Below are 72,089 nucleotides of genomic sequence, written 5' to 3'. Positions count from 1 at the left end.
AAATCTTCAGGGGGGCAACTAGATGGTACAGTGGGCTAGAGTACTGACTCTGGAATCAAGAGGACCTGAGTTCAAATCCAATGTCAGATAGCACTTCCTGTCTGTGTGACATAGGTTATTCACTTAACCCCAATTGCCTCAGCAAAAAATAAATAAATGGAGAGATAGATAAATAAGTAAATTTATTAATTAATTCCATTGCTTGTTATATTTTAAAAAAAGAAAAGAAATCTTCAGGGCCATGACAATAATTAAAAATTAAAGGAAGTTGTCAGATTTGGGGGTGGGAGAGAGAGAGACTGGGTGGTGCAGCAGATAGAGTACCAGACCAGAAGTCAGGATGACCTAGCTTCTAACACTTACTAGCTATGTAATCTTGGCAAGTCACTTCACCAACTCTGTTTCCCTCAGTTTTCTCATGTGTAAAATAAGCTGGAGAATGAAATGGCAAGCCACTCTAGTAATTTTGCCAAGAAAATCCCAAATAGTGACACTAAGAGTCAGACATCACTGGAACAACCAGCAACAGTGGAAAAGAGGTCATGGATTCATATTTTGAGGAGAAAGAAAAGTTTTTACCCCTTTCTTTCCAAAGAAAATTCTAGAGATGGTGAGATTGAAGGAAAAGGTTGCACTCAACAGGATAGCTTACAAGCTAATTCAATTTCCCTTTCTTATTTCTGATAAAGGATTAAAAAGTTTGTTATAAAAGGAAGACATTTCATTTACACACATTTGACATTGAGACTTTTGGATACTTTTATTCTCTCCAAACACACACACACACACACACACACACACACACACACACACACACACTATGTCTCTGACAAGGTCTAGGTGATATATACTTGTGGGGAAAAGTGTTGGGCAATTTGAATAGTTCTTTGCAATTAAAAGAGCTAAGACATCAAGCAACTGTTGTTTCCTCCATACCAGTGATAAAGTCAAGATAGCATTTTCTTATTGCCTGGGAACAATGTTTTAAAGTAGTTTATGTTTCCATTTTAACTCCATCACTCAAATTCAGGAATTTGACTCTTCTGGGATCTACTGCTCTGGAACATGGACAGACTTCAAAAGATAGTGAAGGACAGAAGAGTCTGATGCACTCTCTTCCATCGGCATTACAAAGAGCTGGACATGACTGAACATGCAACAAAATAAAAGCTCTTTTTGACTGAATCTATAATATTAACAACCCAAGAAAGGACAGTTCTGAGCAGAACCTCAAAATTTCATTTATAAAGAGACTTGATCCTAAATAGTAATTTCCTAAATAAAGAAACTTCATGGACCAGAGAAGAAAGTACCTTAAAATAAGAAAAAAGAAGAGAGCAAGTAAAGAGTGATAGAACAAAATCAATCTATTTGATTATTCACTAGTCATTTATCTTATGAGGCCCAGTTTCTTCATCTGTAAAATTAGAATAATACAAAATAAAAAGACTTTGCAGGTTGACAATAAAGATCAAAAGGATCATGTAAATTAGATTGTTTCAACCAAAGTGAAGTGATACAGTACAAAAGAACTCTGGATTTGGAGGCAAGACAGCTGAGTTTGAATTCTATCTCCATCAGTTACTTGTGGGACCTGGAACAAACAATTTAATTTCTCTATCGGTGCCATAAAAAGAAAATGATGAATTCATTAAAGGAACTCTAGGGTCATTTCCAATTCTCAATGACCCTATAATCAAAAAAAAAAACATTATTACTTTTATGGTTGTCATTGTTATTCAAATGCAATCCCTTTAACGATAAAAATATTTCTGTTCTGTTTCCTCTGCACCTAGCACAATGACTGACACATGGTAGACATTTAATAATACTATAACGTTTTAAGATTTGCAAAGCACTGTTAAAATCTTATTTCATTTTATCCTCACAATAACTCTGGGAAGTAGATGCTATAATTATTCCCATTTTACAGTTGAGGAAACTAAACTATATAGAGATTAAGTGACCTGCCTGGGTTCCATAGTAAATAAAGTCTGAGATAACATTTGAACTCAGGACTTTCACATTCTAGATCCAAAACTTTATCCATCGAACTGCCTTGCTGAATTGCATTAAATATTATCTTAGTACCCCTGCTAAAAGTCACCCTTTGTCACTTTCCTAGTTTCTTTTCTCAGGATATCTTAAAACATCTTAAAGGTGGTAGATAGAGAAGAAGGTAGGGATATATCATTGACCAGATCACACAGGATAAACTTAGAAAGGGACCAACACTATTTGCTAAGTTCAAACCACTCCAAAACAAACTTTTAGATATTTCATTTCAAGAACATCTATCTAGATCCCAGCTCATCAGAGAAATAGCATATTGACAGAGATTCTGTCTCAAAGGTCTTCATTAGGCATTTGGAACAAGAAATATTGATGTAAAAAACATGTACTAAAATGATACTGAATGCCAGAAAAAAAAGAGAAACATTTCTATCATGATGGGGGGAGGGGAAGGGAAAGGGGGAAAACCTAAACAAGCAAATTGTCATTATCTTCAGTTACCTTCCCAACTGTGTGCTAAACCCTTATACTTCTTTTTTTTTATGTTGTTATTTATGCATTTTAAATTTGGAGCCTTTGCGAGGCTATCATATTGAAACAAAAAGTAATATTTGAGAAAATGAGCATTTCACTAAAAATAGCTAAATGATGGAAAGTTGATCTCATCCCTAAATTCATGCTTATCTGTTTACACATGGCCTCAGCACAGTACTACCATAAGATACACCAATACAGGAAAGGATTTATCCTTAAATAACTACCCTCTGATAAGAATCTAAACTCAGAGATCTCTGCAGCTAAGGAGAATTAAATGAAATGATGATCAGCAAGCAGAAATATCTTTAAAAGTGAGAAATTAGGTAAACCCATTTAACAGCTATAGAAGAAAAGGCTCTGATGATTACAGGATGATACACAAAAAAAGATTCAGAATAGAAGCAGACTTCTTCTTTGTGAAAAAAAATAAATAAATAAACATGCTCTCCACGTCAAAAAAAAAAAACATAAGCTCAAACACAAGAACAAGAGAAAAGGAGCAATAAGCCAAAAATGAGACTTTTTCCATAATTGAATCTCCAGTTGAAAGCCCAATATAACAATATTTTGATTGCCCAACGTGTACAAATATGCTTTTAGCCCATTTCTACTGGAGATAAGTATATGACTGACTAAATGAACAGAGACTATAACTCTGGAGTCCAAAGTAAATTACTTTATCACCATATCTGTTTCTCAAGATGCATTTTCCCCTACAGAAATAAAAGGTTAAAAACATTTTCATTACAGATAAGAAGCACATCTTAACTAAAGCACTGAAAAAATTTCCAACACACTGACATTTTTATATTTATAGATCATGACAAAAGTCTCACCTGCTTTAACTATAATGTCATTCAATAAGCTTAAACATCTTGAATGTATCTTTAATGTGCCATTTTCTCTACAAAATCCCACTACATAAACGCATACAGCCTTTCAGACAGAAGATAAGTACATAATAAATCAGCCTAGAATCATTTTTTTCCCCAGCTCTTACCCACAGTGGCATCCTAAAAATTCATTTTACTTTATCTTTTCCAATTCCATGGTTTTTTTTCCTTCCTCCTCATGTTTCCTTCCTCCTCTTCAGTCAACCCTTTTGCATGGTTTTATTTTCCATATGTCACTCCTTCAATCTAGGCCCTGCTGTCAGAGAGGAGATGGCATGCAGTGTCAGGGGGAACATCCATCGCCTGCCTTCAGGAGGAACACTCAAGCTCTCCAGCAACGTCTATGATTAGAAAGGAAGAGACTAAAAACCCCATTTGCATATGCTTTTATTCCCTTTCCACACTCTGCACGCTAATGTTCTCTGGAAAGTCCCTTCTCAATTCCCTACTCAGGTCAGAGCTGGGGAAGAGGTTGAACCCGAATAAGAGATTATGTTTCAATGTGAACCCTTTCATGTGAGACCAAATTTAGTCACTTGAGTTTCACAAAGGAAATGGGGGTCCAAACTGGCCCTCTTCTTGCCAACTACAAGAGATATGACATTCTTTGGGCCTATGTACTCCAAAGACTTTTTATGGTCTTTTTCTAGAGTTTTGTTTTGTTTTTTTTTCCACACAGGAGGAAGCTTTGGTCAGGCGCTCGATACTCTGGCTTCCTGTCTGTACTCTCCGTGGTCTAATCTGGGGAAATCCTGAGAGCACTATCATCTGCCCGATAAGCCTCTTAGCTTTTCAAGTATACCCAGTTTAGTTTCGGTCAAAACCTCAATTTAACGTTACACAAAAAGTACGTGTGTAGGCACATTTTTTTTAAATTAGACTTTTTGATGGGGGAGAAGGAAGGAAAGGAATCATATAAGAAGCCCTTGTCTATTACTAATAGCATGTAAAATTTGAACCTGCTTGAATGAAACAATATTCTAAAATAAAGGATTATGGATCTAAAAAGTGACCTTAGAGATCATTTAGTCTAACATCCATTCATTATATGATGAGGAAACCAAGGCCCAGAGAAATTAAATGACTTGCAAGGTCATACAGACAGCAAATGACAAAGTCTAAATTTTAACTCAAGACTTTAAATGACTTCAAATGTACTGCTCTTTTTAGTGTACCATGGTTAGCCTCTATGAAATCAATACTAGTGATGCAGCAATAGAAATACAGAAAAGGAAAAAAGTTTAAAAGATTATCAATAAACCATTTTAAAATATATAAATGAAAACAAAAAAGCTTAGAAACACCCTTAACAATTTGTTATAATCTTGCAAAATTGTATGTGTACTTTTAAATATACATAATTCACAATTTTATTTATGATCTCTTTTTTGTTGTTCTTTGTATGTTGAAACATTTGTGTTTGTTGATGATTGTTAAATTCATAATCTTTTTTTTAAGGTAAAAAAAGTCCTTTAGAGGCAAAAAAGCTAGATTCTGCTACTTACTACTTTTGTAACCCTGGGGCAAATCACAAAAACTCTTTGGCCCTCAAATCTTTTAATTCTAAAATGAGGTTAGACCAGAATATTCTCTAAGATCCCTTCCAAGCCTAAATTCTGTGATCCCATGATCTAGTCAAAACAATGAATATCATTTCATTGAATCTGATCTAAAGAAAATAAAGAAATCCCTGCCTTAAGCAAAATTAGTTCCAATCATCTTCTGCCTTTCAAAGACTTCAAAGCAAAGTTCTCAAAGTTTTAGGTCTGATAAGCCCTTTCAAACATACTTGATTTTTCCCCTGCTCTGGTTGGTTCTAGTGGTAGTAGAAAGTATGTGTAGGGAGGGTAGAGCCAAAATGGTGGAGTAAAGGCAGGAATTTGCCCAACCTCTCCCCCAAATGGCTCCAAATTTCTTTAAGTGGTGACTCTAAATAAATTTTAGAGCATCAGAATACCCCAAAAAGACATAACAGAACATTTTCTAGCCCAAGCAACTTAGAGGGTCAGGTCTATGGAACTAGGGTGGGAGTCCAGTATGCAGTCCCATGCAGCAAGCATCAATGCAGCCCTAGCCCCAGCAGTAAAGGAGGAACCGGTCAAGGAACCTCTGAATCAATGTCAGTACTACCAGTTTCTAGACCTCTTAGCCCAAAGACATCAAAGAGGACTTGGAAAGTCAGCAGAAAAGATCTATGGAATCAGGGTAGAAGCCCAGCACAGCCCAAACCCAGCACCAGCTAAGCTGGACTCTGTTGCTCTTGCATAGATACAGTGGGAGAGGGACACTCCTAACAATTCCAGGGCAAGCTTGTGGTCAGGTCCTAGAAGAAGCTTTGAAAAAACCTGGGACAATGCACCTTCCATCCTGGAAACAGAGCCCTACTTTAACAAAGAGTTAAAAGCTGAGTAATAGAGTAGGAAAATGAGCAGAAAACAAAAGGTTTCTGACCACAGAAAGTTACTATGGTAACAAGAAAACACACATTCAAAAGATGATAACAAAGTCAAATCTCCTAGATCCAAAGCTTCCAAGAAAAATAAGAATTGATCTCAGGCTATGGAAGAGCTCAAAATGGATTGTGAAAATCAAGTAAGATAGATAGAGGAAAAATTGGGGAAAGAATTGAGAGAGGTGCAAAAGGAAATACAAAAAGCTAAGGAGGAGAAGAATTCCTTAAAAAGCAAAATTGACCAAATGGGAAAGGAGGTATAAAAGCTCATTGAGGAAAATAATTCCTTAAAAATTAGAATTGAGCAAATGGAGCTAATGATCTTATGAGAAATCAAAATACAATAAAGCAAAACCAAAAAAAAAAAAAGTGAAATATTTCATTGGGGGAAAAAAAAAATTGACCTAGAAAATAGATCCAGGACAGATAATTTAAATATTATTGGTCCACCAGCAAGTCACAATCAAAATAAAGAGCTTGGACATCATCTTACAAGAAATTATCAAAGAAACTGTCTTGATATTTTAGAAGTAGAGGATGAAATAGAAATTGAAAGAAATCACCAATCACCTTCTGAAAGAGATCCCAAAATGAAAACTTCCAGGAATATTATAGCCAAATTCCATAACTTCCAAATCAAGGAGAAAATAATGCCAGCATCCAGAAAGAAACAATTCAAGTATAGTAAAGCTGCAGTCAGGATAACACAAGATTTAGCAGCTTCTATATTAAAGGACTGGAGGGCTTAGAATATGATATTCTGGAAAGCAGTGAAGCTAAGATTACAACCAAGAATCACCTACCCTGCAAAATTTAATATAATTCTTCAGAGGAAAAGGTGGTAGTTTATTGAAAGATGATTTTTAAGCATTCATGAGAAAAGAGATCAGAACTGAATGGAAAATTTGATTTTCAAACATAGGACTCTGTAGAAGCATAAAGAGGTAATCAGGAAAGTGATATAATAAATTTAATGAAGTTTATTAGTTTTTATTCCTACATGGGAGGATAGTACTTGTAATTTATTAGAATTGTCTCATTATTATGGCAGTTAGAAGGAGTATATATAGACAGAGGACACAGGTGTGAGTTGAATATGAAGGGATAATATCTAAAAAATGATGAAATTAGGGGGTGAGAAGGGAATGTACTGAGAGAAAGGGAAAAGGAGAAGTGGAATAGTGTAAATTATTTGCAATAAAAAAAGAGACAAGGAAAAACTTACACTGAAGGGGAAGACAGGGAAGATAGAGGGAGGGAATGAAACTTACTTTCATAAGAACTGGCTCAAAGATGAAATAACATACACACTTATCTTATCCTGCATGGAATCAGGAGGGGAATGGGATACAGTAGCAAAACACTTTTGAGGAAAGTCGAGATTGAGAGAAATACAAATTAATTGTAAAAAGAATTTTGAAGCAAGTTTCTCTAATAAGGTCTCATTTCTCAAACATATAGAGAACTAAGTCAAACTTATTAAAAATATGAGCCATGTCCCAATTGATAAATGATCAAAAAATATGAATTATGCAAAAAAGGCTATAAAATCATGCATACTCTTTGACCTAACAATACCACTGCTGGGCATGAATCCCAAAAGAAATTTAAAAAAAAAAAAAAAAAAAAAAGAAAGGGCCTATGTGTACAAAAATATTTATAGAGCCTTTCTTCTCAGGGCAAAAAAAATTAGGAAGCTGAGGAGATGCCCAACAATTGGGAATGGCTAAATAAATTGTGGTATGTGATTAGGATGGACTATTATTTTTCTGTGTGAAATGATGAGCAGAATGCTCTCAGAAAAACCTGGAATGTTTTCCATGAATTCAAGCAAAGTTAAATTTTCTGTGTACAAAGTAATAGCAATATTCTGGGATGACCAGATATAAATGACTGCTATTCTCAGCAGTCCAATGATCCACGACTGTTCTGAGGAAGTTATGATGAAAAATCCTATCCATACTCAGAGAAGGAACTGATTATGTTTGAATAAAGACTGAAGCATTCTCTCTCTGTCTGTCTATCTGTCTCTCTCTGTCTCTCTCTCTCTCTCTCTCTCTCTCTCTCTCTCTCTTTCTCTCTCTCTCTCACACACACACACACACACAACTTTATTTTTCTTGAAGGGTTTTTTTTTTTTTCCCCATTAAAATGAGAGATCTATGTTTTCTTTCACAACATGACTTTTATGGAAATGTTTTACACAACTTCACATGTGGTTTCTTAATTAGGGTGGGGATAAAGGAGAAAACCTGAAACTCAAAAGTTTTAAAAACAAATGTTAAAAAAAATTATTTTAAATGTAACTGAGGAAAAATATTAAGTGAAATATTTTTTTTAAACTGGAAAAAATTCATTTGGAAAATACATGCCAGAGGGATAACATAACTCTTTATCACTGGAAGTGTTTTTCTACCTTTGTAAAGTACTCAAAAAGTTATTTTTTAACATGCTATTGCTTCTTTGTTGAATTCCTAAAAGGACTATGACATCATAACAGCATATAATTATAAAACTCCAACAGGAACAAAATACTGGAATTATGGATCTAGAATTGGAAAAAATCTCACAGATGATCTATTTTTCTTTTTTTTACATTTTTTTTTTTACAGCTGTCAAAAATGAGGCCCAAAAATGTTTAAGCAACTTGGTTAAAGTCACACAAGTGGTAAGAAACAGAGATGGTATTTTAAGCCAAGTCCTCTGACTCCAGGGCCAGGATTTGTTCCCCAGCACTATCATATGGCTTGCTACTAATAGGAATTCAAATAAAACCTGAAACTAACATTGTACTACAATGGCTTAGATCAATGATAAACTTTCCCTCAAATATCCTTCATACTGTACCAAACCTTTTCCTCACTAAGTAACTCAAGGATCACCTCTCTATAATGAAGCAGGTTGTGGTCCCTTTAAGAAACTAGTCCTTTCAGATTGATTTATTCTTTTCTAACTCCCAGCCCCTTCTGGCTGATGCATTATCAATTCAAGAAGCTAGGACCTTTGATTCACAAACCTGGTCAAAAGCACTTCTTTGAATTCCAATAGGACATCCGGGCTTCTCCCAGCCCCCACCAGATCTGAGCCAACTTGGGACTCCACCCACGGGCCCCTTTAGCTAAATTTCTCATTATAAAACGAGCCAAACTAAAATCCTCTCTTTGCAGAGCTTCCAAACGAGCTAGCACTATGCTTGGCACCCCAAGGACCCTCTGCCCACTGGAATACTGTTTCCAGTGCCATATTCTCTTTACCTATTTCCTTAATCAGACTTTAACCTTACTTCCAATCCCCATAATAAATCTCTTTTATCAATCTGGGTTTTTGGGTCTGTAAATTCCTTTATAGGGGACTCTTGTGCCACCAGAAAGGAGTTCCCCAAAACTCCCTATCCTTGCACCAAATTCTGAGGGGCTGCAGGGGAGCTCCATTTGACTCCCTGAACCCCAAACCTGCCACTAGACCTCATTTAACTCCCTGACCACCAGAAACCCTAATTTCATTTGGGTACCCCAAATCTAAACCTCATCATTTAATAATTCCCAAATCTACATCCCTTGATCATTGAGCTTCAGTCCTGTATTTCTAGCTGCCTTCTGGGTGGATATTCCATCTGGATATCCCATCTCAAAGTCAATATCTTAATCAATAAACATTTATTAAATCCCTACTATTTGTCAGGCACTGGGCTACGAATTGTGCAAAATAAATTCATTATCTCTTCCCATAAACCCACCCTTCCATATAAGTAAACTGTTTCTGTCAGAATATCATAATTCTTCCATTCTCTCAACTTCCACATCTATCAATTATCCTCTGCTCTTCATTCTCACAACTTATACAATCAGTTGCCACCACCGTCAATTTTGCCTCAATATCTCTTGCATTTATCCCATCCTTTCCACTCACACAGCCACCACCCTGATTAAGGCCTTTCAGAACCTAGACTATTGCAATTACCTTTTAAATCACTCCTCCTAAATCTAGTCTCTACCTTCTCTAATCCATCCCACCACCTAGCTGCCAAATTCTAAAACATAAATTTAACCATGTCTCTCGTCTGCTCAGGAAGCTGTAGGGGCCTCATCTTTCTCTGAGAGAAAATAGAAATTCCTTTCTTTGGTACTAAAAGCATTTCACAATCAAGATCCAGTGTATCTCTCCAAGCTGATTACACATCACACCTCCCTCCAGTTCTCTAGACTGCTGCCCACTGGCTACTGTTTCCCTTACACAATGCCAACTCCTACCTCTTTGTCTTTTCATAGAATAACCCATTTCCTCTGCCTCTGGCTCTGGAGTGAGGAAGAGCTGAGTTGAAATCTGGTGTCCAACAAAATACCTGTGTGATCCTGAACAAGCCACTGACCTCTATCTGCCTCAGTTTCTTCAAGTGTAAAATACAGATAATCATCGCAGCTATCTCCCATTTGCAAAATGCTTAACACAGTGTTTAAGACTCAATACATTCTCCAGCTTTCCTTTTTACTCCCATTATGCTATATTCACTTAACAGAGGTTGCCTAAATGGAAATGCAGCAAAGAAAAGAAAACAGAATTTTCTGGTGAGTGAAAGCTGAGCCAAAAGTTTAATTAGATAAATCCATGCAAACTACAGCCATAAATTAACAAGATGAGCACTATCACCCTGAAGAGGGGCAAAGCTTGGGAACAGACATTGCCAATTCTCTAGGAATGATAGAGGTTGGAATTTTTCCCAAGTGCCTTCTGGTTTTGTGGCAGAGAACATTATGGCCTGGGCAATCCCCATGTTCAGTTTTCATTATTGAGCTAATCAAGCTAGTGGCCAGCAATACAAAATGGCAAGTTAAATTACTAACACTTTTTCAAATATTTGGACCACATTAAAAAAAATTTAAACTTCTAAAACAATACAACACACAAACTCTCATTAGGAGTTTGTAGTCTGTTTATGCATATGTAATTTGTATATACCTACCATACTTTATTTCTCTTATTTTGTATTCCTCAATAAATCTCTACTAAAAAAGTAAAAGGTCTAATACATACATGGAATTGATGAAGTGGGGGGGAAATTCCATGAAGACAAAACAATTTGGATATCCCAAGTTTTTTTATAAAGGGCTTTCATTCATATTCATCACACATTATACTGGCTACTACCCACAAAAAGTTATACCATTATAAGAGGGCACCTCATTTAGACTTTAATAAGGTGGAACTGGCAAAAGGGGCAGAGATGTAGAAATTTAAAGGAAAAGGTCTTTCAGATGCAAAGGAACTATTCTACATTTAGAAAGGTTTTGAAATTTGAATAGCTCAGTTGCATATAAAGAGCCCATTAGACAATGAACTTGCCTCCAAACAGATTCAATACTTTTGTTTCCGATTACTCATCTGCATAAGACTTGAAAAGGGTTTGGAAAGTATACATTGGGTGATAATTATAAGTAAAGTTAGGATCCAAAGCTGAGGGAAGCTGCTTCTGAGACAAGGCTAGAACCAGTCCATAACTCAATATGCTTTTGGGGTCATATCCAATATTCTATCATTTGGTGCCTTGCCCCATAATTTTGGTGGTTTGTTACAGAGAGAGTCTGGCTATACCTTATAACCCCATCAGTCCCATGGGAATCCATCCTGCCTGTTTTAGTTGAAATTAGGTGAATGAGTCCAAAAGGGGCATTGTGCTCTCCTCTGGAAATGCACAAAGACAGACAACTATGATATAAACAAATGTAATGAATATACCCAGGCATGAGAAGCTAGGTAAGCCATTTCTCCCCCTTCTGTTTCCTTCACAAAGGGTAAACTTGCCTGATCTTGGCTCCCTGCTGTGCTCTTAACTTTTCCTTTGTTTGGCATTGACTCAAGTTCCCTGCTTCTTTGCAGCAGCAAACAAACTTCAATGAGTTGATAGTTCACTGAAGATGAAGTTTACACCTGATCTGCTTGACCTTTGAAAAAGAAGTTCTCTAGAGGGAAATCAGACAGAGGGGGAAAGCAGCTACATATAGACTCAGTTCATCTCCCAGAAAAAAAAATTACACTGTCTTCCAAAGAAATATGTACATTAAGAACCAGTGCCAGATGGAAATGCAGATCAGCAAGGTTTGGAGCCAGGCATATTCAGAAGAGGGAGGCCAACACGACCAGAGAACCATTCTCCTGCCAGGAATGTCATCACTATCATGAGACAGAAATACAGACAGCAGAGAAGAGAAATAAATTCATTTTCAGACTTTTTTAATGTGTCAATTAGTTGTGCTGGTTTTCTTTTCTTTGGTTTTTTTTCTGCTTTTATTTGTCTTTAAAAATATTATTTGTTTATATGAAATGATTTTCTGGGAAGAGGAAGAAAAAGAATACTGGGGGAAAACATGATGATGTTTAAAAAATAAAAATTATCAATAAAAATTTTTAAAAAGAAAAATAAGGAAACTCTCAAAGAAAACAAAGATGGAGTGATCCCTAAAATAAAATAGTCAATTCTCTCAAGAAATTTACATTCTATTTTTTTCTCCATAATATTTTATGTTTTCAATTGATTGGGGGGGGATGGGGGAAAGCCCTAAAACTCTCTCTAAAAGTCCTTGAAGGAGAGATTCTCTTTGAATCCTGTCCTCTGTAAAAGACCCCACCTGAGGGAAACAGGACAAACAGCTTCATTTTGTTATCTAGGTGGGGCTAATTGAGTCCTGAACTGGAGAATTCCAACCCTATTGAATTAAAAGATTAACCCAGAGACTCATTCAATTCTATTCTAATTCCAGCTCAAACTGACCAAACCCCATCAAGAACAAACCCCAGCTTGTAGCCATAAAATGAGCCAACTTGGAGTTCAGTCCTTGCAGAGGATCTAACATACCATGCTATGCCATGCTATGCCATGCCATATCATGCTATGTCAAGGAACCCTCTGCCCGCTGAAATGATATTCTCTTTCAGCATTGTCCTCTCTTTATCTTTCTTACCTATTTCCCTAACAATTTATACCTCTGTCAGGATTTCTCTACTAGAAACTTTACTTCTCTGTCAGGACCTTGCCACTAAGGAATTCAGTATTTCTACTCATGCATAGCAAAGGCTGACTTCCCAATGCCAATAATAAACTTCCTTTTACCAGTCTAGTTTTTCAGATTCATAAATTCCTTTACGAAGGACCTCTGCACCACCAGAAAGGGGTTCCCACAGCTTCCTGCCATGCGCCAAATCCTAAGGGGATTTAGGGGAGCCAAACCTCTTAACTTGATTCCCTGAACTCTGAACCTGCCACTAACTTCATCATTTAACTCTCTGAACACTAGGAACTCTAAACTCATTATTTGGTTCCCTAACTGGGAACCCCAAAATCTAGACCTCATCACAATTATATGTAAAGATAAAGATAGTTTTCAACATTCATTTTGGTAAGATTTTGAGTTCCAAATGTGTAGGACAAGGACTACCAGCTCAAATAAATCAAATAAATTAAGTTTTCTCAAGGTAAAAGCAGAAAGGAATTTTATTATGATCTCTCTAGAAATGGTGTTTCTTTCCACAAGCAGTCAGACAAGAAGAAGGTCGGCCCAGTTAATAGGACAAGAATTATATAGGGGCCTGGGCTAAAACTCTTGTAGGCTGGACCTTTGCCCTGATTAGCCAGGACCAATGACCTCACATTGTAAGTCATAAATGAGGAAAAACTTTCCACCCAACCACATCTTTAGGATTACTAAATGACCTTCTATGGGAGTTTCAATGCCAGGATGGCCCCAATTTATTCTCACAAAGAAAAGGTCCCACTCCTTCTAAATCACGGGATCTCTGGAGAAAGAAACTTGACCCTGGGACACAGCTGACCTTCACTCAATTTTACAACACTGTCTTCACCTTGTGAAACAGCTTTCACAGATCACTTCCTTCAATTCCCTCTTTCTTTCATCAACTGAAAGCTTCTCACACCAAAGTTTATACATTTCTTCAACTGATTGACTTCATTTTCAGGGTTTGACCTATCCTCCCAGGCTCCAATTCCCACTCTTGTCTCTTGAGCACCATCAATCATGTTATCTCATGACTGTACCTTCTATCTTAATGATTTTGCACAGAATTTTCTGAACCACATTGGTAATAAGTTACATCATACAGGGGAGACTTACTCCATTGAGGGCTATCAGGAGAAACCATAGAGCCTATCTCCAACAGGCTCAGATGAATTTAGCTCTCAAGAATCACACATCCTAAATAGGAATTGATTATGATCTTACATTGTTGACAGTAAGAGATTCATCCTAGAAGGTTCACAGCTTATCTTTCATATCTAAGTAGATGATTTTAAGTTCAACATTACACAAATCATTTTGCTTTTAAAATGCCCAATACATAGAAAAATTCTAAATTATATATTGTCTATAACAGAAACATGTTCAAAGGGACAAAGGCAAAAACTATTATTCTCAGGATCCCTTTAAATAATGTATATAACATTTAAGATGACTCAATACAATCAATTAAAACTCATACAGAATATAGAATATCCTGATTTCACATAAAAGAACCTTATTAGAATTATCATTAATGATTTCTTTATTCTAAAAAAAAGTTAATTCAACTTCCTCCAACTGAGGAGTCCCTTTAAACTTTTTTTTTGAAATATAAATAACAGGTACAATATGACTATTATCAAAATTTCTCTAAGCACAAACATTCCCATCTTCCACCAAAACATTCCTAATTGCAAAGTCAATTTTAAAGATTATAAATTATCCTTAATAGACCATTCTTTTTTTTTTTTTTAATAACTTTTTATTGACAGAACCCATGCCAGGGTAATTTTTTACAACATTATCCCTTGCACTCACTTCTGTTCTGATTTTTCCCCTCCCTCCCTCCACCCCCTCCCCCAGATGGCAAGTAGTCCTTTACATGTTAAATAGGTTACAGTATATCCTGGATACAATGTATGTGTGTCGAACCAAACAGTTCTCTTGTTGCACAGGGAGAATTGGATTCAGAAGGTAAAAATAACCCAGGAGGAAAAACATAAATGCAAGCAGTTTATATTCATTTCCCAGTGTTCTTTCTTTGGGTGTAGCTGCTTCTGTCCATCCTTGATCAACTAAAACTGAATTAGCTCTCTTTATCGAAGAGATCCACTTCCATCAGAATACATTCTCAAACAATATCGTTGTTGGGGTATATAATAATCTCTTGGTTCTGCTCATTTCACTTAGCATCAGTTCATGTAATAGACCATTCATTCTTGAAGTTCCTCTACAGGTCCTGTAAGCCAAGTGTTCTTCAGCTTTCAGACTACAGTCTCAATCATCTGTCAGGTCTGGTAAGGTCCTTCCCACTCTGCTTCTCCCAGGATTTAGTAAGTACCCACTCTCCTGCAAACTGCAAACTGCAAAGATATTGTCTGGGTCAGCAATTCTTGTTTCCTAAAGGCTAAAAAGGGATGAGGACACTGCCATTATACAATTCCTTAAAAACTTATCCTTTATTTCAAAAGAGGGTCTTTCTTCTCCCAAATAAAATAAACCAATGTCATACAAGCAAAGTCCCAGGTCACTTCTGGGGACAGTTCTAATTCTTTAACAAAGCAATAAGCAAACATTAGGTCCAAGGCAATTTAGCCTCTAATATCAATTTAGTAATCAGTTTCTTAAGAACCTAATTTATTCTTTCCACTTTCCCAGATGAAGGCAGATGCCCAGGTGTATGGAATTGCCACTCAATTTGCAGTCCTTCCCCATTCTTTCTTATAAAACCTTAAAAGTAAAATGTTCCTTTATCAGAATCAGTTATCTCTATCAATCCATACTTAGATACAATTTGTTCCAGTGCTATTCCACTAATCCCTCTTAGCAGCAGAGTTCAGGGGAAAGCTTCCACCCATCCCCCAATATCTCAGTTTCCCCATTGGTGTCATTTCATTAAAAATCTAACCTAAATTTTCTGGAACCCGGCTCTCTCTCTCTCGGGGGACACCTCCTCAATACTTCTTATTTATTTTTAGACATGTTACACACTTTTCAGATATGATTTGTTCTGCAATTACACACATCTCAATATGCCAATTTTTTTATTAACAAAATTTATTTAATTACAATTTTTTATTTACAAAACTTATGCATGGGTAATTTTTCAGCATTGATCCTTGCAAAGCCTTCTGTTCCAAATTATCCCCTCTTCCTCCGCACCCTCTCCCCAAGATAGCAGGTAGTCTAATACATGTTAAATATGTTAAAATATATGTTAAATCCAATATATGTGTACATATTTATGCATTTATCTTGCTTCACACACACAAAAAAAAAATCAGATCAAGAAGGGAAAAAAAACTGGGAAAGAAAACAAAATGCAAGCAAATATCGATAGAAAGAGTGAAAATGCTAAGTTGTAGTCCATACTCAACTCCCACAGTCCTCTCTCTGGGTGTAGTTGGCTCTCTTCATCACTGAACAATTGGAATTGGTTTGAATCATCTCATTGTTGAAGAAGGCCACATCCATCAGAATTGATCATCGTATAGACTTGTTGTTGCCATGTATAATGATCTCCTGGTTCTGCTCATTTCATTTAGCATCAGTTCATGTAAGTCTCTCCAGGCCTCTCTGAAATCATCCTGTTGGTCATTTCTTACAGAACAATAATATTCCATCACATTCATGTACCATAACTTATTCAGCCATTCTCCAATTGATGAGCATCTACTCAGTTTCCAGTTTCTTGCCACTACAAAAAGAGCTGCCACAGACATTTTTGCACATATGGGTTCCTTTCCCTCCTTTAAGATCTCTTTGGGATGTAACTCCAGCAGTAGCACTACTGGGTCAAAAGATATTCACAGTTTGATAACTTTTTGAACATAGTTCCAAATTCTCTCCAGAATGGTTGGATCTGTTCACAGTTCCACCAACAATGTATCAGTGTCCCAGTTCTCCCACATCTCCTTCAACATTCATCATTATCTTTTCCTATCATCTTAGCCAATCTGACAGGTGTGTAGTGGGATCTCAGAGTTGTCTTAATTTGCAATTCTCTGATCAACAGTGATTTGGAGCACCTTTTTATGTGTAGTAGGATCTCAGAGTTGTCTTAATTTGCATTTCTCTGATCAACAGTGATTTGGAGCACCTTTTTATATGACTACAAATAGTTTCAATTTCTTCATCTGAAAATTGTCTGTTCATTTCCTTTGACCATTTATCAACTGGAGAATGGCTTGAATTCTTATAAAATTGAGTCAATTCTGGATATATTTTAGAAATAAGGCCTTTATCAGAACCTTCGAATGTAAAAATGTTTTCCCAGTTTATTGCTTCCCTTCTAATCTTGTCTGCATTAGTTTCATTTGTACAAAACTTTTAAACTTAATAATCTGTTAAATTTTCTTATTTTTACTTCTTTATTAAAAGGAGAAAGCAAGACAAACCTTAAAATTAATATTCTAAATAACCTTGGATCAAATTTCACAAAATTTATGCCACATATCCAGCTGGGCTGACAAAATGTTAAAGCACAACACATAGAATTTTTACAAATTACTTAATATACAATTTAGCAAGCCACATAGTACCTTAAATAGATTTCATCTAATTAGGAGATACAAACATATGATCTCTTTAAGTAAGTTCCCAGAGAACCAAAATTTTTAACTTAAGATCAAACCAAATACAGATATAAATTTCTAGTAACAACACTTCAATATCAATGCACATACTTGTAAATTCTTATAATAGAATAAACAAGTTCAAAATTTTAGCATGCACAAGTTAATAGTAATTATCCCCTACAATTCTAGAATCAGAATTCCAGTGTAAATACACAATCCCAAAACTTAAGATATCAGAAAACTGCCTTTTCAAATCCAACCACAGGTCTTTAAGAAACTGACAGACTCTAAGACCCTGGGGGAAGAGAGTTGGAGAAATTGGGACCCAGATGTCCAGCTATAGGTCTATGGGGCCCAGTGGCTATCTCATTCTGTATTCCAGAAATGCTAAGGAGGGAGTCTATGTCAAAGATGTTGGGGCACCAGTGCAAACACCAGAAGAATTCAAGTCAGCCAGGGACATCTCTCTAGCCAAGACAGATTCCACAAACTTGAATAACTTGGGAAAACCCAGAGAGGGACCAGTTTGTAAGGTTTTTTCTCCCTTCAGCAGCTTCCCTCAGAAGGCTTTTAATCATGTAAATTAGGTCTACTTAAAAACACAATAGACCAACTCAAAACCACAGATTCTGCTAAAATGTTTTGGGTTTTTTTTTTTGTTTTGTTTTGTTTTGTTTTTTAACAATTCTATAATTTAACTATTTCTGCAGATTCAAATTGGCCAGTTCTGGGTCCACCGAAATGTCATTTTTCATTTCATTAATTTTTTTAAGTAGTAGCACACTACTTTTCCATTTTCCCAAAAGTTCTCAAACTTTTTTAATCCCTTTCAGTCTATGCTCTATTCATTCATACATACTTAAACTTTCTCACTAACTTCTCCATATACATCAGATAAAGATCTTATCTTTCCAACTCAGCCTGATCTTTTCCAAACCAGCAACAGAGACTCCTTAACTCTCACTCAGTTTTTAACACAGAATATCGAATGCAAAGCAGACATACACACAGAAATAACACAAACACAGAAATTATTTTACATACAGATTTAAATTGGACATACTCAATTAGCCTTGGGAACATCCTCCCCATACAGAGTGATCATTTTCCATAGAGGGAGACTTTTGGCTGAGCCCTCTCACCTTAAATATTTGGAGAGACTTTTCAGAGCATCCCTCCAGAGTCTGTCCACTCAAGGGTCTTCCAAAAGACCTATCCTGTCCAGAGTACCCCTCCAGAGTCTGTAACACCCCTCCAGTGTCTGTCAATTCAAGGATTGACTCAAGGGTCTCACAGATACTTACTCATGCACAAGAGTTGCCTGACTGATTGCCATCCAATTCCTGCCCCTTGGGATTTGCTGAGGAATTTGCTGACTTTTGTTTTGCTTTGAGTCTTTCTCATGAGCCTCTTGACTTTAGAAGCAGGGAAAGGTCCTGGAAGTTTGAAGGCTGCCTAAAGCAAGGCAGGGTGTCATCCTGCTAATGTTCAAGATCCCACCCACTTACCAGGTCACATGATCCCAGATGAGCCCCTATAAACTGTGTGGGACAAGACCACTGGCTCAAATAAATTAAGGAAATTTCTCAAGGTAAAAACAGAAAGGAATTTGATTACGATTTCTCTAGAAAGGGTGTCTCCTTCCCCATCAGCAGTCAGACAATGAGAGGGTCAGTTCAGTTAACAGACAAGAATTCTATAGGGGCTTGGGCTAACACTCCCTATAGACTAGATCTTTGTTTTGGTTAGCCAAGACAAATGATCTCACATTCTAAGTCATAAATAAGGAAAAACCTTCAATTCAACCACATCTTTAAGATTACTAAATCACCTTCCATGGGAGTTTCAAGTTTCCATGCCAAGGTGGTCCCAACTTAGTCTCACAAAGAAAAGGTCCCACTCCTTATAAATCATGTGATCTCTGGAGAAAGAAATTTGGCCCTGAGGCACAGCCAACTTTCACTCAATTTTACAACACTGTCTCCATCTTGTGAACTTTCACAGTTCATTTCATTCATGAATTTTTCCTCCTTCCTTCCCTTCCCTCCCCTTTCCCAAGACAGCAAGCAATCGAATAGATATTTTATATCATTTTAAACATATTTCCTTATTTTTCATGTTGTGAAAGAAAAATCAGAACAAAAGGGGAAAAATCACAAGGAGAAAAAAAAGAAAACCAAAAAAAGAGATGAAAACAATATGCTTCAATCCACATTCAATCCCAAGGAGAATCATGTACACACACACACACACACACACACACACACACACACACACACACACACATATATTTAATGAAGATACAGGGAAACTTTGTGTATAAAGGCCCTAGTCATGGAAGGGATCATAAAAGGTAACAGAAAGCAGCACTTGAGCAGTGTTAAAGGAAGTCAAGGATTCCAAGAGGTAGGGGTAGGGAAGGAGAGCATTCCAGACAATGGGGGACAAAAACCATAGAGATGGGATAGGGAGCTTAATATGGTCATTATCATTTCACATGGATAAGTTTCAACTATTTTGTAAAACAATATCTACTATAGCAATACCAATGGTGGTGGTGGTGTTTGCCTTTCCTTCTTAACCCCAAGGAAGGAAGACCTTGACATACAAGTGAGTTGGAATGAAGTGAGGAAAGGCCGTGCAAGGTCACCAGCCTTACTTTATTCTCCCCCATATGGTCCCATGGCAAGATATAGATCATGACAACTGGAAAAGAACAACAAGGAGTTTATACTCTAATGGGAAAGAAGACATACATATATTTGAACACACAGGAAAAAAAAAAGTTTAGGGAGGAAGGCCATTAGCAACTGGGAAGATTGAGAAAGGTTTGGGGTATAAGGTAACACTAGGCTACGTCTTGAGGAAGTATATTCCAGTTACTGAGGACAGGCAGTGCAAAAGAACAGAAATAAAAAACAGTGGCATGTGTTAGGAATAGCAAGTATGACAACAAAACTAGACAATAGAAATAGTGGAGAGGAGTGATGTGGAAGAAGAAGAGAAAGGTAGGAAGGGACCAAATTATAAAGAACTTTAGGGGCAGGTAGAAGATACAGTGTGGACAGAACACTGGCCCTGGATTCAGGAGGACCTGAATTCAAATCAAGCCTCAGACACTTAACACTTATTAGTTATTGATTCTGGGCAACTCACTTAACCCCAATTGCTTTGCCCATCCTCCCCCCAAAAAAAGAATTTAAATTAAAAACAGAGAAGCAATAGGGAACTACAAAAGTTGATTGAGGAGGTGAGCAGTTCTCGGCTTTAGGAAAATCACCTGGTGGATGTATAGAGAATAAATGAGAGTAGAGAAAGACTTTGTAAAGAACTTTATCTAAATTCTTTCACAACAAAACTGTGAGAAAGCTAGACAGAATATAGCTAACACCAATTTTACTGATAAGGAGATTGAGGATCCAAGGAGTAAAGTAATTTGCTCTTGACTGCATAGCTTGCAAGTTTTAGCAGTAAAAAGTTAGCCCAGTCTTCCTGATTCTCAATCCAGTATTCTGTTATATATCATATAAAAAATATAGCATGTCCTTATTTTTGACAACATGGAAAAAGAAACCGAAGGACTATATAGAACTAGATACCCAGGAATAAAAAATAAAAAAAAGTATCACTCTTAAAATTTTTTATCAACTGGAGTTGTTACAACATGGCCATCTCTTCTGCAAAGTTCTATCTTACAAACTTCTTTCTACAGGAAGTAAGTTTTGTTGGCTAAGATCTTACTTTCATTAGTGACTGGAAGCTCTCAAAGAAATATTACACAGAGCAAGATAATATTACCACCTAGCTTGAAATATGATGTGAAAAGCAGAGCATGATCACTCACTATAAAGAAGTTTCATTTATTGAAAATGAAACCAACAGGCTGCCCCAGCAATGCAAGCAGTGTCAGGATGCTTTTATGTCAGCAAATGCTTTGCAATTAGTGTTGGCTAGCTGCAACGTATACCTAAGCATCATAAGTCATTTTTTTACCTTTCAGATGATAACATCCTACATTTCAATACAATGAACACAATGACATCCAAAGAATAGAGTCAAAGTTCTCAAGGTGACTGGTGAAATTTTGTAAATATGTATACACTTAAAGAGAGGACAACTAGAAAGTACAAAGGATAGAGTGCCAAGCCTAGAGTCAGGAGAATCTGAGTTCAAATCCAGTCTCAGACACTAGCTTTCTGACTCTAGACAAGTTCACTTAATCCTCTTTACTTCCATTTCCCAAAAAGACAAAACAATTCAATATTTTTGCCAAAAAACTTCAAATGAGGTCACAAAGATTCAGACATGACTGATCAATTAAACAATACATTTGAACATATGCATGCATATGAAGAAAAATTTTAAAGCCCCAAAGAATTTAGAACTGAAATTATTCTAGAAGGGCCTTTCAAAAATTATTATACTTATACTATTGTTTTATTACTATATAATATTATTATCAATATTTTTATAATAATTAGGAAAAGTCACTGCATGGGATATCAGAGAGTAAAGATTCTAGATATAGTTTTGTCAATAAGTAGTACCATGACCTTGGGCAAATCAGTAAAGTTTCTCAGTTCTTCCACTTCCCCATTGCTAAAAATAAGGATCATTTGATCCCTTTTGTTTGTCTTATAGGCACCTCTTTTCCCATAAATTAAGAAAAGTATTTAAGTTTTATGTGCTTTACTCTCCACCTTTATAAAATGGGAATAATAATTCTTGCTCTGTGTTCTCAACAAAGATAATAAGAGAAAAGTTATAGAGCTGTTATTCTATCTTCCAATCAAGATCAAGTATAAAAGTAATAGAGATAAAAATTAAATTAAATTTAAAAATATTAGGAATACCCATCAGTTTAGCTAACAAAAGATTTATGGAAAAAAAAAAGGAAAACGACAAATTCTACAAGAAAACTGATACTTTAATGCATTGTTGGTAGAGCTAAGCAATTTGACACTATGCCCAAAAAGCTGTTAACCTGTGACCCAGCAATACTACCACTAGGTTTATACCTCAAAAAGATCAAAGAAAGAAGAAAAAAGATTCATATATACAAAACTATTTATAGAAATTCTGTTTTGGCAAAGAATTGGAAACTAAGGAGATGTCCTTCAATTGGGGACTTGCTGAGCAAGTTTTGGTATATAATGAGATGTCTGCATGACTCAAGTCTCTCCTCATTCTAATACAACCCCCATTCAGCCACAGAAGTGATTTTCCTAAAACTCAAGTCTCATCATGTCATTCCCATACCCAAGACTACAGGGACTTCTTATTGCCCCCAAGAGCAAATACAAAATGTTCTGTTTGGTATTCAAAACCCTTCATAATCTAGTCCCCTCCTATATTTCCAGTTTTACACCTTCTTCCCCCAACAGATTCTCTTTGATTCAGTGACATTGGCCTCCATTAACAAAACATTTCATTTCTCAGTTCTGGGCTGTTTTATGGGATGCCCCCCATGCCTGGAAGGTTCTACCTCCTCTGCCCCAACTGACCTCAATTTCTTTTAAGTCCCAGCTAAAATCCAACCTTCTACAGGAAGCCTTTCCCTATTCTTCTCAATTGCAGTACCTTCTCTTTGTTAATTATCTCCTGTTTATCTTATATATAGTTTGCTTTGCTGTGTATAGATTTGTTTTCATGTTGTCTGCCCCACTATACTATAAGTTCCTTAAGAGCAAGGACTGCCTTTTGCCTTTTGTTTTTTGTTTTTTGTTTGGTAATACCAGTGCTTAGCATAGTACCTGGATCATAGTAAGAGCTTAATAAATGTTGATTGGTTAATGAAATAAAATAGTATTGTGCCATGAGAAATAATGAAGGGTGTGGTTTCAGGAAGACCCAGGAAGATTTATGTGAACAGTTGCAAAGTGAACAGAATCAGGAAAGCATTTTATGCAATAACAGCCATGTTGTAATGATAATCAACTTGGAAAGACTTAGCAACTCTGATAAACACAATGACCAACCACAATTCCAAATGACTCATGCTGAAACATGCCACCAAATCTAGATAAAGAACTGATAGACCCAGAGTACAAATTGAATCTTTCTTTCTTGTTTCTTCCTTTTTTCTTTCTCTCTCTCTTTCTTTTTAGATGTGACATGCAAAAATTTGTTTCAGATGACTTTACATATTTAATGGGTTCTGTGTTTGTTACAATCTCAATATGTGGGCGAGTAGGAAAAGGGAGAGAAAAAAATTTTAAACTAAAAATAAAAGTAAATTTTTAAAAATAAAAAAATTTAATAGACCTTTTTAATGCTACTAGTGTAGTATATATTTCAATGCTTAATGGATTTATGATCTCATTGATATGGATTATCTTTCCTTCAATGCAGATCACAACCCATCCATTCCTTCTCACCCTGTCCAGTTTTCAGTCATATTCTTCCCTAAAGCCTCCACAGATAACTCACCTTAAATACTAGAGATGTTCTTCTAAGACTTTTTGTGCTTCATTTGTACCAAGGGAACAAGCAGAGTCTATCCACCTGTAAATCCCATCTCCTACCACAACAAGCTCATTTCTTTTTCCCAACATATATTTCCCCAAGAATATCCTTTATGTAATTTCTTAAGAGTATGTCATGAAAATAAATAGGCCCACTATGAAGCTCTTGCTTGCTATTGATTATCCTTTGATTCACCCACAATCTTTGTCTTTCAGACTGTAAATCATACAGCATCATTTAGAAAACATTTTAAAAAGTGCTTTAAGTGCTTGTGCTCACTAACAGTACAATGAAAGGTGCCAAAGGCAATCCTACTTACTCTCCTAATCAATTCTGGCATCAACTCATTGTTGATTGGTAGTATATATCCAAATATAGAGTGTTGAAAAATTTTCGTGCAGTCTTAAACTGTTAAAGCCTAAGCTAAAACTTTGGGACATTCTCTACAGGAACAACTGTACTCAATGGAATGGACAATTCAGCTGCATGTATTAAGCCTGGCAATAGTTTTCAAGGTCTCAGTTTTCCTATATAGATTATTAGATCAATTTATTCTGAATTCTGTTATGTTACAGGTTTTGATATAATTAACACAATAAATCTAGACTAGGACCTGTAGAGCCCAGCTTCTTAAATTGTGATTCACAACCCTATATGGCATCTCAAAACTGAATTTGGGAGTCATGAAATTGTGATTTATTATCAGTAAATGTTGGATTTGTATACCTATTTTATATATCCATATACCTGGAATCATTTAAAAATTTCTCAGGAAAAAAGGATCACAAGTAGAAAAAGTTCGAAAAGCCCCATAGAGGCCCTATCTTCCTTCTCTATATACTTTGCAAAAGAAATCCTCTACAATAGTGGCAAACACCTTTGACAAGCATACCTCTCCTTTTGTTGTTCTTTGCTAGAAAATAATCATCTGTCCTTACAAGCAGAGAAAGAATACAGTAAAGATTAACTCTATTTCAGGAAAGGGGAAAAAAAACCTCATTTATAAAATTCTATAGGGAGGCAAATGGAAGAAAAGGAAAAGTATCACCTCGTAAAACAGGGGAAAAGAGAGTATATGAAAACAAGTCTGCAGAAAATTTGGCATAAAACCAAAATAAGCCACATTTCCCCAAGAACATTCAAGGATGAAATTTTCAAGACAAGAAACAGACAAAGAAACAAAGTGGTTAACAATTCTATAATGCTCTTATTTCATCCTCAGTGACAAAGAAAAGTAGAAATAGTACCTAGGAAGACATTGAGAAGACAAACTCAGCAAGCCCAAGAACACAGTGAGAAAATTGTTTACAGAATGTCAAGAAAAGAAAAGAATTTCAAGAAAAAAATTTCCAAACAACAGAAAAAATCCCAGGTAATGTTAATAATCAAAGGAGGCAAAAGAAATTTATTAACTACTGATCTAAGTGCCTACTTTCTCACCTTTAAAAACTATTATGAATGGTGATACATAGATATAAAGGGTATACTTAATGATAATGTGGGAAGGAAACAAAAAAGGCTTCTGAAAAAGATCATCAATGGCAAATTACATGCTCATAGATATTAACTAAAATGAGCAGAAAATATAAGATTCTGCTGGTTACATTGTTTATTGATTACCAAAAAAAAAGGAAAAGAAAATAGAAAAAAAGAAAAAAGGAGGAGGTATTTAATTCATTGAAGTAAAATATCACCTTAAAGGCTACCCTGACTTTGAACAAGGAATATCTCATACCTTAATTCTACTTCTTTATCAACTCTATCTCTTAGAATCTCTAATATCCTTCAAAGTGCAGTTCAAGTATCACCTCTATGAGAGACCCCCTACCCACCCCCCACTCAAAATATCTTGTTTATTTTGCACATATATAATATGTACTTAAATATACATATACATATATGCATACATGTTGTCTATGTAAATGCTAGTTCCTTCTTCCCGATTCAAATTCTCTTTTGTTGATAAACTTTTTTTGTATGTACACGGTGTATGAGTATGTGTATAGAGACATATACGTATATGTGTAGATATGTGTATACATACACACATATTGTCTTTTCTAAAAGAACATAAGTTTCTTTAATACAAAAAAAATTTTTTAATCCCTGGGAGCCTAGCACAGTGCCTGGAACATAGCAATCTCTAAATAAATACTTGTCAATTGATTCAGAGATCTGTGCAACATCATCATTACTTAGCAAAGCAGTTTTTTCTAATGGATAAAGTACCAGTGTCAAAATCAAAAAGATCTACATCCAAGATCTGTCTCTGACATATGTACAAGATACCTGATGAGCATCTCAGTGTCTTAGTCATTTTTCTAAAACCAAGTTGCAGAAAAGGTACTGATCTATACTGGTGGAAGAAATTTCCTAACTTAAAAGTTTCCTATGTTAATGAAATCACAGATCCAGTCCCTATCCCATTATAAATCATGGCTAATTTATAGTAATGAAATATCAAACATGAACTCTAAATACTATTTAAAAGAATTATCTGTAATTTTTAATAAATAGATAATGAGGAATGTGTATTATAATTTTAGTTAACAGAATTCTTGTTTTACCTTTCTGAACTTCCCAATCTTTTTCTTCTCTCACTTCACCCAAATTTTTCCCAAGAATTCCCATTAAGGGAGGGAAAAAGGGAGGGAATTCCTGATTCGTGATTTTAGAATAAGATTCACATATCTTATCAAGAGAAATGTCAGCAAGAAGAAAAACCTAAAAGTGTCGTTTGAGAAGCCAGAGTAGGGTTGCAGGTCAATGACTCAGAGCTAAGTTTTCATTTGAAAATGACTTTCCCATTTGTATCAGATTTCTAAATTAGGAAATTCAGTCTTATCAGGGTCATATGTATTAAGTTCCTCCTTTTCCACCCACCTTTTTTAAAGTTCTCTTAAGAAGGAAGAACACATACTATTAAAAAAAGGGGTAACGGACATCTATCACATTAAAGCTCAGGCCTCAAATCTACTGATTTCATCTCTTTAACTGACAATAACAGCAGTACAATGCAGTCAACGTAGCATCATCCTGAAAGCTCAGATCACTTCTCAGACATTATCTCACCTTCACGAGGTAAAAACAGCTTATATTTTGAAGAAGATTATGATTCCCAGAAATGTTACATAACCTGGCCAAGGCCATATCACAAGTCGATAAATGGATATTTAATTTTGTTTTCTCCTTCTCCCTTTTTCTCTCCCTCCCTCTCTCTTGCTTTCTTTCTCTCCCTCTCCTTTTCCCTCCCCCCCACACACACCCATTTTTCTATTCTGTTTTTTTTGCCTTCCTTTCTCCTACTTCCTCCTCCCTTTCTTCATTTCCCTTCATATTTCCTTCCTGTTCCTTCTTGCCTTCTTCTTTACCTGTACCTTGGGCATGTATTGGCATTACTTAATCCCATTTGTGATACTTAGAATTAAAAAAGACCTTGACTTCTGGGTCTATTGGAGATATATTTTCCAGATACTCTTCCCTTTATTTTATTTGTTTGCTTTTTATTAGTGACATATTTGAAGAACCCACAGTATGCAAAACTATAATGGAAAAAGTTGTAGACCTTGAATTCTTTTCCTTATTCTGCCATTAGTTCTCTGTACAAACTGAGACAAATCATACTGAGGGGCTCCTTATTTGCAAAATCTCCTCTGTAAAAAACCAAATGATGTCAGAGATCCCAGTTTCTAATTCTAACATTCCAGGAAGCGATGTTTCTACTGGATACTCTAATATACAGAACAAAGCAGCCCCTCTCAATCAGGGTTGTTAACATCTGCTGTCACAAAAAGCCAGATGTCCTCACTAACATTCTAGAAGCCACACTAACCAATAATCTCCAACAAGAAGATTAATGGAACATAACAAAATGCCCCCATTAGGGACAAACAGAATCCTGCAGGGTTTGAAGGTCTTTTTCAAGTGTTGCTATGATTGTGTTTCTTTAAAAAATTAAAAAAAAAAAAAAAAGCAGAGATCTATTTAAAAACTGTAAGCAAATTTGCAATCTTACCCAGTTTAAATAAAAGCCAGGAATTTTTCTGTTTTACTTGAGAACAAATATTTGTACTAGTTAGAAAAAGTCTCTGTAAAAATGAGGATAATAATAGCACCTACCTTTCAGAGCTGTTGTAAAAATCAAGTGAGATAAAATATGTTAAATGCTTTGCATGCTTTAAAATAATCTAGAAATGCTATCTGTTGAGGCATAATCTGCCAAAGACATGCAAAAGCAACAGAAAATTCATCTATTTGGGACTGAGCACTAGAATCAACTGTGACATCATAACATTGTAAACAAGAAAAGGGTTATTATCTTAATACATCATTTACAAATCTTAGATTTTCCAGAAGCATTTACAGTCATAGCTTCATTCTCAAGAGACACAGTATCCAGAGTCATCACCAGGGTAAAGTGAATAAGAATGATTGAACATGCCCACCCAATGAACCCGGTAGCAACCTTGTTTTTTAGTAATAATTTACCTAAATGACAGTGTGATTCAAGAGGACAATGGGATAAGGAGAAGGAGGTGCCTAAGCTGATACTTTTTAAAATTTAGTATTCTATTTTTCCCCAATTAGATGTAAAAATAATATTTAACATTCATTTTTAAAACTTTGAGTTCCAGATTCTCTCTCTTTTCTTCCCTGCCCACCCTACCCTCATGAGAATGCAGGCAATTCAATATAGGTTCTACACGTGTAGCAAAACATTTTTGTAATAGTCATGTTGTGAAAGAAAACATAGATCAAAAAAGAAACTCTCAAGAAAAATAAAGAGTAAAAAAACTATGTTTCAATATGCTTTCAGATGGTGATCAATTCTTTTTCTGAGTATCATAATTTTTTCTGGATAACATATCTTTCATTACACCTCCTTCAGAGTTGTCTTGGGTCATTGTATTGGTGAGTCATTCACAATTGATCATCTTACAGTATTGCTGTTACTTTGTACAAAATAAAATTCATTTTGCATCAATTTATGGAAGTCCTTCCAGGTTTTTTTGAGAGCATCCTGTTCATCATTCTTACAGCACAAATGTGTTCCATTATAATAACATATCATTTATTCAACCATTTCCCATCTGAGGGGCATCTCCTTAATTTCCAATGCTTTATCCCCAGAAAATTCAGCTGGTATTTTTAAAATAGAAAAGCTGACATTCATAAAGCCAGGGTCCACATGAACATAGCTTAGCATATGCTCTAAGATAAAGTGGAGAAACTGCTTCTTTCCCTTCCAATACACAAAATAGCTACTGTCTTTAGTAAGTGGCCCTTCAAAGTTCATTTCAGGGGCCATCTCTTCCAGACACCCTTCTCTGATACCCCCAGTGGAAAGTGTTTGCTCCTTTCTCAAGTTTTTCTAGAGCATTTTGCCTAAATCTCTTCCACACTCCCATCACACTCTACATGATAATATAATCATCTGTTGACAAGACATATCCTCTCTTGTAAACTATAAGTAATTTGAGAACAGCCACTGGGTAATCTCTGTAATCCCAGAGCTTTTGCAAAAAACTTTTGCCTAATTGATACTTCATAGATGTTTATTGAATTGAATGAACCTTTTTTTGACATCTTCCCTCATACTTTTCTCCTCAAACTTTCTCTTGGTAATTATTAACTTTAACCTAATTTCATAAATTAAGAAAAACCCTGGAGCTTGGGCAAAAAGTGGCCCTCACTACCTTGGGTCAACTCACAACTGTACCACCATGTACTAACAGGCATATTAGGAGCAGAATTATTAGGTAGCATGAAAAATTAACTCTCTAGTTTTCAAGACTCTCTTAGGGTTCACCAGAGTCCCTTGATTCTCAGATCTCAAGGATTATCTGAGTAAAGCAGCAGCTCATCTGTTCTGTAATCCTGGAGGGTGTAAGGCTTCTAAGCTTCCTAGCTTTAAACTTTCTAGTCCAATGATTCAATAGACTTGCAGGCACCAGAGTATTTGATTTTTTTTCTCACCTGAAGTTCTACCTACAATCCTTATCAGCATCACAAGGAAAAGCAGCGTTAATGGGATCTAGGAGCATGGAAAGGTGATTCTTTCATTTCTTCAGCAGAACAAATGATCTTATTTCTCTCAGAAGAATCTCAGGTAGATTTGAGCCTACCTATTGTTGTTTTTGTTGAGAGTCTTCCTTCCCCCTATTTGGGGTTTTCTTGGCCAGGACACTAGAATGACTTGCCTTTTCCTTCTCCAGCTCATTTTATAGATGAGAAACTGAGGCAAACAAAATTAAGCCACTTGCCCAGGAACACACAGCTAGGAAGTTTGAGGCTGTATTTAAACTCAGGTCTTCCTAACTCTAGGCCTGGAACTCTATCCACTGTGCCACTACCTTTTAGTTATCTCAAACTGGAAATCTAGTAGATAATGTACATAAAGCTAACACGTCTAAAACTGAACTCATTATTTTTGTTCCTAAACCCTCCCCACTTTTACCTCCCCATACACCATCCTCCTAGTCTTTCAGATTTACAACCTAGTTGTCATCTTTGACTTCTTACTTCTTCTCACCTTCCATATTCATTCATGTTCATGCCGAGCATTTTGCCTGGATCTCTTCCAAGCTTCCATCACACTCTACCTCTTAATATAACAATCTATTCACAAGACTTTTCCTCTTTTGTAAACTGTAGGAACTTTGAGAACAGAGACCTTGGTAACATCTCTCAAATATGTACACTTCTCTTTTCTGATACTGCCACCTTTGTGCAAGCCTTGATCACCTCCCATTGCGTGAAATACGCAATAATCTCAAGTCTCTTCTCATTCAAATCTTCCAAGCAATTATCAAAATGATTTCTCTAAAGCATTAATCCTCCTATTTAATAAATTCCAATAGCTCCTTGTCACCTCTAGAATAAAATACAAAATCCCTTTATAACTTAAAAGTCCCCCACTCCACCTCTCTAATCTTTTTATACCTTACTGCCCAAAAACTACTCTTAGATCCAGTGATAATGGTTCCTTCTATTCCTCAAACTAAATACTCCATCTTTTTTTTAATAACTTTTTATTGATAGAACGCACGCCCGGGTAATTTTTTACAGCATTATCCCTTGCACTCACTTCTGTTTCGATTTTTCCCCTCCCTCCCTCCACCCCCTCCCCCAGATGGCAAGCAGTCCTTTTACATGTTGAATAGGTTACAGTATATCCTAGATACAATATATGTATGCAGAACCGAACAGTTTTCTTGTTGCACAGGAAGAATTGGATTCAGAAGGTAAATATTCCATCTTTTGGCTATGGGCATTTACTCTGTCTCCCATGTTTGGAATGTTCAGCTTCCTCATCTACCTCCTGACTTTTTTTACATCCTTCAAACCCCAACTAAAATCTCAACTTTGACACAAGGTATTTCCCAACTCCTCTTAATTTTTAATGTCTTCCCTTTTGAGTATTTCCTATTTATCATGTATAGAGCTTGTTTGGACATATGTGCTTGTATGTAATGTCACCTCATTAGATTGTGAACAGGCATCAAGGACTGTTGTTAGCCTCTTTTTGTATTCTCAGCATTTAGCCCAGGGTCTGGCAAATAGACTGACTGACTGAACTATTCTTCAGACTCTGGTCAGGTCAAAAGCCCAAGACAAATCATAAAACCCAATAAGAAAAGCTGGCGACAAAAAAATACAACTTTACAAGTGGCCAAAAGCCCTCAGTTTCACCTTCCTTTTTCTGAAAGTTTTATTTTTTTTATTAATTAAGGGTGTGAGGGACCTTTTTTTAATATGTTGTTTGAAAACTCTGAATATAAACATAAGTCACTAGCTCCAGCTATAACACCCACCTTTAATTTGTGATTTTAACACCTACTGTCTTAAGAACCCGAGGCTAGCTCAATAGTTTCTCTATCTTGTCTGTGAATAAGCCCTTCACACAACATGGCAAAGGCAACATGAGTCACTATTCTATCTCAGGAGTTGCATAATATGATGATTAGAATAAAAAGGGTAAAAAACACAATTCACAATTAAAGGGGTTATGTTGGGCATAGATAATTTCTGTAGTGCCATCTGCTGGACTATATATCATATTCTGAAGTATATCGCCTTATACTTAATCTTTTTGCAAAGTCTCATTAAAAGTACCCTTTTTCAAAATGCTCAAAATCATTAATAAGAGAAATACAAATCAAAACTACAGTGAGATTTCACCTCACACCCAGAAATCTGGCAAAGATGACAAAACTATCGTTGAAAGGCTGATGGAAAGATAAGTACACTAATGAATTGTAGGTGGAGTTTTGAATTGGTACAATTTTGGGAACAACCTAGAATTATGTCCCAAAAAATGATTAAAATGTCTATAATATCATATAATGATAAAAAGAGAAGTTTCATAGCACTCTCAATCATAGCAAAGAACTAGAAACACAAAGTAGATCCATTAATTGGGGAATGACTAAACAAACTATCATAGAATAATTATAATGAACATTAGTATGTTTTAAGAAATTATGAGCATGATAAATAGAGAAGCATGAATTTATATGAACAAAGCAAAGTAAAATAAGCAAAGCAAGAAAAACAACATACACAATGACTCAATACTATCAATGGAAGGACAACCAACCACATAATAAATGAAACTGAACACTGCAAAATTATAAAAATTAAGCTTAATCCCAAAGAAGGGATATGAGAAGATATTTCCCCTTAATCTTTCATAGAGGTTGGCTACAAAATGTGGAACATTGCTTAGAATGCCAGGTATTTTCAATGTAATGATGATTGGTTTTGCTGATTTTTTTTTCTTTTTCTTCTTCTCTTTTCTTTTAATTATTTGTTAGAATGTATGCCTCTCCTGCAGGATGGGAAAAGAGAGGAATACAGGAAGAAATCTAAGTATCAACTTAGAAATCTAAGATACCAATAAAAAATCTTTGGTGTTATTTTTATTTTCAAAAAATTATTCTTTCTCTTCTTGAAACTGGGACTGTTTCAGAAAATCCATAACCTCTGGTTTTCATAGCCAAGAATTTCTCAAATAAGCAAAATAGTTAAATCCTTCAAGGCACCTTACTATTCTGATTTGTAACACATCTTTCCTGAACCTGTTTTCCTTCCCTGAAATACTCTCCATGCTCCTCCCTACCCATCTAAACACTGCATATCAAATAAAAACCAACTTGGGTTCTAATTCTTCCTATACCAATTTTAAGTCAATGATACTCATCATTCACTCTTCTAAATTAATTTTAAAATAATAATAATAATATTCTATATTTCTCTAGCACCTTAGGTTCATCAAGCTTTTTTTTTCAACCTTGTGAGGTAGAACGTAACACATATCCATAGTGATTTAAGATTCACAAAATACTTCTCTCACAATCCTATAAAATAGGCAGTAAAGATATTATCATTCCCAGTTTACATACAAAGGAATATAGTTTCAAGAAAGTGAAATGACTACCCATGGTCACAAATATAAAATGTTAGAACCAGGACAGCTAGATGTAGTAGATAGATTGCTGGCCCTGAAGTCAGGAGAAACTGAGTTCAAATTTGGCTTCAGACACTTAAAACTTCTTAGCTGTGTGATCCTGGGCAATTCATTTAACCCTAATTACTTCAGCAAAATAAAATAAAATAAAATGTTAGAACCAAAGTCCCCTGCCTTTTTCCATTATACCAGCCTTGTTTATTGGCTAACAACTAATCAACAGTGCTTTGTGACATCTTTGGAACTGTTAACCTTAAATTGTTATTTAAATTATTGTATAATTATTATTTGCTTTTCCTGTATTTGCATTTACAGACAGTGGGTGAATATTTAATTGAATGATTGATTGGACTGTAACCAAGGCTAAATGGAAATTCTATCGACTAAAATCTGGAGGGTTCTTAATTGCATCTCACAATAATAATAAAAACAAGTCAAAAGAAACATAAAGGTGTCCTCTAAAATCTCTTCCTATCCTGAGATTCTATTTTGTATGATGATAAAGCAGCAATTCTCTAAATAAGAAAGCAGAAAGTGCCCTCTAGTGACACAAACATATTACTTCAGAAGGATACAAATTCAGGATGTAGACTGGAAGTTCTCTAACTACACATCTTCTATTACACCATTCTTTGAACAGGGGGCAAAGCAGATGGATACCTATGACCCTCCTCATGTTCCATAAAGCAAAGATTAGATAACATAGGAATTCAGTAATTAACATTTGTATCTTTTCTTTTGGGTTATACTATTTTTAATAGCTTGTGTTTTATCTCCCAGTCATAATTCCATCCTTCTTTTCTTGTAAGTTCCAATTCATTAGTTATTAAATTTTATTTAGTCTCCTGATCAATATGCTAAACATAAGAGGATATAACAAAAATTTAGGTAAAGCATCATTCCTATCCATAGACAGCTTTAGTGGAATACCATAACTAATCTCTTTTTGCAAGGAAATAAGAATCCTGCAAAGAAAAGCCTCTTTTGTCCCTTTGTGGCCTGAATAATTAAAAATATAGAACTGGAAGAAGGGAGAAAGTCCTTTTTAAAAATATATTTATTTATTTGTTTATTGTTATATTTTTGAGTTTCAATTTGTTTCCTTCTCTCCCTCCCTCCCCCTCAACTCCATATTAGAGAAGATCAACATTTGATATAGATATGTAGAACTAGACAACCATGTATCAGTTCTTTCTCTCGGGGTGGACAGCATTTTCCTTCATAAATCCTTTATAGTTCACATGAATGATAATATGACTCAGATAGCTTAGTCATTCAGTTACTCTTTGAACAATATTGCTGTTACTGTATACAATATTCTCTTGGTTCTGCTCATTTCACTATGTATTAATTCCTGCAAGTCTTTCCACATTTTTCTAAAACCAGCCAGCTTGTGATTTCTTACTACCCAGGAATATTCCATGAAATTATAAGCTCCTTATGTATAAGGACTAAGATCTGCTTCTTACTACTATGTTCAGTGACTATGCAATAAATATTTGTTGAATTAATAAATGAATGAAATAAAGACTTTCCTTTCAGATGGTCATAAGTTCACATTTCTATATTTTACTTAACACTTATACTTTTTCTATTCTCTTTCTCTGTCTGTCTGTCTCTATCTATTTTTGTCTCTGTCTCTCAGTCTCTTGTTCTAAGCTATTACAAATCTTTCCTAATAACAGGGAGTCCTGTGGCTATAGATTTCTCAGGACAATTAAACATAAAAAATCTACTTCAGAAAAAAAGATATAAAAACAAAAATTCTAGGAAAAGAAAAAAACAAAAAATGAATCTCTATACTAAAGGATATTTCATCTGTCAGAAATGAACTCCAGTTGGGCAAAAATTTAAGTTAAGGCTGCAGCACCTAAGTAGTAATTTTAAAAACCTGTTCAGTTTACCTTACATAAAAAGTTAAGTAGGTGAAAGTAAATAAGCTTTTTCTCCAAACTAAGTAAAGGGGATACTTTTTTCCAATGGTGACCCTCTCCCTGTACCTCATGGCAAGGTTCTAAAACTCCTTAACTAATACATAAGGCACTTGCTCTCCTAATTGGTGATTCCTCCCAGGAATAATGGACTTCATCTAGCTCACCAGTTCAGGAATACCCTAGCCATGCTTCACTTTACCCTCTACTACTTGGCCATTTTCTCCCTAGCCAGATTACCAGGCACATATGTCTTTCAGGTCCCCTACCTCCACTTTCCAGTTCTGGAATTGTAATTAAAACAATTCTGCCACGTATAAGAAGTCACATGACCAACAAGATGAAAGACTTAATTTTCTTTGATCTTTATGACATCTCAAACTTCTCCAAAATATGAATTATGCATAAAAGAAAAACAATTTCAGGTACCTCCATAGTCTAAGACAAGACTTTAAACTCTCTCTACACACCACCCCTTTTTTGCCCAACAGATTTTCATACAACCCTGGGCATATACATATATAAATAGATATATAAATCAAATATTTACTGATAATAAATTATAATGAAATTTATTTTAAAGCAATTCTTTGGAAAATATAAAATTTTACTATTTATGAAAGATGAGAATGAATTTGCATACTAATGAAATAGATATGCTTGTTTATTTTTACATAAATAATTAAATCTTGGCAGAATAGTTGATACTGTAGGATATAGAGCACTTAGAAACCTTTTACTGTTGTCAAATTTTTTATTACCCCTACATTCAATTACAAGACCTCATATGCAGTTATAACTCTCAGTTTAAGAAACTTTGGTTTAAGACGCTAAGAACTCTACTAAACAATAATGTGATGAACTAACAGCAGAGAAAGCTTATCCCTAACCCTTAACTCACTCATTCAGCATCCCTTCCCCAAAAATCACCATGCTCTGAAAGGTCTACACATAGCAATGTATAATTTTGCCACAGAATTCAATTTTACACACACTTTCTTTTCAGTGTCTGAAACAAAACAGAAAAGGTTGCCAAGACAGGGGCAAACTTGTGGCAGTGCTTTGTGCTACAACGGTCTTAAATCAAAGTGCTAAGAACATAAACTGTTTAGGGTAGGGCACATGTGTATAGCTGTGTGACATTCCAGTAAACCCAGTATTCAGCCGAGCTCAGTTCTATCCCACCAGAAGTGAGTTAGAGCAGAGACTAAAGTCAATAAAATATGAATTACCCAAAGTAGGAGTAGGATAATATAGTCCAGTCCCAAGGAAAATTACCATTAAAGGAGAAAGATTCAGAAAGTGAGCAATGGGAAAGTATGAGAAAAAAACTGAAATTACCAAAGATCTCGGAAGGAAAAAAACTCAATTAAAGACATTGAGTTTAAATATGTAAACCAACAGAGAAGGCATTAATATCAAAAGTGATTTTGGTCTTCAAATCAATTTAAAGAATCCAGATATTTATGAATAAATATTGAAAGACAAAGTAAAATTAATCAATTCTTGATAAGATAATAAATGATAGTACAGCAAAATATTACTGAATAGTAATAAACAATGTAGAATATTTTCAAAATAGAATATAATTGACTAGGAATGCAAAATAGAAAAGTAAAGGACAATCTGGAAGAAAAAAAAGCAAAACACAATATAGTTCGAGGAAAACATAATATTCTTGGAGGCAAAACATAGATTTTAAAGACAGGAAACATAAATATAACTTACAGATTTATAGTTCTCCCAAAAAAACATGACAAGTAAAAAAACCTGAAAGTCATAATACAAGAAAACTGCCTAGGACTTCTAAACATACAACAAAGTGTCAATTGAAAAATCCAGATTACATCCAGGAAAAAAAATAATAAATAAACCTATGCTGCAAATTCCAGGACACAATGATTAAATTGAAAAATTCCAATGACAAAGAATAAATTTTGCAATCAGAAAAAGACCCTCAGATTTAAAAGAAAAGTAAATTTTAAAAATACTAGATTATTTTTTACTCATCAGAAACTGAAAGAGAAAATGGAGTAATATATTGAAAAGAGCTCAAGATGATATAGCAAAGTGATATACCCTGCATACCAAAGTGATACACCCTACATACCCTGCAAACCTAAGCAATGTGTCTCAAAAACGCAAAAGAGTTCAAGATGCAAACCAAGGTGATATACCCTGCAAACCTGATCTTAAGCACTGATATTTTTAAAGATTGAAATTTGGGGGAGAAGGGAAGAAATTTTAAATATTGCTAGAAAGAAAACCAGAAGTAAACAAATTATTTACTTTGCAAACTTTTTTAGGTTCCTCAGATAAGACAGAATTATTAGAAAGATAAACATTGCAAACAAAAACAATAACAACAGAAACATCATCAAGAGATTTCTTTCTAAAATCTCACAAAGTGATAAAACTACAGACAGAAGTAAAATAGAAATGATGGTGGAGAAACAGGGCTGAACAATTCTGGATACTTAAACACTTAAACACTTTACCTATAGGTGCAAGAATGTTTTTATGGAAGTAAATTACAGAATGAAGAGTGGAGACATAAAAAGGACAGGGAAGAAAGAAAATAGAGGGGAATATATGATATATTTTAATCAACTCAAAAGTTAATAATTAGAAGAATATAATTCCTATAGTCTCTTAGAAAGCAGAGCATATTCAGTAGAATAGACAAAAAATAAAGGGAGGGATTGAAGAGGAGAAAGGGGAGAGAAAAGAGTAAATCTCCTCCTTAGATCCATGCTCTCCTACTCTTCCGAATATCAGTTGCCACCTATCTCAAAAGAAGGGGAACCAGAGCTCCTAGGTGGCAACTGATACCCAGAAGAGTAGGAGAGCATGGATCTAGGGAGAAGATCTTATGGCAAATAGGGAGGGAGGGGGACAGGAATGACCATAAAGAGAGTAAAGGTTAATAATACATCCAGGTACACAGGAAAAATACTCCTATGGATCAATTTCTTCTCTATAACCTGCAAGAATTGTTATTTCTAAGAAAATAGCACAAGAGCAAAAGAAATTCAGAGGACAAAATCTACAAGGCAATAACAGAGAAACTATATAAAAGAGGGTACTCAATATAGGTATCCTAGAAACTTTAATTCCACGAGTAATAAGAGAATAAAGAAGGATTAAATAAGTAGAAGGGCCATGTACCAAACAAGTAAAGTCCAGAATAATCATAAAGAGAATATTTTTAAAAAATAAAGAGAATGACTGAAAGAAATCTTTTTTTTTTAAAGGCATAAAAATGAAAATTTTTAAATTTACAAAACAAAGATGAGGACAAGAAAGAGAATTTTACTTGACTACATAACTGAGAGGGGGATGAATAAATAGGAAAAAAAGAAACTAAAAGTTAAGCACAATGTCAAAACTAAGGAAATACAAATGGAGGTGAAGGGGAGAATGCAGATGAGAGGAAAAGAGACCTGTAGGAACAAAATTATTTTAAAGTGGATTAAACTAAAACAATTGAAGAGACAAAATATTGTGTTTACAGAGAAAGAAGGGGGAATTTTTTAATTTGGAAAAAAAAATAGAGATAAATAAAAGAAAGCATAAACTTAACTCATAACTTTAACTAATTGTGATTAAATTAAACAAAGCAATAAAATGAATAAGAAATAAGAACAGATAAGAATAAAAAGAAAATAAGAAAATAATCCCCCCAAACTATCAGTTGCTTATAAGTACATATCTAAAAAAGCACACAGAATTAATATGAAGAAGTAGAAAAAAAATTTATTAGGTGAATTTAAAAAAATCAGGTTAATCAAAAAAAGGCATTAGAATTATGCTATCAGATAAAATGGAAACAAACATTCAAAACATAAAAAGAAATAAACAAGGAAATTTCTTGGTACTGAAAGAAACATATGCAACAGGACAATATAAATATTAAATTTATATGCTCAATCTCTTAGAATATAAATTCAAAAAGAAAAAAATGAACTGAACTACAAGAAGATATATAGATAGTAATTCAGTAATGGCAGGAGCCTTCAATATCTCTCTCAGTTTTAAATAAGTCTAACAGAATGATAAATAAAAGAGTAAATATATAATTAAACAAATTTCTGGAGAAACTATATCTAAATAATGAGTGGACCAAAAGACAGATTATAATTTTGTGATAATAATGAAATGACATACCAAAATTTTGGGGATGCAACTATGGTAGGCCTCAGAGAAAAATCATATTCCTATTAACATACACTAGCAAAATAGATAACAAGGATAAGTCAATTGAATATGTTGTTTTGAAAAAGTTGGAAAGCCAACAAATAAACAAATCTACGATAAGTACAAAAAGGGAGATATTAAAATAAGAGCAAAAATAATTCAAAATCAAAAAAACCACAGAAATAAATAAAACCAAACTCTGATTCTTGGAAGAGACTGATATAAAATTGATAAATAATTAGCCAAGGTGGAAAATCAAAGCAACAAAATAGCAAATGAACAAGGCAAAACCATAACAAAATCAGAATGAAAAGATTAGAATTATTATGCAGTTATTTGCTAACAAAATTGAAAACAGAAAAGAAATAAATACCTCCAAAAACATATCAAATAACCAGCTAACAGATCAAATAGAAATCTTAAAATAATTCATTCTCAGAAAAGAAAATAGAACTAGCTATAGAAGAACTACCAAAAAAACCTAATTCTTATGGATTTACATGAGAATTCTACAAAATTTAAATAAAATCATTTCATACAAACTATAGGAATTTATCCAAGAAATCATTCATCATGACCAAATTGGATTTATACAGGGATGGTTCCATATTAGAAAATAATCAATACGATTAGAAAACAAACAATCACTAAAAAAAAAATTAGTGAAATGGAAAAAAATTCCATAGAGCAAAACAACTCAATTGGACATATACAAAAAGAAGTAAAAAAAAAAAAAAAGCTAATGAAGAAAATAACTCACTAAAAATCAGAACTGAACAAATAGAAATGACTGATTCATTGAGACATCAAGAATCAGTCAAGCAAAACCAAAAAAATGAAAGATTGAAAAAAATGTCAAATATTTACTTGGAAAAACAACAGACCTGGAAAATAGATCTAGGAGAGATAACCTAAGGATCATCAGACTGCCAGAAAATTATGATGAAAAAAAGAGCCTAGATGCTATTTTACAGGAAATCATCAAAGAGAACTGCCCAGAAGTAATAGAACCGGAAGGGAAAATAGGCGTTGAAAGAATTCATTGAACACCTTCTGAAAAAGACCCTAAAATAAAGACTCCGAGGAATATTGTGGCCAAACTTCAGAATTTTCAGACTAAAGAAAAAATTTTACAAGCAGCCAGGAAAAAACAGTTCAAATACCAAGATGCCACAATAAGGATCACGCAAGATCTGGCTGCCTCAGCATTAAATGATTGAAGGGCCTGGAATCAGATATTCCGAAAGGCAAAAGAACTTGGAATGCAGCCAAGAATAAACTACCCAGCTAAGCTGAGTATTTTTTTTCCACAGAAGAAGATGGACATTTAATAAGATAGAGGAATTCCACCTGTTTCTAAGGAAAAAACCAAACTTAAACAAAAAATTTGATCTTCAACAACAGGAATCAAGAGAAGTAAAAAAAGGTAAAAGGAACTCTTGAGAACTGTATTCCTGTTGTGAATATACATAAAAACCATATGTATAATTTGATTTTACCGATATAACATAAAAAAAGGAAGTAGAAATGGAAAGGGGATAGTGTCAGAAAAAGGGAAGACGAGAAATAAAAAGAGGGAAACTACATGTGACAATGAGGCAAAGGAACTCTATCATATATGAAGGAACTTAGAGAGGGGGAGGAACATTGTATGAATCCTACTCTCATCAGAGTTGGCTCAAAGAGGAAACAATTGACATATTTGTTTTACAGAGATTCTTCTCTCACTTCATTAAAAAGTGGGAGAGGAAAAGGGAGAAGGAAAAAGAGTAATAAAGGAAGGATACAAGAAAGGGGAAAGGATTCAAAGGGAGGAGGAAGGGATACTAAAGAGGAAGAGCTGTGCGATGTTAGTGGGACCAATAAGTTTAATACTAGGGAAGAAGGGAAGGAGGGCAAGAAAAAGAAAAGTATAATCTGGGGATATTAGGATGGCAGGAAATACAGAATTAGTCATTTTAACCATAAATGTGAATGGGATGAACGCTCCCATAAAGAGGAGGTGGATAGCAGACTGGATCAAAAGTCAGAACCCTACAATCTGTTGTTTACAGGAAACACATTTAAAACAGGGAGATACATACAGAATAAAGGTAAAAGGCTGGAGCAGAATCTATTATGCTTCAGGTGAAGTCAAAAAAGCAGGGGTAGCCATCCTTATCTCAGATCAAGCAAAAGCAAAGATTGATCTAATTAAAAGAGATAAGGAAGGAAACTATATCTTGCTTAAGGGTACTATAGACAATGAAGCAATATCAGTATTAAACATATATGCACCAAGTGGTATAGCATCTAACTTCCTTAAAGAGAAGTTAAGAGAGTTGCGAGAAAACAATCAACATAATTATATGAAAAACAAAAAAATCCAAATTGCATTATTACCTCAATAGCTAAGGAAAAAGCCTTTGACAAAGTACAACACTTTTATGCTTTAAAAAAAGAAACCTACAGAAAAGGGAAAAGAATATATGTATTCTAAAATGTTTATAGCAGCTCTTTTTGTGGTGGCAAAGATCTGCCAATTGCAGGGATGCCCCTCAATTAGGGAATGGTTGAACAATTAGGAAATGTGGTATATGATTGTGATAGAATATTACTGTATTATAAGAAATGATGAGCTCAATGATTTTAGAAAAACATAGAAAAATTGCACAGCAATATTGTTTTAAGAACCACTTTGAGAGAATAAATTATTTTGTCTTTTATAAATACCCAAATTAACTCTTAAGGACATATAAAAAAAAAACACTATTTGCATCCAAAAAAAAAAAAAAAAAACTAACAAAAAGATGTATAGAGAGGTAGCTAGATAGCACAATGGATAGAGCACCAGCCCTGAAGTCAGGAGGACCTGAGTGTAAATCTGATCTCAGACACTTAATGCATCCTAGCTGTGCGACCCTGGGCATCACTTAACTCCAATTGCTTCAGGAAAAAAAAAAGACACAAATAGATGTATAGAATAATTATAAATAGATAGACAGAGAGACAGACAGATATACCTATTTATGGGTAATGTTAGCCATGGGAAGCAAGGTGAAAGAGAGAAGAAAGAAAGGAAAAAATGTATACAATATATAATATCATATATTTGAAAAGATATGCATAGATTTACAGCTTCATGTATAATCATTTTTATTATACTACAGAAATGCTTCCTTTATTTCACAAATTAAAAAATAAAATAAACTGAAGGAAAAAACCTACAAAGTATAGGCATAAAAGTGTCTTTTTAATATCAAAAATTATCTATTTAAAACCAAAAAACAAACATCAATGGGAATGTACTATGTTGAAGTGATATGTTTTAACTAAATAAGAGGTAAAATTATTATTGTTGTTTTGTCAGTTGTGTCCAACTTTGTGGTTTGCCGTTTCCTTTTCCTGATCATTTTACAGATAAGGAAACTAAGGCAAAAATAAGGTTAAAGGACTAACCAAGGTCATATGGATAGTAGGTGTCTGAGGCTAGTTTTGAACTCAAATTCTCCTGACTCCAAAGCTGGCACTTTAACCACTACAACACCTACCTATCAAAAGATAGAATTATAGAAAATAAAAGAGATAACCAATTATATGAAACTGAAATTCAACTTCTACACAAACAGAATTAAGATATTAGGATATGAAGGAAAGCAGCCAAATGGAAAAAACAATTTATGTCAAATTTCTCTAAAAAGGGTTTGGTTGATACCTGATATATATATGCAATATTTTTATTTCCCAATAAATATAATAGCAAAACAAAGATACCCATTCTCCACACTATTATTTAATATAGAAATGTTAGCAATAAGATGAGAGAAAAAAATTAAAGTTATAAAGATAAGTAAAGGAGGGCTGTCCCCTCTCAGAGCTCCAGCCCTGCACATGCATGTGGCTAAACATACCAAGAAGGTCAGAATTGTTGGTAAATATGAAACACATTACAGTGTATCCCTCAGAAAAATGGTGAAGAAAATTGAAATTAGTCAGCATGCCAAGTATACCTGCTCCTTCTGTGGCAAGACGAAAATGAAGAGACAGGTAGTGAGTATCTGGCTTTGTGGATCCTGTATGAAAATAGTAGCTGATGGTGCATGGACCTACAATATCACCTCTACAGTCACAGTCAAATCTACCATCAGAAGACTAAAGGAAGTGAAAGACCAGTGGAATCTTTATCAAATATCTGTAGCCCATAGTCCAACAATAAATGGGTTAATTTATGGGGGAAAAAACAAAGAAGAAGGGCTGTCCCTTCTTTAGAATTCTTCTTTAAGAAATCCCTATTTGCTGATCTGTGATAACTTTCTAAGTTAAAAAAAAAAATCTAGGGAATTAATAAAGATGCTAATTGCAACAATAGATTCAAGAAAATTGGGGATTATGAAATAAGCTCTCAAAATCAACTGTATTTCTATATAATAATATCAAAAAGAAAAGAAAGGGAAATCCCATTAAAAATAACTACAAAATGCATGAAATACCTGGAGATCAATCTACCAAAGTATATAAAGTAATTGTATAGATTCAATTACAAAGTACTCTTTTAAAAGAAACATAAAAAGTTGAAGCAATATTCAATGCTCATGTCTGAGCCATGTCAATATAATAAAATTATAATAACTACCAGAATATTTATACTTTTAATGTTATATGAATCAAATTATTAAAGGGATACTTTTTAGAATCCAATAAATAATAACTCAATTCATTTGGAAAAATAAAAGATCTAGAATATCAGGGGAAATAAGGCAAAGAAGTAAAGCCAAAGTGGTAATTTCATTTTCAGACCTCAAACTACATCATAAATAATTTTAAGCCAATACTACTTGGCTTAAAAATATAAATATAGAACAGTGAAACAATCTAAACAAGAGAAAAATAAAAACCATAGAACTTAATAATTTGTTGATAAACAAAAAATATATAATTTTTAGTATAAATAAAACCTCTTAGATGTTGTTGTTCTTGTTTATCAATATATATAGGGAACTCTCAATGAGAAAAATCCTGTCTTCCAATGTAAATCAGCAACTACTCTGCAAATTATAATCTTAGAAAATTTCTTGGGGGTATTGAGAGGTTAGGTGATAAGCATGATAAACAGAGCAAGTTTGTGTCAAAGGGGATTCCTGAGCCCAGGTCATTCTGATTCCATTTACTACACCACACTTCCTCTCTGAATACTCTCTTCTTAAATTAAAAAAAAAAAAGATGAGTAGAATATTTTAGATTTTTAAATTTAATTTTCTATTTATAAGCCATAGATTTTTTAAGGGGAAAAAGGAAATGTCAGTGGTTTTCTATCAGGAAAAGCTTCCCCTTGGTCACTCTCTCCTATACATAAGATTTAATCTGTTTCATACTCCCTGCCCATCCTATTGAAAAAGCACTATGAGAACAGTAAATAGCTTGAGATATATTTAATATGCTAAGGATAAAAAACTCAAGTCTCCACACTTGGTCCAAAAAATGGAGGTTGGTGATGATAAATATTGTTACCATGGAAACATCTTCCCACTCCCCTGATAAGGATAGTCAGAGCACATATTTGGTTTCAGTGTGCCCCCATTAAAAAAAATAGTTTCTCAAAGAGAAAAAGAGGTCAGTTCACAAGAGATCAAACACCTGCAGGCATATATCCTCAAGGAATATGAACAACAGAATTTACTAAGAATCAAATTCTTATTCCTTTAAGTTTCCCTCTTAGCTACTACTCCCTCCTCCCAAAAAATAGCTCCGAATTTGCCAGTGTTCTGCTCTAACTCACAGACACTAATGATTTCCCACCTCTATTTAGACTGTGAAAATAAGGTTCCAAAGCTCTATCAGTGACAAGGAAAAGTGCAAGCTCTGGTATATTCTTGAGTTCAAGAGAAGCTGAAACAATAAGCAGGCTTGATATGTAAAATCATAGACTATTAAAGATGAGGTCTTACAGATGACCTATTTTAAATCTCTTTTTATAGACAAAGAAACCAGTTCAGAAATTAGTATTTATTATGTACATACATTTGCAATAGAAAAGTCAAACCAGATGTATAATCAACCAGAAAGAAGGGCTAGAACCTGTGAGTCATCTTTCATTTATGAGATTCAAGATTATATTCATAAGGCAAGATCAAGATTTTCACCAAAGAAAGAATAAAAGCATTTATTAGATGCTTACTATGTGCCAGACACCATGCTAAGCATTTTACAAATATCATCTTACTTGATCCTCACAACAACTTTGGGAAATTCTATTCTGATCCCCATTTTTTTTATAACTGAGGTACAAAAAAGTTAAGTAATTTGCACAGGATCACACGGCTGCCAACTGTCTGAGACAGGATTTGAATTCAGGTCTGCCTGACTCCAGGCCAAACTCTATATTTATTGTGCCACCTACTTGTCTTTATCTGATCAAAGGCCATCCAGTTCTTTACCATTAATTAAAATCAACAGACTTCTGATTGAATACTTCCAGTAAAGTTAGCTTGTGCAAGAATTAGTTAATTCAAGGTAACCCACAGCCACAAATCAAACTCCTCACTTTTTCTACTTACAAAGAATTAGAAAACAAAGTGAATGCCCCTCAATTGGAAAAGGTTAAACAAACCATGGTACAAGAAAGTGATTATATGCTACTGCACCATAAGAAATGATGAATATGAAGAATAAAGTGAGGCATAAGATGAACTGATGCCAAATGAATCAATTAAAACTAGGAAAATATTCACAAGGATTAAACCACTTAAGTGGAAAGAATAAAAACAACAAAAACAAAAAACCTGGATGCTATTTAATGATAATGAAGCTTGGTCTAGAAAAAAGTATGAGAATTCATTTCCTCCTTTGCAGAGACAGGGGATTATGGATGTAGAAGACTGCATACACTTGGATGTTTTGATTAGTTTAGCTGAATTATTTTTTTTCTTTTTTCATTTTTTTTAATAGGGAATCTTCTTTACGTAGAGAAGAGGAAGGTAGTTATTAAGAAATGAAGGTGATATAAAAATGTAAAATATCAAAAGATAAACATTTTAAGCTATTGTTCATGTATACTTCTCTCTAGGTTTTCATATGGCACTGTGTTGTGCCACAATTCTCTTTTATTGTCTTGACTCCGTTTCCCTAAATTGTCCTGCCTCGGTTTCCCTGAATTGTTCTGCCTCAGTTCCTAATTGTTCTGGTCAATCCTGCAACACCACCCTTCCCTCCTAACCATGATGATTCAGATAAGGAGAAAGACCTTCTGTCTTAGACATCATCAGAATGGTGGGTGCCTCTCCCCATTCCAACTTATCAGAATGGTGGGTGCCTCTCCCCATTCCAACTTATCAGAATGGTGGGTGCCTCTCCCCATTCTGTAATCCCAGTTTATCAAATGTCCCCCATGCTTTTCACCGACCCTATCAGAACCAGATCCACTCTCAGCACCCTGACTCTGCCCCTGCCTCTGTCTACGGGATGTATCTGAGCCATGTATGTGTATGTATGTATGTACATATACATATATGTCATTGAGAACCCACATTGTTTGCTGGATTCTTGGAGACAATAGTCTCATTCAGCCCTGGGACCAAACCATGGATCCATTTGATCCCAGTAAATCTCTCCCTTTCAAATAAAATATTATAACTCTAATCTCTATCTTGCCTTAGTTTCTCCGGCATTACAACTGCTTTTTCCTAGTTCACTTTATGACGGTTCCACCTCACTTTCTCAGTCTCAGTTCTTGGCTTATCATCTATGAATGCTGTACAAGATTCTTTCATAAGTCCTCTTCTCTACTCCCTCTACTCATTCTCTCTCAGTGGCTTAGCCAGTGCTATTTTAGCTGTTATCTCTATGTAAACGAATCCCTTTGTATGTAATCAGCCCCAGGCTTTCTCCTGAGCTTCAGTCTTGGATCACCTGTTGGATATTTCAAACTGTAAGAAATCCCATTGGTATATTAAGCTTAACCTGTTCCAAACTGAATTTATTATCTTTCCCCCTAAATCCTCCCCTTTATCAAATTTCCTTTCCCTTCCTTCTTCCAAGATCTCTGCCCTTCCCTCTCCCAGTTTCTGAAATCCACCCTTTGGCATTATCCTGGACTCCTACTCTCCCTTATCCTACTTGTCCAATCAGCTGCTAAATGCTGATGTTTCTACATTCCCATCACCACTCATAGACCTCACTAGTTCAGATCTTCAATATGTCTCATCAAAATTAATTCAAAAGTCTTACAACTGATCTCCTGGCTTCAAATCTTGCTCTTAGGTACACTGCTCCCAAAGTCAATTTCCTCAAATAAATATATATGAATTCCCCCATACTCATAGGATAAAACATAAACTTCTCTGTTCAGCTTTTAAAGTCCCACAAAAACTGACCCCAACTTATCTTTTCAGCCTCATTGTCCATTACCCCAATACACTCTTATGATTCAGCCAAATAGTCCTTCTCTCTGTTCCTCACACATGACACTCCAGCTCCCATCTCTGTGACTTTTGCACTGGCCACCTCCCATACCTGGATGCTCTCCCTCAGTAAACCTCTACCCATTATCCTTCCTGCTTACACAAGGGAAAAGGGGGGATGGAAAGGAAGGCAAGGCAAGGCAATAATAAACACTTATTTAGTGCCATGTGTGGGCCAGTCATATGCTAAATGCTTTAGAAATATTATCTCATTTATACGATGATCAATTCTGATGGGCATGGTCCTTCTCAACAATGAGATGATTCAAGCCAGTTCCAATGATTTTGTGATGAAGAGAGCCATCTGCACCCAGAGAGAGAGTTGTGGGAACTGAGGATGGATCACAACACAGGGATTTCATTTCGTAACATTCTTTTGTTGTTGTTTGCTTGAATTTTATTTTCTTTCTCGTTATTTTCTTTTTGATTTGATTTTTCTTGTGCAGCAAGGTAATTGTATATATATATATGTATGCCTATATTGGATTTACATACATTTTTACCATGTTTTAACATTGCTTGCTGTCTAGGTAAGGGAATGGAGGGAAGGGGGAAAAATTGGAATGCACCATTTTGCAAGAGTCAATGTTTAAAAATTATCCTTGCATATGTTTTGAAAATAAAAGGTTTCAATAAAAATAAATAAATAAATGTTATCTTATGTGATCCTCGCAACAACCTTTTGAGATAGGTAGTATTGTTATCTCTCTTCTACTGATGAAGAAACTGAGAAAAATAGATTAAGCAACGTGTCCAAGATCACACAGCTGGTAAATGTCTGGGGCTGGATTTGAAAAAAAAATTATATATATAATGAAAAAAAAATTTTTTTTAATTTTCACACATATAAAAAGAAATGTATTTAGACAGCTAAGTAGCACAATGAGTTCAGCACTGGGCCTAAAGTCAAGGAAGACCTGAATTCAAATTCAGCCTCAGATACTTAGTATCTGAGGTTCACTCTGTGTGAACCTAGGCAAGTTATATAAAACTTCTGATTATCTCAATTTATCTGTAAAATGGGGATAAAAACAGCATCTACCTCCCAAGATTGCTGTGAGAACCAAATGAGTTAATAATTGTCAAGCATTTAGCACTGTACTTGGCATATAATAAATGCTATAGCTATTAGTACATTGGGGAAAAAACTGTTCTTTGAAATGTATTTAGGCAGTTAGCTGACCCAGTGGATAGAGTGCTGGACCTGGAGTCAGGAAAAACCCACGTTCAAATCTAGCCCCGGATATTTACCAGCTGTGTGATCTTGTGCAAGTTGTTCAACCTGTTTTTCTGTTTCTTGATCCTTAGAATGGGGATAATACCACCACTTATTTCACAGGAAGAATGGTAAGATGGAAAGAACAGGTGACTTGGGTTAGAATTCCAGGTCTATGATTTATTAGCTGTATAAATTAGCATTTAAATGACTTAAGGTGAAAGTTTCCCCATCTGTAAAATGACGGTGTTGAATTGAATGAACTCTGGAGCCATTTCTGGCTTTAAATACCACAAACCAGAAGGCTGGCACAGTAGTCTTGGCTAACAAACACTTACATAGATCTTTAAGATTAGGAGAGTACTTTACATATACCATTTCACCTGGTCCTCACAACAACCTCATGATGCTGTTATTAATCATTTTACAGATAAAGGAACCAAGGCTGATTAGATTTGTGATTTGATCAGGGTCACACAGTATAAGAGTCAGGATTAAAACTCAGTTCTCCCTAACTCCAGTATCCCATCTATTATGCCAAAATTCCTCTCTAGTATAATGGGCACAGAAGGTCCCCAAAGAACTACCCTAAATGGCTGAACAGTTTCTATCTTCTTCCTCTAGTTTTCTATTATTAAAATTCAATTTAGTTATGAATTTTACCACCCTAATTCCATGGGTCTGAGAGCACCTGTAGAAGCAGAAGAACTTAGCAAGATGAGGTCACTGAAATCCACAAGAGTAGTGTTGAAGAAAATTCAGCTTTTTGAAAATGTCATGGAAACTCAATGAGTAGAAGGGCTCTTAGAAAGAATTTCTTTCTTCCTTACTTGAGAAATAAATACTTCTGTATTCAGATATATAAATAAGAGTATGGAAGAGAAGAAAAGACATCACTCCTAGAACCAAAGGATTTGAATAATAATTCCAGTACGTCCTACTCTCTAGGTCCCAGTTTCTTCTACAGTAAAATGAAGAATTTGCAATCTCCATTTGACAAATTGTCAAAGGTTATGAAAAGTCTTTTCTCCAAGGAAGAAATCCAAGGTGTGTATATATGTATATATGTATATATATATGTATGTATTTATTTCAAAAGTTCCAAATCATTAATAGAGAAATGCAAATTAAAGCAATTCTGAGGTTCATACCTATCAGATTGGCAAAGATGTCAAAAATGGAAAACAACAAAAATGGAGGGATTTCAGGGAAAAAAAGCATATCAATGTGTTGTTGGTTGAGTTATAAACTGATCCAGCAATTCTGAGAAGTAATTTTGGAACCATGCCTCCAAAAATCACTAAACTGTACACACTCTTTAATCTAATGGTACTCTTCTGGGCCTATATCAAAGAAAGGAAAAAAATGTCCTTATTGCAAGAGAGAGAGAGAGAGAGAGAGAGAGAGAGAGAAGAGAGAGAGAGAGAAGAGAGAGAGAGAGAGAGAGAGAGAGAGAGAGAGAGAGAGAGAGAGAGAGAGAGAGAGAGAGAGAGAGAGAGAGAGAGTGTATGAGTGACCACAAGTAACAAAGAACTGGAAAATAAGGAAGTGCCCATAAATTGTAAATTACTGAACAGAATATGTTAAATGAACAAAATGAATTGTTCTGTAAGGGTTGATTAAAATTTTAGAGAAACCTAGGGAGAGTTATATGAACAAATACAAAGTGAAATATGAAGAGTAATTCATATAATAACATTATAAAGGCAAATAACTGATCAAAGTTTGATCAAAGCTGACTAATACTCTAGAAGACCCATTATGAACCATGCTATGTACCCTCTGACAGTAGTGATGGACTCAAAGAATAAAAAATTTATTTTGCTTGACTTGCATATTTGTTTCCAGGGTTTTATTTTTGTTTTTGATTTTTTGATGGGGAAGAGGGAGAGGTAATGAAAATAAATGGTTATTAATTGAAAAAAAATTAAATGAAGAGCTTGGTTTAGATAGTCTCAAAGGTTACTTCCAGATCTAAATGCTATGAACCATTAATTCCTAGAATGCAAAATAAGAGAAGGAACAAAGTCAAGTCAGGAGTCTTGGCTGTACTGCCCACTCACCATACAACCATATGAAAATTTGATAAAAAGTATATTTTTGAATTAGGTAATGATACATACCAGTCACAAAGGCTGAATTCTCTTCTTAACATTTAGACCTAAATAGACTCAAATAGTGCTAGATAATTCAAGCTTTGATGAAGGCTTTGAGCAGTGAGACTTATAAGAATAGCCTATAAAATGCAGTAAAAAACATTTGCATTATTTGAGTATTATACCTCAGAAACCCAATTACTGATTTATATAGGTCAGTCTTTCAGCACAGGAATATGAAGAACAAACTGCAATGTCTCTGACTCAAGCCATTCTACCAAGAATAAGATTAAATATAACATCCATTCAATATTTTTTACCTTTCTGGCTAACAGAGTCTTACCCAGTCTCCCTTTTGTCTTTTCTGGCCCTAATCTGCGTACTGACCGGCCCTACTCTCAACAAAATGGAAGGTCTTTGAGGCCAGGGGCTGTCTTTTTTTTTAATTTTTATTCCTAGCACTGAGTATAGGGCCTTTTACCTAGTAGAAGTTCTGTAGGAATGTGTTGAATTAAGATGTGAATTGTAAATAAATAAAAAAGGGAGATAGAAACTTGGGAGAGCAGTTGAGAATTAAGTAGTGAATGGTTAAACTGGACTTGGAATCAAGATAACCTAAATTCAAATTCTCTTTGCAAACTTGGCAGTCACCTGACCTCTCTCAACCAGAAAAATGATAGATGGTTTGCAATGCAGCTCTTTGTTGAGGGAAGGTTTCCATGATGATGAAATCACTTTCTTTGCACATGTAGGATGTAATAATTTCCATAAGTCAAGCTAGAAATGATTGATGTTAATAGAGAACTAAAGTCTTCAAAAATAGTCTCATAATACAATGATTTGACAGTATCAGTAAAGAGAGCAGAACTCCATCAAGAAAGAGAAAAGAGAAGAGAGAGAGAGAGAGAGAGAATTTAGACAAATATAGACAAAAATTTAATTTTGTTCTAATAACCCTTGATTGAAAGAGCTCAAGTATATGTCAGCTTTTGAAGAAGACAGTGGAATAATTTAGCAATTATTCTCCTAGACATTTGAAAGATTAATGGCTTTTAATGCTTTATAAAGTTGTACTACTATTCAGGAAAAAGGAAATAAAAGAAATCTCTCAAATATATTCAGCTATTTTAGATAATGAGAACTATGGAAAATGCTGTTGCTTTGAGAAACACTAATAATCCCAGAGTTTATGAGACTCAGTTTATTCCAAAGCCAAACGGAGGAGGGAGAGGAAAAAAGTAAGAAATGCTTCATAGCTTATTTAATTTCATCTTGCCAGAAGTTACCCTAATGTTCCTAAAGTCTGAGTACTTAAAAGCTTAAAACTGCTCTAAGACTTTTGAGGCACCGTGTTTCAGAATTCCTTCCTACTCCCAAGGAGCCCTTTCAAAATCCCCAAGAATTACAAAGTGAGCTGACTGATCCACTTCTGATGGACAATGGAAAATTTCCTATCAGTGTGAACTAGAGCAGTTAGCCTCTATGATTGTCTACAGTATTAATAAATAGATTGGTCAAGATTCAACATACTTTGTAGTAATTTTTTTAAACTTCTATTCCATCAGATTTGTAAGCTAATATTGTGAAAATGTTACCTACGTAGTCCTAAAGCTCTTCCCCACAGCCCCATGAATACTACTTTTCTTAGAGGAAAAGTTTCTAATATGTAGTTTCCCCATAAGTTTGAGTGATCAGTGAAATCTGAATTAACTAAGGAAAAAAGATTTAAGTTTTCAAATATATTTATTAAGTAATGCATGCCAACAAATAGAAACAAAAAGTTTACTTGGCATTGGACTTTGGATACAGGGATGGACAGATTTTTATGCATTAAAAAAAATTAATATAAACCAGGATATAAGATTAAGTGATCTGATTTCTAATTGGAGGAAAAAATAGGGGCTTTCCAAGTTGAAAGGGGTAGAGTGAATAGGTATAATTCCCTAAAACCAAAAAAGGCATGGATCTCCCTCCCCCATTATCCCCAAATGTCTGTATTCTATCAGAGAAACAAGGAAATAATTAACTGATTAACCAATATGGAGTGTTTTCAGGTAAGACATACAAGTTGTACAATTGTGAGAAAACTTTGCATCAGTATTCAAATCTGATTGGATTTTTGATCAGCATAACTAGATCCTTAGTTAAGAGTATCTAAGCAATAGGAGAGCAGCTCTGTAGTACAGTGGAGAGAGCATGAAGTCTAGAGTTAAGAAGATCTGAGTTTAAATCTGGTTTCAGATTTATGTGACCCTGGACAAGTCATTTAACTCCTATTTGCTTCAGTTCTTCATCTGTAAAATGGAGAAAGGAAATGGCAAACCACTCTAGTATCTTTGATGTCCATGGGGTTTTCTTGGCAAAGTAACAGGAAGAGTCCAGCTTCCCAACCATGTAGAGCTAGGTTAAAACAATGCAATAATTTTCTCAGAAAACAGAAACTGGACTGTATCCATAATTGAATAGAAAAGGCACTGAGCTAGATCCAGACTTGTGACTACAAGATGGAGACAGCGTGATTCACTCAATTCCCATAGCTGAGAATACATTTAAGAAGCACTTATTTCCTGTAATGAATTATACTATAGCATCTCTAATACTAACAGAGATATAGGCCAAAATTTTTTTAGATCTGTAGTGTAGAAGGTGGGAACTCTGAAAAGGTAGAGTTAAGGCTCAGTATAATTGATTTAATCCTAAAAGTATTAACTCAGTGGAAGTGATGAGATAATTGGTTCCCTAGTGATATGATTGACTTATACTCAGTATGATGAATTGACTTAATTTTAATAGCGTATTTAAAAGGAAGACAAAAGCAAAGGCTTCTCAGAGAGGTCAGAGAATGAAACTGCTTCTTAGTCACCTTGTACCATCCTCTCACAAGAGAAGATCCATTCTGGGTTGGATCTCCAGCAGCCACTGTCAGGTGGCTCCCGTGTATTCCAACAGTTCCCCATATTCCAATACTGTAGACTATGGGCAATAGTCCCCCTGATATTGTGTGAGTATTAAAAGCCCTAGAAAAACTGAATAAAAAGTAATGGATGAATATATTTTCTAAGAAGTGGCCAATTCAAGAAACTGGAAACTGAGTGGATGCCCATCAACTGGAGAATGGCCAAATAAATTATGGTATATGAATATTATGGAATATTATTGTTCTATAAGAAATGATCAGCAGGATGATTTCAGAAAGGCCTGGAGAAACTGACATGAACTGATACCTAGTAAAATGAACAGAACCAAGAGATCATTATACACAGCAATATGATTATATAATGATCAATTCTGATGGACGTGGCTCTCTTCAACAATGAGATGATTCAAACCAGTTCCACTTGTTCAGTAATTAAGAGATAGCCATCTAGATGCAGAGAGAGGACCTTAGGAACTGAGTGTGGACGACAACATAGCATTCTCACTTTCTCTGTTTGCTTGCATTTTGTTTTCTCTCAGTTTTTTTTCTTCCTTCTTGATCTGATTTTTCTTGTGCAGCAAGATAACTATGTAAATGTATACATACATTGGATTTAACATATTTAACATTGGACTACAAAAAATGCCATCTAGGAGAGGAGATAGGGGGAAGGAGGGGAAAATTTGTAACAGAAAGTTTTGCAAGGGTCAGTGTTGAAAAATTACCTGTGTATATGCTTTGTAAATGAAAAGCTTTGATAAAAAAAAAATTATTTATATAAAAAGTGGCCAATTTAGACAATACTTGGCCTTTAAAGTAAGAACTGTCATTGGCCTCGGCATCTCTCACAGCTATTAAAAACTGCTATATAAAAACAAGCAATGTCATTCATGAAAGATACAAAAACACAAAGAAAGAATGTTTTTCTTCTAAGAGAAGCTGTGTCTGCTTCTGAACTTGAGATTGATACAATAATTCTAAATCTTCACACTGCTCCCAGTAGCCACTGGCTTAACAACAAATTAAGCTTTCTTTGGTAAGGGAAGATGTCTCTATAAAAACATCAGTAAGAAAGCATGGTATAAAGTCTCAGTCTGACCTAGAATCAAGTTTTGTTTTGTCACTATTTGCCAAGTGACAGCCTCACAAATGACCTTCACTTTCCTCATTTCTATAAGTGTATTCATTCAAGAGGAGAGAAGGAAAAAAAGGGGGGATTTACTAGGTTAGAGTTAGAAGGGATATTCAGTCTATTATGTTAATTAACCTTATAATTAACATAATAGTTAACATAACTAAACAGAAAATGAAACTATCTGAATAACAACCCCAATAAAGTTTACTAAATAAAGAATTGCTTTATTAATACAAAAATGATTATAACTACACCATAAAATAACAAGACATTTAAACAGAGAAGTCATAACACACAGGTGGCAAGTCAATTTCATCCACAGTTGACAGAAGGCTTGAAGTAGATTCCAACAGATCTAGGAGAGAAAGATTACAGTTAAGAAAACCTATATGTCTCAGACAAGGCCTCATAAATCACAGCCCTGTTAACGAATTTAAATAAGGATTCTGAATCTCAACCCTGACCTGAATGTCCAACTGAGACCTCGAGCTTTTAGGAGCACAAACAGAAGTCAGCTTCTCAAGAGCCTAAACCAGGCTTTAAAGTCCTTCTGAAGCACCTATACTATCCTGCCCCTCAAGTTTAATTGTATTCCTCTCTTTATCCTATCAAGTAGGTGAATTTATCCTAATCAGCAATATGAAAATTTCATTACTAGAAAATATTCCAAAAAGCTCTGATTTCCACCAGTGCGCCCTGCACTGATGCATTTTGCCCTACCTTTATGTGTTGCTATTGCAAGGATTTGTTTCTTTATTAATAATTTGATTTGGCACCTGTTGAACAGCCTTTGGGTGATAATCCTCTCAGCACTTCTCTGCAGAACAGCTCAAAAAGCCAATGGGGCATTAACCGCACCAGAACCTGCCTGGGAGAGCCTGTCACAACATGTGCCCAACTAGTAAAACAACAACCAGGCTGTGGGAGTGAAGGAACCTTAGATGACCTTGAAGCTCAACCCTCTTAGTTTTCAAAATGAGGAAACAGACTTAATGACTTGCCCAAGGTCCCTCAGCTGCTAAGAAAGTAGACTGATTCCAAACTCCAGGGTCTTGACCTCTTGTCCTCAAAGAAGGAATTGGATCACCTTAATAACAGCAGGCACCAAAAAATATTCATTACAGCTGAAAAATAGGTCTGAGCTATTAAAATGACTTCAGTTTTATATAATAACTCCATTTCCCAACTCCAAATTTTGCAACCTGTCCCCAAGGCCTGTAATTCCTTAACATTACTGCCTTTCCTCTGACAGTATTCTCTATGTATTTTGTATATATTCAGTTTTCTATAATAAGGAAAGATTATAACCTTTGCATGCCATTCTTTGCTATTGCTGAGAGGTCTTTCTATCAGCTTAAGGATGCTCTCATCCTAGTCAAATACCCTTAAAAGAATTTACACCATGAATTGTTGATATTTAAAGAAAAAAAACTGACAATTAGTAGTTGCTTTCTGGTTTAATCCTACCTCAAGATATCACTCATGATTTTAATCTTGAATTGAGAGTTGCCAAAATGGCTTATCTTCTTTAATCTAGTAGTTTATTGTTGAGGCCTTTTAATGGAAAGTCTTTCCCTACTGATAAGTATTTTATTTTTGTCAGATTATTTCATTCCCTAAAGATGTGACATATACAGCTTTTTCTTCTTACTGCACACAAGTGTCCTAAAACAGGAATATCTAATTGCCAACTATCCCTAAGTGAAGAATAAGGAAAAGGAGGGGAGAGTGGAAGAAATCATATCTGATAACTTACCAGACTCCCATGTCATAGAAGGCAACAGCACAGGTGAAGGTGGAAGTTCTACAAGTCTTTCAAACGACTTTTCCGGATTAAGCATCATGAGGGGAACACCAGTCAGTGGCAGATTTGCAATCTGGTGTTCTTCAGGAACATCAAAACTTTCAAATTCTGTTTAAATGATAAGCCCATCTATTAATTTCAGCTATTTCAACCCTTTTCTTAAGAACCAAATGTGTTTCCCTTATATTAAGAACTTTTTTTTTTAACTGGGAAGAAATTTTTATAAATAAAAGAAAATTAAATCTGTCATTTATATAAAGCATATTGTCAGGCACACAGCAGGACCTTCCTTAATCAAATTTTAGACTTTTTCCCAAAAATTCAAAGAATCTTCTCAAAAAGGGCAGACTGTATAGACATTCTTTCTCTTCAACACAACCACCACCCTGATGCAAGTCCTCATCACCCCACCCTTGGCCTACTGCAACAACCTTCTGGCTAGTCTCCCTTATCTTTCCTCATTTCAATCCATCCTCCATTCAGCTATCAAATTGATCTTCATAAAGTCTGAACATGTTCCCTTCTGCCACTTTCTCACATTCAATAAAGTCCAGTGGCTTCCTATTACCAAGTATATTTAGACAAGTATAAAATGCTTTTTGGCTCTGTAACCTAGCCCCTTCCTGCCTTTCCCAACCTTTTCTTCCATATTCTGTGATCCAGTATCATTGGCTCCCTTGCTATTTATTCCTCACACATAAAGTACTCCATTCCCCAACTCCAAATTTTACAACCTGTCCCTTGAAATTCTATCATTTCTCATCTCTGCCTCCTAGCTTCCTAGCTTCCTTGGATTCTTGAAAATTTTGCCTACACACCTTCTGCAAAAAAACCTCATCCAATTCCCCTAATCTTAGTACTTTTCCTCTGAAACTATTCTCAATTTAGCATGGATATATCTTGTTTGTACATAGCTTTTTGAATGTTATCTGGTCCATAAGAACAAGGACTGGTTTGGAAAAGGTGGGTACCTTTCTTTGTAGGAATTTAATAAATGTTACTGACTAGCTCCCTCCTTGAAATTACTTTGGATTTACCTAGGAAGCATTTTCAAAAAGGGATTTACCCCAGCAACTACACCTTATACACAGTAGGTACCAAATACATTTGTTGAATAAATAAAAGACCTTAAAATATGACAAGCCTTAGGTCATATCTAGGTGGTGACTCACAGTTAAAATGAAAATACCTTAGAGAAGTCAAATATACTCATAACAAATGTTAAGTAATCAAGAATGCACACTACCTAGTGGGTTGAAGGGAAAGAAGTTTTCTATTTCTGGACATGTTTCATTTGAGAACGGAACCGAGGTTTTTTCTGTGGGAATCTTTTCAGTCATCTAAAGAAGAAAATATACAGAATTTTTTAAGTCAGACATCACTTCCCATCTACTCTCATATGTGAGATGATTACAGTATAAATTATTATGACTAAGCTACCAAGCTTATAGTTAGAAAACTTTATGCTACCTTTAAAACAATTCTAGCTTCTTTATGTGTCATTATAGTTCAAAGATAAAACTCAGTATATTGTTCTGGTAACATAACTCAGTCCTTACTAAGAATAAAAAAATACTGAGTCCTTAGTCTTACTGGTTAAATGTCAATACATCTTACTAGGGTAATGCTTGAAGTCAATTAAAAAACATTCAATTCAATTATCTGCACTAGTGGAGGGAGAACACTGACATGAATAATCTAAAATAACAGATAACACTAAAAGTTGGCTTTTAAACACATCATGATTTCCTAGCAGGTTTATAATCCTAATTATATTTTGTTTAGTTAATATTAAAATGAGTTTGCATTTTTTTGAGCATACTTCAAGTATGCAAGGGAAGAAAGTGCTAAGAATATTTCAAATGAATCCTTTTATCTGATTATAATTTTTTATCATTTTATTTCTCTTTGTTTTATGGCTCCTAACCATATATATAACTTCATCCTTACTATGACCTTTAATCTTTCTATCCCTCAGCTTTTTCCTAGGTCATCATCCTTCACTAGCTACCATCTCCTTTCTTCCCTTGGTGAACTAGTTCCAACTCTATACCAGAATCTTTCAGTCCTTTATCCCATCACTGATCATGCTTTTATAAATCTCAATTTTGGATGTTTTCACCATTCACTGCCTTTACTCTGATTCATGTGCAGCCAAATGGAATTAGAGGAAAAATTATGTTGACTGGGTCTACTACAGCATAATCTCACTTTGGCTCCCTACACAGCACCCTTGACTCATTTTTCCACTCACCACAATGTCTCTTTCAAACCTTTCTTCCCTTCTCAATTCTCCCTCCTCTCTCACTGAGGACTCGAACTTTTTCTTCACGGAGAAAAATCAAATTTGTTTATCATTCACCCTCTTCTCTCCATTTCATTTCACATCACTGAATTGTCTTTCCCCATTATCTTCACATATCCCAGGGGAAGAAATGGCTCCTTCTTCTTACCAAGGAAAGTCCCCCAACCTGTACCCTTGACTCCACTCCATCGTGCCTTCCCCAACATGTTACCTCCTGCATCATTCCCACTCTCACTAAACTCTTTGAGAACTCTGCCGACAATTTTTGATTCCATTTCTTCTCCTTGCTCTCTTCTAAATCTTCCAACTTCATTCAAAAACAAAAACAATACTTTCCAATGTCATTAATTGCCCATTCTAATGAACTTTTCTCATTTCTTATCCTTCTCAAGCTCTCTGTAGCCTCTGACAATGTCATTCACTCTTCTTTTTGTTTGATTCTCTAGGTTTTTGTGACATTACTTTCTCTAAATTCTTTTCCAACTTCTGTAATGGCTCCTTTGCCAGATCATAATTCAAATCACTAATCATAGGCATCCCTCAAGAGTCTGTCTTAGACCCTCCTTTCCCTCTATACCGTTATGCTATTTCACTTGGTGATTTCATTGACTACCTATGGTCAAGTACCTTCTCTCTCTAGATGACTTTCAGACCTATTTATACAGCACTAACTTCTCTCCTAAGCTCCAGTCTCACATACCACTAAATGCCTCCTGGACATCGCAAACAAAATGTCCCAAGGACAAACTAATTCAACATGTCCAAAACAAAGCTCTTCTTTTCTCCCAAATCTTCCCTTCTTCCCAACTTCTCTATTACTGTTGAAGGTATGAAAAATAATAGATACATTTCTATGAAGAGATTAAAAAAAAAAAAAAAAAAAGAAATCTGAAAATAGAAATAATCCAGAAAAGGTGAGCAGGGAAGTGCCTGAAGCCAGCTGACACTGGGTAAACCTAGACAGAGCTAATCTTATAGCTGAAAAAGCTGAAAATAGGACAAAAGTCACAGCAAAGCTAGAGCAGGCATGATTAATTGCTTTATACATTTTAATTTCTCCTCCCCAGGAGGAGCTAGGGCTAATTTTGATAGTCATACAATATATGCAACAGGAGGGGGGGGTGTGCCTTAAGGAACGTAGGTTGTAGGAGTTCAGGAAAGAATCCCAAGTCAATGGGGATATAAGGGAGAGATTTGCCACAGGGAAAAGAAATAAGGCTATGCCCTTGCCTCTGTAAAATTGTTGCTCATTCTGAGTTTCACACTACTTCCTACAGGGACATATTAAAAGTTTAAACTGCTTCACTCATCCTGAGTTTGTTGTTTTCTCACATTCACTCCACATGTCCAATCTGTTGCCATGTCTTCCTGTCATTTCTACCTTCACCCCATATTTCATATATATCCCTATCTCTCTGCTCACTGTTGTTCCCTGACACAAGCCCTTATCTCCCATCTGGACCACTGCCAAAAATCTTTGCTGTGCAGTGCAATTGATTCTACATACCTTTTACCAAAGTGATCTTCCCAAAATACAGATCTGACCATGTAATTCTCCTATTCAATAAATCCCTCATCTGGAATGCTCTCCCTCCTCATCTAATTCTCCTGGTTTCCTTCAAGACTTGGCTCAAATTCCAACTCAGGAACATGCCTTTGCCAGTCTCCATATTGACTTCTCTCCAAGATTCTCTCACATTTACAATGTATTTATCTTGGATGTGAGTAGTATGGTCTTTGAGGACAAGGATAATGTTTTTGCTTCTTTTTTTATGCTCTGTGCTTAGGACAGTAGCCAATTAAGTAATAAGCACCTTTTAAAATGTCAATTGATTGATTAGAGAGAAAATAGGTAGATTCCCATCAACTGGGGAAATGGCTAAATAAATTGTGGTACTGAGTATAACAGAATATTACTGTACTATAAATACGCTGTCATAAACATAAAGAAGCATGGAAAAATATATTATTCAGAGCCTCAATTCTCACAGATGTCTAAAGAAATATCATTTTGAAATACCAAAGGTCCATCTTACATTTTTGGCTGTGAAGTTTTGCCCTTTCTGTTTGAGAGGTCCTTTTCTTTTCCCCACCAAATTTTCCTTTTCTGTATTCCTGTTGACAGGCCCCAAAACTTTTCTGACAGATTTGGATAAAGTTGGAGTTGCAGCAAACACTTTGCCAGCCTTGGGGGTTGAAATCTGAGCTCTTCCAGATAAGGCTTTGATTGCTGAAAAAAACAATTGTGATCAGAATCCCCTATTCTGGAACTACATCAAGTTATGCTATTGCCCAATACATGAAACTTCCACTGTATATACACTCTTGCCACTGCGACAGTGACCATGACAGCACTGCTTTGGGATTATTTCAAAATGCCAAAACTCAAGATTTCCTCCTCTTCATAAAATTATCTCAATAAATGGCTTATGAAAATGGTGTTTGGTTAATCCAAGCACAATGATTATTTTATAATGAATGCCCCAGATTGTGTATTTAATAGGCCTCAAGGAAGGGCTAAATATTAAGATACATTTAAAGATATTTCCAAAAACACATTATTTAGAATAAACATCAGTACAAGAAGGTATGGATTTCATAGTAGTTATATGAACATGATACACCTAGTAGAAGCATGTAATGTAATTTAAACTTATTAAAGTCTTTGTTCCAAAAAATAAAAAAATAAAAATTGGGAGCCCTATTTAGCTACTTACCAAAAAAAAAAAAAAAAAAAAAAAAAAAAAAAAAAAAAAGTAGGGAAGATACCCACAGGAGTAAGGGAGTCTATTATTGATACTAATTAGAACAGAAGCAAGAGAGAATCCAGACCAAAAGAAAGGATACAGAGATGCAGATACATTACTCTTATTTATTAAGCAATATCAGAGATCCATTATCACTTGACAACTGCCATTTTATGATAGAATTTAAGGTCTGGAAGTAAAATTCCCCCTTCTTTTCATTTTTTCCTTTATTTTATTTATTTATTTATTTTATTCTATTTTATTTTGCAAATGAATTTTATTATTATTTTATCAAGTTTTATAAAGTATCCTTTTAATAATTTGATCAGCGTGGCATTAAAGCTATAAATTTATTATCATTTTTATTACATTGGCATGACCCAATCATCAGCAGTGAATATTTCTTCAGTTATTTAAAAGATTCTTTAGTAACAAGTGTTTTATAACTAAATCTAAACAAATTTTTTGTATAATTTAATAAATTCATCCCAGATATTTTATGCACTTTGGGATTTCCTTTTTTATTATGCCTCCTGGATTCTGTCATTATTATATAAAAATGTCATTGATTTCTAGGGCTCGTTTTTATAGTTTGAAGCTATAAATTGTCTCAATTAGTATCTCTGCCAATTCCCTAGAATTTGCTAAGTAAACCATGAGGATACAGACACATTTTTTAAAGTACACACACTTCATACAACTTCCATGGTCAAGCCCTTCAGTGAAAACTTTATTCACAACAATCCTACATGCCCATCAGAATCAAGTAAACTTACACTTCAGCCTGTCTTTAGGTGCCACATGAGAGCCTGGTTCTCCATTCTCCTTATCGACATAGATTAGAGTCGCCATTCTGGATTACTGTAGAGGAAACAATACAAAGAGGGCAGAACCCTGTAGTGGAAAAGTGAAATGATCCAAGCCTAACAGTAACTGGATTTCAATCCTTACTTTTTAACTGATAGTTAAAGTTGACAGTGGGCAAATCACATCACTGAGCCCTCCTCTCCTTAAGTATGCAATGAAGGGATTTTAATGAAATAAAATATAATTGTTCTCAGGGAGCAGATTTCTTACAGGCTTCTAGAGGCAGCCTTCATTTCAGTTCAGATCAATAATCACCTCAAATGCAGCCAGGTGTTAAAGTCCAGTCCTTTTATTGTCTCTCCCAAAATACCCCAGTTAGCTTTCCTTGGTTCCAAGAGCTCTTGTTGCTAGTCCTTTGCCTCTGCCAGCTTCAGCCTCCAGCTCTCTCTGGCTCTGAATCTCCCCCACTGAATTCTGGCTCTCTCAATCTCTTCCACTAACTCCTCTGAGAGTGAGATTGTGCATTCCTGATTTGTGAATCTCCTCCACTGAACTTGTGAATCTCATACTGAATCCTGACTTGTGAATCTCAAAGGCTAATGTGTGAACTCTTAAAGGTATGAAAGATGTGAACTCTGAACTAGAGTTTAAGCACAATGCTAAAATTAGACAACTGACATATCACTTTGTAAGAATCCTAACAATAATCTTTGGGTTCCTTTTCAGTCCTTTTAACTATGACTCATAAATGAATGAAAAGTACTTCTATAAGAGTAGCACTGTGTTAAGAATGAGGATACACTAGGATATACTCTGCCATATTTAACATGTATAGGACTGCTTGCCATCTGGGGGAGGGGGTGGAGAGAGGGAGGGGAAAAATCGGAACAGAAGTGAGTGCAAGGGATAATGTTGTAAAAAATTACCCTGGCATGGGTTCTGTCAATAAAAAGTTATTAAAAAAAAAAAAATGAGGATAAAGACAGAAAAGTAAGCCAGTGTCTGTCCTCAAGAAACTCACATTCTAATAGGGACAGAAGGCACATATTAGGAGTGTTTCTGGTACAAGCCAGATAGAAAAGTCCGGTAGTACTTGTTAAGCAGAGTTCAGGTAGCAGGACCCCTTAGGAATTCCCTAGTCCTCACCAAGTTCTCACCCTTTCAAATACAAAGCAGCAGCAGTTCCTAGAGACATGGGCCAGCATTTAGTGAGTACACAATTTAATAAATTTACTGAGCTGGAGTATCAAACTAAAGAACTGTTCTAAAATCATTTAAATCAGTATGTAAAGGTTAAAGTTTTTAGCTAAAAAAGTAGGAATTGTTTTGTTTTTTTGCTCCCACAGTACCCATTTTACAGCCTTTTACAGAATAGGCTCTCAAACATTTGTGAAGTAAGCCAAGTAAAAGAGTTGAATTCAAAATGGGTAGAAATATTCCTTAAATTTTATAATCCAATCCCTCTCACTTTACAGATAAGGGAACTGAGGACCAGAGAGAGATGAAGAAATCCAAAGCCAAGAGCCCAGAGGATCCCATTCCAAACCAGGACTGCTTGGCACCCTTATTCAATTCCAACAAGTATATAGGGTCTTTCTGATTTCCTGTCTTCTCTCTTAAGCCTCCTGCTCAGGAAAACCACAACATTATTAATGGTCTCCCCATCATTAAAAAACTCTTCCCCGAGGACAAAGTCAGGAAATATGGTTATTATTATGCTAGATTCTTATTCTGAATGGCCACAGCTACTGTTTCTTAAAGATAAAAGAGAATATCTTAGAGGCATAGTGGTATAGAGAGGTCTTCCTCAAAACCAGGAAGATCTGGGTTCAAGTCCTACCTGTGAAACATATTGGCTAAATAACCCTGAAAAAATCTGCAGTGCTCTCTAAGCAATGTTACAATGAAGGTATGGGCTTGCACTGGTAAAGGGACTATCATTTCCCAGAAGCTCCCCATCTTAATGAAATCAGAGGTTCCATCTGCATCCTTGAGAATAAGCACTGAAATTAAAAGCAGAAAACCTGGATTCAAATTCCAGCTGTGTCTATCTGTGTGACCTTAGGCAAATCACAACCTCTCCAGAGGTCAGTTTCCTCCTCTAAGATTCAAAGGACAGGACCAGAGGGTCCCCAAGGTTCCCGGGGAAGGCTCTAAATCTGATCCCAAATGTAAACTTTTCCACTTGGCATTTAAGTCCTTCACAATCAGATTCCAGCACATCTTTTTTTCAGATGCATACATTACTTTTCACAGTGGATACTAAGGTACAGCCAATCTGGGTCTTCTTATTCTCTCTCACATTCTACAGCTCCCTCTCCTTTATGTCTTTGCATAGGCTGTCCCAAATGCCTGCAATTCATTCCTCCTTCCTCACCCCCATCTGCCTTTGCCCAGCTACAGTGCTCCCTGTCTTTCTTTATTTTTATTTATTTATTTATAACACTATATGGTTTGCAAAGTTTCTCATTTGATCCTCACAAAAATCCTGAGAGGCGGGTACTATTATCCCCATTTTACAGATGAGGAAATTGAGGCCCACCCAGTCACACACCTAGTGTCTTGGGCCTGTTTTTGCTCTCAGCCCCTCCTGACTCCATCTCTAAGCACCCAGCTGCCTGTCACTGATCCCAGAGCTTTTCGCTTCTCCACCCCATCCACAATTATTCTGTATTACTTAAAACTTGATTAGAAAGGCAGCAGGGGTGCAATCCATAGGGATTTGGGGCCTTGACACCAGGTTCAAGCCCTGTCTCTAGAACCCACCCTTGTAACTTAATAGGAAGAACAGTCTATATGTCAATTAGTTGCAGAGAAGATATCAGTCAGTACTGGTAGAGTCTCCTCTACCTAGGAAACCGGGGCGGTTCCAATAATTGTAGTATAGATTTAATCCTTAACCGTTTTACTGCAATAAGCCTAATGAGACAGTTTATTTCATTATTTTATGTATGTGACTCACACTTCCCAAGAACGTAAGCTCCCGGTTTGCTTATTGGGTCTTTGTACATTCAGAGCCTAGCACTCTCTCTGGCACACAGTAGGAGCTTAATATAGGGGCCGCCTGTGGGTGGGGGGGAGGGGAGGTAGGCTGCTCCAAGCGCGCACTGCTCCTCAGCGCAAGCGCAGCCTAAGAGTCCCGGGGAATCTGCGGGGGCCCGAGCGTTCCCGAACACTCCAGGAGGCTCGGATCGCTCACATCTCTCACGCTGCCTCCACGGCCACCCGGGCGGACACAGTTGGCGGCTCAGCCGTTTCCTCGCCTTCTACCTACCAGGTTCTCTTCGAGGGCCTGTTTTGGGGCAAGCCCCCGGTTTGCGTCTGTGTCCCTACCTCCAAACCAAGCAACTTGTCGCCCTGGGCTCGAGCTTCGGTCTCCCCTCCAACCCGAGGCCGACCTACTCACGTGGAGTGCTCACCGCCAGTTGTCCAGAAATGCTGAGGGGAACCCACCACCGTCCCACACCCACCGCAGCCGTTAGCAGCTGAACTGGACTTGTTTTCCCAAGACTGTGTTTAAACTAGAGCAGGCGTCCTCATTGGCTCTCCGGCCCCAAGGGGCGGGACGAAACCGTCGAATGAGCCAATGAGAGAGCCCGTCCAAGTCCTGCCAACTTTATAACAGGGGCAAGAGGAGAGAAGAAAAAAACTCTTTAGAAAACTGTATCTGCCCCCGAAAGCCATGAAATCTGAAGTTTAAATCTATCTCCTATGTTAAAGCAGGCTTTTAATCTGACGTCAAGGAGCATTTTAAAAAAATATGTTGATAACTATATTGTAATATAATTGTGTTCCTTTGCTAGTCTATATTTTTTTATTTCGTGCATTTAAAAACATTATTTTTAAGAAGGGATCCACAGGCTTTATTTATCAGACTGCCAAAATCGTCCAAACCTATTACTAACTATATGAGCCTGGACAAGTCCCCTTAACCTCTCAGATCCAGTTTTTCCTGTAAAAAATGTCAAAAATATGTTGATAACTGTATTGCAATATAATTGTGTCCCTTTGGTAGTATACATATATGGATGTATGTATGTACATGTATGTATATATATAATATTATATATTTATAATATATATATACATATATATATATTTCATGTATTTAATATTTTAAGAAGGGACTGCCTAAAGTGTCCAAACCTATGACCAACTATATGAGCCTGCACAAATCCCCTTAACCTCTCTCAGATCCAGTTTTCCCTGTAAAATGAGGGAATTAAACTAGATGGTCTTTAAAGTCCTCTCTAAATTGAAATCCCCCTTTACTTTCTAGCCTTTCAAATATATGGGTAACTAGTTATTGAATACCTACTGTATACTCAACACCTTCCCAATTCCAACCTCTTCTCCCTGCTGATTGAAGGGCTGCAGGGTGGAGCATTGGGTCTGGACTCTGCATCTAACTGCATTTTCCATCTGAGCTGTACTTGGTTTGAACTGATGATGCCCTGGGTTCCCCAGCCCCCATTACCTATCCACCACCCCAGACCCCTTTCCAGCTTCCTTTTGTGCATCTTTTTTCATTATAAATTCCTTGAGGGGTGGAATTTTTTCTTATTTCTTATTTCAACACAATATAGTGGCTAGCACATGGTAGGCACTTAATAAATGTGTTTGGGGAGAGGGGGATGTAATTGAATTGAATTTCTCTGTGCAGAGTATTGTGTTAAACATAAAATTAATAGGATCGGTTTAGAGCTGCAGCTGAGGTTTCTCTGAGGATATCTATGTGTGTGTGTGTGTGTGTGTGTATGTATATTATATGTGTATGTGTATATAATATAAATACATATACTATATATGTAATAATAATATATGTAAAAAACTGAGACTACAAGGTTGAGGCTCTTAAAATCTCCCTTATTAAGAATAGGAGAATTCCAAATCCAGCACTGTTACAAAGTATGTTCTCCAGTCCTTTCACCATCATGTCCACTGTCTTCTGTACTGCTCCAGTGTGTCACTATCCTACCTAAAAGCAAGAACTAATTACCTTACTGTATATGAGGGTTTAACCTGGGCAGATTATATCATATCCTTCTGAATATTCCATCTGGCTTCTATACAGGCAAAAATCAAGTTGGTATTTCTTTTTTTATTATTGACTCATTGGATGTACAGTCTACTAAACGTGAAAATCTTTAGAAACGTGTGTTTACACAGACACTCATACAGTTGTCCAGTCACAATTTCCCTATGCTGAACTTGTGTTGATAGGGGAAGAGAAGGGTATCCAAATGTAGGATTTTATATTTATCCCTAAACATTTAATCTTATCAATCAATCCATTAATAAGATTTTATTACGCATATACAATTTGCTATTAAATTAGTGCAGTTTTACTTCTCTAGATCTTTTGGGATAGCAATTTGGCCATCTGACCTGTCAGCCTTCCTACTAGCTTCTTGTCATCCATAAATTTCATAAGTAGAGCATATATCCCTTAATCCAAATTAATTCGTAAGTTTAGGTTTTCAAGGGCTATGTACTCACATACTTAAATGGATCTGGGCTGTCCCTGATAAAAATGTTCCCAATAGTGAAGCAAAGCAAAACCCATCAACATTTTCTTATTTAGTGCAATTCACACCTATGTTATCCCAAAGATCTTTCACAGAGAATTTAGCCACTATTCCTGGGGGGCTTCTTTTAGTTGAAGGATTCTGAACCATATTTTTGTTATGGATTCTAGTTATAGTTGAGGAAATGCTAAGGCGCCTCTCTTACACAGTATGTGTAATGAATTATAATGATATTAATACATAGGAAATATTTAGTATATGGGAAAACATATAGGAACAGATAGGAAATAAAATAAAATACACAGAAAAAAATCCTAAAAATATATAGGAAAAATACAAAAGAAAGCAACTATTTTGAAGTATTGTTATAAAAGATTTTTTAAAGAAATTTACAGACACAACCTTAAAAATTACTGTTCTAGGGGCAGCTAGGTGGCGAAGTGGATGGAGCACCAGCCCTGAAGTCCGGAGGACCTGAGTTCAAATCAGATTTCAGATACTTAACACTTCCTAGCTGTGTGACCACTTAATCCCAATTGTCTCAGAGGGAAAAAAATTTACTATTCTAAGACTTTTTACATTTTATAGGCATTGATCAGTCTATCTGTTTGTTCCCCTCACTTTTACCACATGATTGGTCCAATTCATTTCCCAATATTACATCTCTCTGATCATATGTACTGATTACTAACTCAATAAACTGGCTACCAAAAAGTTATTTTCTATTCATTAAGCTTTCCAGATATAGATTTTTAAGCCAATCTTTTTAAGCCAATTTTGGACAATGTTTTGGAGCTCAAAGCAATCAGAATAAGCTTATTCACAAATGGTAATGTCTAGAAAATCTTATTTAGAGAGACTCTCATTTAAACTCTCTTTTGGACATCCTCCATGAAAGTTTCAAAGATCTTTGATGTACATATATTCATTTCCTTTATATAGTCCTTAATCTATTTCCTTAACATACACCTAATATCAAACAAGGCATAGCTGACATTCCTTGCATGGCATTAATAATCAAAGGATAGTTACATAAAATTACCTCTTCAGTTGTACTTGTAAAAGGTCCCTTCCGCTACTTTTGTTTAACATGATTTGTGTTCATGTCTATTCATATTAATGCTCTAAGACCCCATTATTGCTTTTATCTCTCTGAATTTCCTGCCCTTGAGCAGCTGCTATTGCTAATCACATAATACTACACTGTAGTGGTGGGAAAGAGCAATGTGAAATAGAAACAGAATAAAATCAGGAAAATACAGTAAAAGAAAACACTCAACATCATGCCCAGAATATATTCACCCTTTTAACATCCTGTTTATATACTCAATCCTTTCCTATTCCCCCTTGCCTCTTAATACAATAAAAAAGACATCCAGGTAATTTAGAAGTTTTTACCAGCTCTCAAATAATCCTTCTGTTTCCCACCATGGCAGAAGAGGTAGTAGAAATTCAATCAGTCACAGGAGATGGGCAGGAGCTCATGGGGGTCACCTGTGTTATTTTCTTTTATATATTTCCACAGTAGCAAATCTTCAGTGTAAAGGCTTCTTGGCACTGCAATTAGAGAGAATGTTGACACTTTTCATTACAGCGGGAACACATTTCAGATATGCAGACTTTTTGCTGGAGAGCTAAGGGAAAAACCTATTCCCACATCTTGCTGCCTCAGGTCCCATTGGGACTGCTGTCAATGCTGTGCTACTCCCAGCATGGACTACATATAGCAGCTATAATCATTTCTCCCTAGCATCTAGTTCCTAACTTCCCTCAGCATTCTTTTCCAAACTGCCACCCTTTTCACAAGTCACCTGCTTTAAAAGACTATATTAGCTGGAGGCAATGGAGGAAGGGAAGCCTGCCATTAGTCTGTGAAATTACCACACAGGCTTATGGGAAATTCAGTTCTTGACATTCCCCAAGGGGAATTTGTCTTCCCACCAAAAACATTTATCAAGGGCGATTGTATGACCCTAACATCTATCTACGCATGAAAGGTTCCTTGTCAAGGGAAAACAGTGAAGTTTGTACTTTTCTCTATTAAATCAAGGCTGTTTTATAACCAACCAGCAATAAATGTAAGCCCTTTTTGGCTTCCTTTGAGTTCTAGCTAAAATCCAACTTTCTACTAGAAACTTTTCCAATCCCCCTAAATGCTAGTCCTTTTTCTCTGTGATTATCTCCAATTTATCTTGTTTGTACACAATTATTTACTTGTCTCTCCCTGTAAATTGTAAGGTAACTAGGTGGGCCTGGAGTCAGGTAGTCTGGAATCAAATGGGGACTCAGATGCTTTCTAGCAATGTGACACATAATATCTATTTGCCTCATTTTCCTCATCTGTAAAATGGGATGATAATAGCACCTACCTCTCAGAATTGCCATGAGGATCAAATGAGATAATAATTATGAAGCACTTAGCACAAGGTATGGCACAAAGTAGATGCTATTTAAATGTTAGTTATTATTCTTATTATTCCTTGCAAGTAGGGACTGGTGCATTTTGTTTTACTTTGCTTTTTTCCCTTTTTTGTATCTCCAATGGCAAGCAGTGCCTACCACATAATAGGAGCTTAATAAATGTTTGTTGCCTAATTGGCATATTGTATTCTTCCTGCTTTTCAGTAAATTGTGTGACTGTAATGATGTGATCTGTTTCAGAAAAATCACTTATGAAAGCCTATTTTCTTTTAATATTTCCATAAGGAACTTTCAATGGACAAAAGGAAGTTTTCTCTATATACTGTATTAGGGAAGAGGAGAATAGAGAAGTGCTCAATTAGCAAATGGTTGCTGATTATAGTTTTAAATTTTTTTCTCATTTCCTTTTCTGTTTTAGGTTATTTGCTTTTGTTAGTACCATTCTATTGTTTGATTTGGATTCTGTTAACATTTATATAATGATGAGAAGTAAAGTGAGCAGAACCAGGAGAGCATTGTATACAACAGCAATGTTTTAAGAACAACTTTGAGCAACTAAATTAAAAATAAAGGATACATGAAGAAAGATTATATGCATTCAGAAAAAACTGATAAATAGAAATATGTAAAGTATAATTTTACATAAAAATACCTATTTGTGTCTAATAGTAGCAATCTCTAGGTAAGGGGGAGAAGGGAAAGGGAGTAAAAATAGAATTTTATATAACTTTGTTGTATATTTGGATGGAACAGCAAGTTACCCATGGTATATTTGCAGTTTCATGTGCATTCATCTTTTTTATTGTACTGTGAAATGCTTGTTTTGTTACATGAATTGAAAATAAAATTTTAAAAAATAAAAATAAATGAGTAATTAAATGTAAGTTGATTTTAGAGTTGCTTAGGGTCATTTTGGTATGGAAGTTCAAGTCATACAAAAATGCAATTTCCAGGAAATAGGATCCATAAATATGATCCCAAATCCTTGAAGAGCTAGTACAAGCTAACTCATGGGTAATAATGTTTTTCTTCTGAAAAGACTTATAAAGATGAGCAAATTGGTACATATGTTGGAAAGGATATTATTTTTTAAATAATAACATTGTTCATTATTTTCTCCTTCATTTTGATATCTTC

At 35.4% G+C, this 72,089-nt stretch overlaps 2 protein-coding genes across 5 annotated transcripts; one reads left to right on the top strand and one right to left on the bottom strand.

Annotated features, from left to right (window-relative positions):
• Nucleotides 1–43,411: 43,411 nt before the first annotated feature.
• Nucleotides 43,412–43,789, top strand: LOC127546750 (60S ribosomal protein L37a-like). The gene has a single exon (XM_051973709.1). It carries the CDS (start codon nucleotides 43,412–43,414, stop codon nucleotides 43,787–43,789), a length of 378 nt encoding a protein of 125 aa, XP_051829669.1.
• Nucleotides 43,790–55,543: 11,754 nt separating this feature from the next.
• PTTG1 (PTTG1 regulator of sister chromatid separation, securin) lies at nucleotides 55,544–70,096 on the bottom strand. 4 transcript variants are annotated; one of them, XM_051978838.1, is made up of 6 exons: nucleotides 69,930–70,096; nucleotides 62,973–63,057; nucleotides 61,486–61,679; nucleotides 58,391–58,484; nucleotides 57,097–57,252; nucleotides 55,544–55,695 (listed from the first exon to the last, which is right to left on the bottom strand). In XM_051978838.1, the coding sequence occupies exons 2-6, from the start codon at nucleotides 63,046–63,048 to the stop codon at nucleotides 55,613–55,615; spliced, it is 603 nt and encodes a 200-aa protein (XP_051834798.1). In that variant the 5' UTR covers nucleotides 63,049–63,057; nucleotides 69,930–70,096; the 3' UTR covers nucleotides 55,544–55,612. The 4 variants fall into 4 exon arrangements, with proteins under 4 accessions (XP_051834798.1, XP_051834797.1, XP_051834799.1 ...); XM_051978837.1 differs by lacking the exon at nucleotides 69,930–70,096 and adding an exon at nucleotides 66,337–66,700; XM_051978839.1 differs by lacking the exon at nucleotides 69,930–70,096 and adding an exon at nucleotides 66,423–66,700.
• Between the last annotated feature and the right edge of the window lie 1,993 nt (nucleotides 70,097–72,089).

The sequence above is a fragment of the Antechinus flavipes genome, chromosome 2 (assembly GCF_016432865.1).
Source record: "Antechinus flavipes isolate AdamAnt ecotype Samford, QLD, Australia chromosome 2, AdamAnt_v2, whole genome shotgun sequence".
Lineage (NCBI taxonomy): Eukaryota > Metazoa > Chordata > Mammalia > Dasyuromorphia > Dasyuridae > Antechinus > Antechinus flavipes.
This window is presented reverse-complemented; position numbering and strand designations above follow the sequence as displayed.

What these genes read in the sequence shown, in the direction of transcription:
- LOC127546750 (XM_051973709.1), top strand. Translation starts at nt 43,412, where the DNA reads ATGCATGTGGCTAAACATACCAAGAAGGTCAGAATTGTTGGTAAATAT.
- PTTG1 (XM_051978838.1), bottom strand. Translation starts at nt 63,048, where the DNA reads ATGGCGACTCTAATCTATGTCGATAAGGAGAATGGAGAACCAGGCTCT. An exon ending in ACCTAAAGACAGGCTGAAGT is followed by an intron (nt 61,680 to 62,972) that starts GTAAGTTTACTT and finishes TGTTTTTTTCAG; the next exon opens with CAATCAAAGCCTTATCTGGA. An exon ending in TTCTATGACATGGGAGTCTG is followed by an intron (nt 55,696 to 57,096) that starts GTAAGTTATCAG and finishes TTTCTCTCCTAG; the next exon opens with ATCTGTTGGAATCTACTTCA.